Source organism: Pleuronectes platessa, chromosome 4, assembly GCF_947347685.1.
Source record: "Pleuronectes platessa chromosome 4, fPlePla1.1, whole genome shotgun sequence".
Classification (NCBI taxonomy): domain Eukaryota; kingdom Metazoa; phylum Chordata; class Actinopteri; order Pleuronectiformes; family Pleuronectidae; genus Pleuronectes; species Pleuronectes platessa.
In genome coordinates this window covers 15,160,629-15,224,763 of record NC_070629.1, presented here as the reverse complement: position 1 = coordinate 15,224,763, position 64,135 = coordinate 15,160,629, and the positions used below count along the sequence as shown (strand labels likewise).

General features: G+C 43.0%; 4 protein-coding genes across 4 annotated transcripts; 1 reads left to right on the top strand and 3 right to left on the bottom strand.

Annotated features, from left to right (window-relative positions):
- Nucleotides 1-3,932: 3,932 nt before the first annotated feature.
- On the bottom strand, nt 3,933-29,464 carry LOC128438650 (DNA repair protein XRCC4). The gene is made up of 8 exons (XM_053421268.1): nt 28,869-29,464; nt 20,256-20,412; nt 18,261-18,463; nt 10,835-11,001; nt 10,032-10,178; nt 8,803-8,903; nt 5,637-5,760; nt 3,933-4,573 (listed from the first exon to the last, which is right to left on the bottom strand). Exons 2-7 carry the CDS (start codon nt 20,392-20,394, stop codon nt 5,645-5,647), a joined length of 873 nt encoding a protein of 290 aa, XP_053277243.1. The 5' UTR covers nt 20,395-20,412; nt 28,869-29,464; the 3' UTR covers nt 3,933-4,573; nt 5,637-5,644.
- On the top strand, nt 28,987-33,069 carry tmem167a (transmembrane protein 167A). Its single transcript, XM_053421267.1, has 4 exons — nt 28,987-29,125; nt 30,582-30,691; nt 32,289-32,323; nt 32,409-33,069. The coding sequence occupies exons 1-4, from the start codon at nt 29,123-29,125 to the stop codon at nt 32,477-32,479; spliced, it is 219 nt and encodes a 72-aa protein (XP_053277242.1). The 5' UTR covers nt 28,987-29,122; the 3' UTR covers nt 32,480-33,069.
- A 22,256-nt stretch (nt 33,070-55,325) lies between these two features.
- Nucleotides 55,326-58,711, bottom strand: LOC128438657 (arrestin domain-containing protein 3). The gene is made up of 6 exons (XM_053421280.1): nt 58,159-58,711; nt 58,020-58,080; nt 57,735-57,906; nt 57,511-57,598; nt 57,164-57,420; nt 55,326-56,126 (listed from the first exon to the last, which is right to left on the bottom strand). The coding sequence occupies exons 1-6, from the start codon at nt 58,415-58,417 to the stop codon at nt 55,998-56,000; spliced, it is 966 nt and encodes a 321-aa protein (XP_053277255.1). The 5' UTR covers nt 58,418-58,711; the 3' UTR covers nt 55,326-55,997.
- Nucleotides 58,712-60,113: 1,402 nt separating this feature from the next.
- Nucleotides 60,114-63,851, bottom strand: LOC128438460 (arrestin domain-containing protein 3-like). Its single transcript, XM_053421044.1, has 6 exons — nt 63,323-63,851; nt 63,129-63,189; nt 62,888-63,035; nt 62,699-62,795; nt 61,015-61,271; nt 60,114-60,380 (listed from the first exon to the last, which is right to left on the bottom strand). The coding sequence occupies exons 1-6, from the start codon at nt 63,579-63,581 to the stop codon at nt 60,114-60,116; spliced, it is 1,089 nt and encodes a 362-aa protein (XP_053277019.1). The 5' UTR covers nt 63,582-63,851.
- Nucleotides 63,852-64,135: the final 284 nt, after the last annotated feature.

Genomic DNA, 64,135 nt, shown 5'->3' with positions numbered 1-64,135 from the left:
GAGGCTGAATCCCTTCATAAAACCACAAGGCCTGTTTGGAATACATTATTGTAACTGTGAAACTGGGGGGAAAACAATTCCCATTGATTACAAGAATATATCAGATTGTGACTAAACCGTCCAACCCAAACCTCCCCCCGTCACAGCCTTAGTGAGAAAGTCCAGCTCCAGTGGTTGCAGTTAGAGAGGACTGAGACTCTATGAATCAGTGCATCTGCCACCTTCGAGCAAACTACTTCAAACTGAAGGGATGGCAAAGGAACAGAGGCTGAGGAAGTGAGCGAGAGCTGGAGAAAGAAGGGGAACAGAGAAAATGGTTTGATAACCAGAAACAGACCATCCCCACGTCATCGATGTTTGCCTGTTGCAGTAAACATAATGCAGCATTGTGGGAAACAGTTCATCCTCAGACCTCATCCCTTTTGCTGTAATCAGCCTACAATCGACCTCAGGGGAGATGGGATTACAATATTTCAAATGAAGTTGTCATATTTGACATTTTCGCACCAAACTATTAAAAATGTTTGTGATATATGACATTAATACAGAATATGTGAAAATTCCTCGAGTCCCTATGGAAAGAGTCTCCAGAGGAGTCATCATGCATCTCACTGTTATTCAACCACAGGATAAGTGGGTGTGTGAAACAGTCAGTTATTGAGCCAGGCAGCAATTAGGCCTACACAAGAGCAGGCGATGTGGACAGCTCATCGATCCTTTGGTCTGCGACAGAGAGGAAGTCGAGATAATAGCGTCATGCATTCCCAACTTAAAGGCAACTGCAAAGTCATCTGGGTTTCTTTGGTTACAATTATAAATAACAAGTATGTTCGGGTAGAACTGCAAACAAGCCTTGTTTTAGTCATTGATTAAAATCCGTAGAAACATCAGAAATCTGATGGTCGCACCCAACGTGACTGCTCCAAAAAAGTGAAGCCAAAGTGTCTCTGTGGCTGGATGCATTATAGGTCCTAAACCCTGCCTCCACCATGTTAGCGGATGAGACATGGGCAAAAACAAGAAAATTACAGATAAATATCTCCAAAAGATGGTTTCTGACATTTTAGCTAGTTCCTATTTCATGGATGAATGTTTCTAATTAGCTTGGATTTAATTCGTTTTTTTGATGCCATCATATCAGGGGGAAAAAAGTTGTGATTGACAGCTAGGCCTGACTCTTGATTGGAACAAGTGTGTATATCTGCAGGACTATATATATATATTATATACATGAGCGAGAAAGTGTCAAAAAGTTTCAGACATTTTCATAAAAAAAAGGAAAACAGTGAAAAAGAGAAAGTCTCCCTTGAGCCCACTCTGCAGTAGGTCGCCTTTATCACTCTCTTAATATTCAACCCCCATGCTGTTAAACCTGCAGGACGTTTGGTTTAATTCATATAATGAGGCCAATCGCTTCACAACATCATCCAAACGAGGACCCACTCATTATTTGTGATGATTAAAAGGCGGTTTTAACCGCTGGCCTGAAACAAAGCGGATTCTCTCTGCCACCGGCAAAACTTGTATAGTCCAGATCAAGAGACGCCTCCATGACTGGAAGACAAGTCAGCATTAGATGTGGAGAAGAGATTTGTGTTTGGCTCGGCCACTGAGTGAAGCAGAGCAGTTTGGTACTTTCATGATATATGTAAGGGAAGCTTAACACTTTATTGTACAAATTATCAATGGATATCCAACATCTGGAAATTGGGTATATTATGACTTGAATGGTCTTTCTTGTTATACTGGAAGATAAGGGCTGTAGTTGTAGGAACGGGTAACACAAAGACCACTCTGTCTCACCGCAGCTCTGTGGCGGTGAAGGAGGAAGACTCCAGTCCTGTCCCCGGACGATGGGAACCCTACAGGTGCACCCAGTAAGTGAATGACGATGATAAGCGAGTGACTGGATGTTTCATTTCAGGTTCGCACAGCAGTCATCACTCGCTCACAAACAGTGTTAATCAAGGCTGCTGCCTAGGTAGAGCGCCACGTGGAGAAAACCAATGAATTGATCTCAATATAATTTAGGCCTTTTGTGCAAGTTGGTGCTCACAAATCTGATGTTATCAATGTATAAAGATTAGAGACACACATGCACTCCAGATACAGAAGTACACCAGGCACCAAATGGGAGAGCAGAAGTGGCAAATTAACTTTTTCACAGCTAATGTAAGAATATTCAAGTTTTTTCCCGACAAACACCCGTATCTTTCTTTTCAAACATTTTCTGTGGTTTAAACTATTTCATCGTCTGAAATACTTCACTTTTATTCTCAATAGAAATTCTTCAAGCTGACGACTTCCTCTGAATATTTAAGGATTATTCATTAACACGTTAATTTACATTCAAATATCAGTCCACATTGTTGATTACATTTAAGTGATTCAAGATTTAGAAAATGCACACAAGGCAAAACTTTTGCAATGTAAAATGTTTATTTCAGTAAAGCTGACAACATTTTAGAGGCCTTATCTTACGAAACATTTTACAACACATATTTTACATAAAGACTTGAAAAACATTTATAATGTTTAACATTATCATTAAAATATAAAAAATCAGGAAACTGGTTGAAAATGGAAATATTTACAGTCTTTACCAGAGACAAGTATCATCAGGTTCTGGTCAAAATAAGGAAACAACACCAATTTGTGTTGTACCCTTATTCGAATGTTACATTTTAAAATATTCAACATGAAAACACAGCTTCATTATTTATTCTGAATGAAACCAAAGATTCAGTGGCGTCTCCTTTTTTTCCTACATTGACTCTTCCTCCCCATCACGTTGTCATGTGCCCATCCGTCAATTATCCCCGGTCACCGATCTGTAAGTCTCTGCATAACACGCCTTTATTGACAGGATTTATCGAGGAGTGTGACATTCCTTCAGGGATTACTACAGCAGCAAGCTTGTGTTGTGGGATTACCCCGGCGGCCACCTGTGGTCTTCACGAGACATATATGTATCATCCAAATAATAAAAGACGGCAGGCGGGTTCAGAAGTCAAAGGTAGAATGGTCAAATAATGGTAATGGTCAGGTCTACCTAGCTTCATTATTTTCAGTGGGATGACCTTGAGACCTAAAGCTGGTAGAAGAGATAAAGGACGAGGTGAAGAGGCGAAGAGGCGAAGAGGCGAAGCCAACATAACCCTTTTAACCAACTGCAAAACAGGCCTCAGGTAGTGTGGGCCATAGAACATCTACACAATAAAAGGGCAGATGTAAACAAGAAGGAAACGTGGGGGACAAATTATCTTTTGCAAAATGCTAGTTTAGAAAGTGGAAATGAAAGAGATGGCATACGGTTTATTTTCATAATGAAAAGAGGGAGGAAAGCATCAGCAGGACATGATGAATAAGCAGCAACAAAGCAGCTTCGGTTCCTTGGTGGTGACACCCTGTTTTCTGGGTGTAGCCTGTTGTGCTGCAGTAGTTGTTACTCTTCCTCTGGTCTAACACAGAGCCAAGGCCAAGGGGCTTGGCAGCGCAAGTTCGAGCACAGGGTGAAGTCAAGCTCTGGAGAAATTGCTTCCATACTCCTGGTCACAGATCTCTCCCATGCTCTCCATGTGTTTACCAGCAGCGCCATCAGCTCCTTAGGAAGCACTGCTGGGCCTTTAGTGAATATTACCACACGAATACTAACGCATCTGGGCAAAGCCTCTACGGCACAACTGGCTGTGATCGACTCATCCTTTATTGAGGATGCAAGGCGAGCAGCCAGTCTCTCGTGAGAACTCTGGCAGGTAATTGTCGCGGTTAAAGCAAACCAGATGGCAGTAACATGCTTGTGTTTCCTGAAAATCTCTTTCACAATTTGGGACCAAACCTGGCATAAAGACTGGGGCCACCGTCAGGATGCTGTGGCCTGGTTGTCATCTGTATGTCGAGGAGGAGGGTGGAGAGGAGGCAGGGAGAAAAGGTTAGTGGTAGAATATAATATTCACTGATAAAACAAATTTTAAAAGTTATATTTTGTGCTACATAAAATCCATGAGATACAGTTTAGTACATTCATATAAACATTATCATGTATTCAGCTTAAGACGATTTCGGGCAACATATGAAATCTGATAAAAAGCAAAGGCAAAGATGCAAATGAGAGAAGAAAAGCATGTTTCCATTGCACTCAGAAGCCGTTGCTGTCATGTCTCAGCTGGACTGAGCAGCACCACACACTGCAGTAATTTGCAGCCTTGTTTATTTGCCAGCCAACACCCAGATGTAAGCTGTGGGAGGATGTTATGAGGTTGTTGGATTCAAAAAAAGTGTCACAGCAACAAATGTGGTTCGAGTTTATCAACTCATATGTACCATAGATTGACTGACAACTTGATAGACACCGAAAGCTGCTATTACTGTTTCGACGCACATCACCAGCATTTTTGGAGATGCAAGTGTCGGTTGCGTTAAATGGACGGATTAGTCTGAGGTTGAATGTGGAAGTCACAGAACCTCGGGTCCTTCTGGCACAGTGAGTCAGGATGAGAAAGCGTGCAGCTGTTGGACGAGGAAGGAGACCTCACAACATTGCGTGTTTGTGCCGGATATTCAGGAGAGACCTCTGAAAACCAAAACATTAACAGAAGCTGATTTATCTGCACAGCTCAGTCAGACCCACCGCTGAGTGTGTCCTTATGGAGTCACGTTGTTAAGATGTTCACAGCCATGGAAATGTTTTACCAACTCTACCCACGGTCCCAGGAGGAAAATCAGTAAAGTTCCAGCATTTAAGACCCATCGATAAAATATGAAAAGCAATTGTAGCTTTTAATGTATTTGTCTCCATCATTAATTGGGAGGACAGTGGGATTATTCTGTAACGTCTGTAAACCAGCTCCACATCTGAGAATGGTGTTGAGGCCAGGGGCAGCAGGAGCAGTTGTGCATGATCCTAACGCCTGAAGCAATCTGTGTTTAAAGATGTAAGATGAAGAAAAACGCTTCAATAATTATGGAAAAATATGCAAGTGTTGGAGCTGACACTGTCAGATGCTGGGAAGTGTGCATTTGTGGGTTTTGCCTGTACCACTAACGATGACATCAAAATGATGATTCAAGCTTCCTTAATGGCGGAAGTGGGGAAGGACAGACGGATAAAACTTCAGTAGGGCATTCTACATCTGTTACTGTGATGGTTTTTCTGTTTAGTCTGAGCGCTGACACCGAAGAAAATTTACTTACAGGGCCATTTGTATCCCCACTGTATGTGAAGAGAGACTCAAGAAAACTCCTTCATGAATTAAAACATCTAAGAACTCAAGATAAAAAAGTGTCAAGAACTTTGATACTAAATGTTGTGATACCCAGTGGTTGCATCAGTCACACTACAATGACACTCAGTAAAGAACCCACCAGGGCCCAACAGTCTCTTAATATTCACTAGAAACAGATCTAAATTTGAATCTGCAGCAAATTTCACAAACTCATAAATATCAGTCCCCAAACATGCCTGATATTTTTCCATGAAGATCCATGAATTCATCTCTGAGAAATCAAGGAAACTTTTGATAAACGATTCCTGGATCCGCCCCCTGATCCCAATCCACATCAAAATAACGAAATAATCGAACCAACAAATAAACAGACAGGGGGAATCAGTCTTCTGTGCAGAGGTAGTGACTGACCTGTGATTTTATTCCTGCTCAGAGGGCTCGGCGTGAAGTAACCTGCGCCTCCGTCTCGGTTGTTCGTCTTCGTTATCAGAAAACGTGCGGTCCACAGTGACACCGTGGCACACAAGATTACGACCTGCATAAAAATATACAGCACACACACACACACACACACACACACACACACACACAAGATCTGATAAGAAAACACCTCTTTCTACATCATATATATACCTGAACAATCAGAGCAGTTCATTTGAAAAGTCAATCATGTCAATTGTAAATCAACTCACGTTTACATTCCCTCACAATTACTTCTCCCTGTCCGGCTACAAATTCCTTTAATGCCTCGAGACTGGCTGCCTCTAAAGGCCTGCACGCTGAGGTCTTCTTTCAGATTTTTGAGATGATTCCACTGGATTTATTAGCGGACTCAAAATTCTCTGTCTTCATCAATTAAAGTGTTTTCCCCATCAGTGTCAATTTCGGCACATTTGATGCAGTTTCGGGGCAATTATCTTCAGGTGACCTGTGTTAACCCCTTTGACAACCCCACACCTACAGTCCCATGACCGTTATCGGAATGAGAGATCTGGCATTCCACACAAGCCCGGTCACACTCAGACACATTTGTTTATTTAGAGACAGACGCATGAACACACCTGTTTGCCCCTTAACACTGCCGCTAGCCTGCTCGGATTCACAGATCGATGGATTGTGTTAGATAAAAAAAAAACACTTTGAGGACTTGAGTTGATTAAAAGATCGAACTTGTGGAAATAATACTAGTGTAAATATGAGTCTCATGTAACACTGTGATTGTGAAAAAGAAGCAATTGCAATTTCATCCCATTTCTTTCCTGTTACTCCTTTCCCTCCCTGATACTTCACGCCTTGAGCCTCTCCTTCATCCATCTCTGTCTTGTTTACGGCCAGTCGCCCCCCCGATGCGTGATGCGTTTCCTATGCTGTCACTATCAGATGCTGCACCTGAAGGGATCAGGTCAGAGAGAGTTGCTTCTTTTGTCTCCTCTTCTGCTAAGTCATTACTCCTCTCTCTTATCAGGCCTCGGCAAAATGAAAGTGCAGCCTATGGGGCATGAAGATGAACTGGGGCCGCACATGTCAGAGGGGCAGTGAGTGTGTTGGGTTTGGGTAGAGGTCTAGGTGCAAACTACCACGTCAATCAGGAGAGCACATACTTCTCCGAACACAACAAATGTCGGAGAGGTCTTGAATTCACCTAAGTTTACTTAATTTGCTTGTACGTTTACTGAATATTTAAACATAAAAGATTATCACAGCCCATCATTTATGTGTCATGTTCTCTAATCATTGTGAAGTGGGCTATGATCAATTAGTTCCTGGCAGACAGATGCAAACTGGTAGGACTAACAACGTGTTAGACTCCATTAGCATATTTTAAAAGCGTTTGACATGACTAGATGTCTTGTTTCTTGTGCGGTAATTATTGCCAAGAGAGAACCGCCTAGAGACTGATCTGTTAGACAATAAACACTAAGACACACACACACACACACACACACGTGTTTAAAACGCAGATAATTAAGAGAAGAGGTGAACAAAATCAATTGAGGCATTAATAAAGAGAGAGGTGCTGTGTGATTTTCACTGACAGGCTGAAAACACAAGAAACCACTGTAAAAGCTTTCTGGACTGCGAACAACAAAGTGTGTGTGAGCCAAGACCCAAACTGCGCAATCTACAACCTCCATCCGTCTTCACTGAAGCCAGGATGGGAGAGAGAGCATGGAGAGGAGGGTGTGTGTACACGTGTCTGTGTGTATGTGTGTGTGAGCGAGTGAGGGCCAAAAAAACAAAATCTGCTGAAGTCACTACGACATCAACGTGTTTCGCTAATGTATTATCCTCTCGGGGTGCCTGGAGTTTGGCTCTGAAGACAAACAAGGCCATTGAGAGAGCGATAAGTGGGGTATCCCAGCAGATTGCAGCACCGAGGTAGAGGGGGTTTGAATCAGCACATGTGACATCACGGCCGCTCTGCGTGATGCAGGAAGAGGAGGACCACCTCACGGCCGGCCGTGTGCAAGCAATCACAGCGGACTCTGCTGGGTGGGTTTATGACTCACTGACAAGTGCTTCCCAGAACACAGCTACCCGAGGGTACGCACTCTGCTTGTGTGTGCTTTTAAGTTCACTTTTGAGCCTACTCCTTGCACAATCAATTACTTTCAACTGTCAAGTTTATAAGACTGTAAAATTTGTAAAGGAGAGCTCAGACTTGTGAGTTTCACTGAAGAGTCGACATCATTGCTGAGTCACATCGTGACCTATGACATCACAAGAAGTACCGGGAATGGGCGAACGTTTGCCATGTTCAACACTTGCACACCCAGTTTCACAAGACATGGTGTAAGTGTAACTAATACTGCAGCCCAATTGCTTGCTTCTGCTTGTGGAACCGTAAATTTAGATAAAGGTGCCCTGAGTCCAAAATGAGTGATGTCAACAGATGGAACGATGTTTAAATTTCGCTTATATGGCTGATACATGAATTATCTGGTAGGTTTGTGTTCACCCTTTAACATGTAGAATTAACTCACTGAGACTGGATGCACATATAAATACAACTTTAAGACTAGGTGCAATGTTTGCATGCCTTACTAATTAAAATCAAACTTACTAGAGAAATGAACACTTTAACATACTATCAGTGTGATAAGAACTATCTGAAATGACAGAAACCAAATTTGAAAAAAGATGATTTGATGTTTATTTCGACTTTTTAGTCTGATCCAAGACCCATCCACGAACATTGAGGAGGCAGGGTGTTTTTAACAATATTGCAGCCTGCCACCAGGGGTCAATAAAGATGATGTGGCTTCACTTCATTTTGTCCATCCTTATAATTATATAATATAAACTCACACAGCTAACTGCCAGGTCTCATTATTTCATATATTGCACTGGTTTGACTCCGATATCAAGGCCTTTGTTATTCTGTGTTGAGTAATTACAGGGGGATTTTTCTGTTTGGTTTTATAAATCAGTATTACTGTTGGAACATATTGAGTCGCAGGCTAGGATGAAAAAACTTTTGTGACACCCAATTATTCAATCTGAAATATTCAGTGTCATTCAGTTTTCCTTCTGATGAAATTCACTAACACACGCACACGCACACACACACACACACCTGTGATTAGGATGGTTTGCTCCTGAGATGGATGGATGCTTGGAACAGTCTCCTCTCCTCTGTTCTGACTGCCATCTTCATCCAAAGTTGCTTCATCGTCACTGGAAGAAATAACCCAAGTTTGAGAGGAGAAGAGAAAATAAGGACAAAAAACTGAGCATCTCATTTTACTGTTCTGGCCAAACCGTTAGGTAATCATCGTTCAATATTTAATATTATTGACCACAAGGGACAGTGGCAAAGCCCGACATGTGAGGAGCAATTATGAGTTAAACTTCCATCCAAGCACGTTGGCCTGCAGTGACGGAGGGTCTAACAGAGGCTTGTACAAAAGAACAATTGAGCCATTGTCAGTGTTCTGCAGAAGCCAGCAGTGTGGCAAACCACATGTGCTGACCGACGTACTTGCAAGCAACTAAAGCAGATTATAATGATTCATTCTGCATTTGATCAAATGCTGAAGTAATTGTTGCACAATACAGTGTAGCTCATGAAATGTTCATCCCTCAGTTACAATGAAAAGTGCTGTGATGCAAGAAGCCTGTTAGTGATGAGTTACATAATAAAATAACATGTTGAATCACATGTTATTGTACGGTAGTCTAACCAGTTGACTGGAGGTGTATTAATTAGTGTATTGAAAGAAAGTAACTGTATTATATACTTATAGACCAAAACTGTGATAAATGTTAATCATTATTCTCCTATTTAATGATTCCATCCACTTCTGAAGTTTTCTCTTTCCTCATCTGAATATTTTTGCATTTCTGGGAATTGTATTAGGGATTACCAATTTTCAAAAGACCAAATAATGGCTTGATTAATTAAAAAAGATTAATCATATAATCATATGTATGGATTAATTAATAGTGATGATGATAATAAAAGAATATTTATTGTATTATCATCAAAAATGATGTGGATTGAAATGTAAAATAGTCATACAGTATATTGCCTTGACAGTGTTTGATGTAAATCCCCCAAAGCTATTCACAAATCACAAGCACACGTCTCTATCTCACGGTATTAACTGATAGGTATAACTTTACTGTCTGGCGTATCAGACACAGTTTTTTGTTCTGAGAACATTTATCAACCAGTAAACCCTGTATTTGAAAACCAGATTTCTCTGGGTCCTTATTTTAACAGAGGCAAATTAGCGAGGTATACTAGAGCATCACAGAGTCAGAGGAGGGCAGGGGACATCTGGGTTCATGACAGCTGCTGACCTGTGCCGCTTGTCAGCAGTCTGTTGGAGCTGGTGGACGGTGTCCTGCAGGCTCCGGATCTTTGCCTTCTTCTCATTCAGCACCAGGACAAAACGTGAGTAAAGCTTCTTCTGCATCGTCTCCTTATCCTGAACATGCTTCTCCAGCCTGCAGACAAAAATCACACAGACACCAATGTGCAAATAAAACACATGCAGACACTCACTTTTGCACATTTGCGCATGCACACAAACAGCCAGAAAACGACATGTTTTAAAAGCTGAAATTTAGTGTTTATCTGCCGTCTGAGAGCAATTTGCTAAGATGGATTGATACTGATGCCTCCATCCTGTGCAGACACACAATACTTTAGCCTCAGACTCCAGGTCTGGCAATGTGTCATTTATTGTCAGAGGAATGGAGACGCAGATAAACAATAAGATAAAAAAAATATATTTTAAAAGATGTAATTTGCCAGGGAAATATAAATCAAAAGAAGTAAGTAAATCATTTGGAGTCAGTTCCCCGAAAATACAAGATCAGTATGCAACACTGGGCGGATCCCTCAATCCCTCTGAAATGGGCGACCAGTGATGATGTCATACTGGGTGATTGTTGTGAATACAAACAGCTAGCGGTACAGCAAAAGCAAAGAGAGCACGCATGCAAACTGGAGGATCAAAAAACAAATACCAGCTCCGATCATCTGAAAACCAAACAATTTGACTCTTTCTGTATAGTTAACATATTTCTCTTGATCGCATATTCTTTCATAAACACATGTTTTCCACAACCAGCAGAGTTGCTTTCCTCCTCTTTCTTACTGAGTAAGTATTCGATGGTGCTCCTGTTTCAGTCCACGGTTCTCCTCCAGTAGCCGGCAGTTTTCTGACTGCAGATCTGTACTGCGCTTCAGGGACTGGCCAATCATCTCCCGGTTCAGCTCGAGAGGGTCTGGAGCCGGTTGGAGCTCCACCGAGCCCAAGTCCACCTGGAGGAAAGAGGTAAGAAGAGTTGAAAGCCAAATAAAATCTGAAAGGATTTCAGATTTCCACAGTAGAGAGGAATACCTCCACCAAGGCCCAACAGACTCCTTATGAAATCACATTTAAATTCACTATCTGCACCGAATTGCACACACTCAGAAATATTAGTCCCTTAAACTTTGCTGATTTGTCATCAAGTTCCATGAATTATTCTCTGAGAAATAAATACAAATGTTGTAAAATGCCCCCCAAGTGAAAAATGAGCAAGCACTTGCACCTCGCTGCTATCCCAAGAAGTTGTGCAATATGGACGTGCAACAAACCATTACATCACACTTCTTTGAAGTGGGAGAATTTTTAGGATGATGATGTGCTTTTTTCTGTCTGGGGGAAATACAGGATGAATTGACTGGTCGGCAGTAAACTGACCAAGTGAGCACACAGTTTCCTCTGTGTTGGGTTTTATCAGTGGCTCTTTGGAATCACAGGCAGGCTTCAGAAGTAATAAAACATTCCTCATTCAGTTTGCAGTTTGGCACTTAGTCACACAGCAGGACTGGGATATTACTGCTGGTCACAGAAAAATGCTGACATTTTTTTTAACAATAAGTTTATGTGTAAAATTTTTCGAAATTCCACTGAAGCCCTCTATATTTAAATTGGCAAAACAGGAGTCAAATTACAGCAAACAATAATTAACTAGAGAATCCCTCGAGGCGCAGTATTAAACCCTGAGTGATAACTGCCTGCCTTCAAAGCTGCCTGACGAAACACATTTTCAAATGGCGGCACAATGTTCATTTGCGTGTTGCCTTGGAGACGTTCCCATTCACGGACACACAGGGAAAGGTAATGCTCACGATGCACTGGAAAACCAGAAGGTGACGAGCTGGTAAATCTGCTGGGCTGGGCTCAGGGGTCACAGACCCACTACAATAAAGCCGCCATCTTCAAACGCTCTCATAAAATAGTTGTCATTTTTTCCCAGGTTGATTCTGTCCTGGCAGGCCACACAGCTGTTTCCCCTCCGCTGGGGAACAAGAACATGTTTCAGTGAGTGGACATTCAGTTCACGTCGCTCCCACAGCTTCACTACCTCAACCTACCCTTTAATCCACTACCATCCATCTTTCTGTTCCTTTCCTCCATTTTGTCTTCCCCTGCCTCTCACTTTACATGACTTTATATTCAAAAATATAGATTTAATCCATTTTCTCTCGCAAAGGATGCCAATACCTAATTTGTTCACAACGACGAAATCAGTGATTCCACTAAACTTATTTTAATGGGATCTGGACAAGATGAGACCACCCAGGGTCTGAAGGAGCGCGAGGTTCCTAGGAACTCGTAAAAATCGAGAGAAACATCAAGATGTCACAGTGATCTAGTGCAGGCTCCTCTTCGGGACTCAAAAGGATTTTGTGTGACATGAGATTGATTCAGTGTTTGTACCACATAGTCCTCCATTAATGGTGAGACTAGTGCAGTAGAGGCCCAGTGAGAACGAGCGGTGTTTGGCTTTTTGAATAGTGTAAGTGATCATGGATACCTCAAAGACTTTTCCTCTATCTTGTGCTACCTGTAACTGTCATTTGATAATAATTCAGTGAGGAGGGATAATGTAAAGGTACATCCTTATCTCCACATTTTAACTCAGTCATCACAGTTTAACCTGTGAGATCAAAACTGCTGCAAACACAACCTTCATTCACTGGATCAACAAAGAAAATAGGCCTCATACAGCTGCTGTTTGTTTATGTGTTTCACTACTGCAGTAAACAGTATAAATTCCACTTCAGCAAAGGTTTACCTTCAGCTTACTGTGTTGCACGGAAAGAGGGAAGATTCACTATGTGGACAAGCAGCATGATAACTTCAACTAATCAGTGACAGACAATGAAAACCTCTTTTATTAATGGTTCAAGTTATTTGTTGAATGACAGAAAAAGGCTGAAAGCTCTTTATTTTCTTGAGCTTTGGCTCCTCTCCTGAGACACAGAGATAAAGTTAAAGGTCAGTCTGCTCCCTGCTGCCAACCTCTGCCAAGGTGTGGGAGGTCAGACTGTTTGTCTATGCAGAAAACCCACTGCCACATACCTCTACTGCTTTTCTTAACTAAAACAACTCAAAGATAAGTTAATGGCTCAGCCTCTGAAAGGATAAGGCACAATACCTTCCTTTTTTTTTCAACATTGTTAACACCCATATTTTGTAAAACATGTGATTTTTAAAATCACTTCCTTCGGCCGGTTTTTTGTCACATTATATTATAGATTAGTGTGTGTGTGTGTGTGTGTGTGTGTGTGCGTGTGTGTGTGTCTGTGTGTGGTCTATCTGTTTGTTTGTGTGAACATCTCCAGACTGCTAGCCAGACCATAAGGTCAAACCCATGGAGAAGGGGGGGACGTAGGTGTGGACGACGGAGCCAAAAGAACACAGCCACAGTGAAAATTATTCTATGACCCACTGTGGGCACCGAGGACACAAAGCTTTCCTTATTACACGTCCATCACACAGCTGGAGACCTCACCCACCATTTATTTCAAATGATTAGAGGACAAGAAACTCATTTTAATCAATACGCACTAATCAATAAAATGGATAGAATTGTAATTCAATATGACAATGTCTGTCATATTAATTTATGTCGTTTCTAACTAAAAAGTCCAGCTATCAATTGCATCTGCACATTGTCAAGCAAGACAAGAACAATGGCTGCATCATAACGATAGTGATCAAACTCCTTTTTCTTTTCTTGTCTGAAAATAACTATTGTGCTCAAGTGAACAGGGAAGTGAGTGGGTGAGCACCGTGTGCATAATGACAAAGAGACAGTGTTCAAGGGTGGGCTGAGGTGCACAGTATGGGATGAGTGGGCTCGAGTGGAGCTCAGCTTGTCCCATCAACTCCCTTCCATCTGACGTGCAGGGGCGTGAGGCCAGATAAAGAGCAGGAAGTGAGGGGAGACGGCAGACAGTCCATTCCTGATAACACATGCATGTTCTCCAAAACAACGGGAATGCTGCAGCAGGGCATAGAACACGAGGAAAACACTTTCTCAGTTCTCTGTAGCAGGGCAAGAATGGGTTATGTCACTTATAATGTACACATCAACGAGAGAGATTAAGTCTGAGTAAGTGAACAGCTAGCATGAGGTGGAGGTTACTGGTGGTGACAGCAGGAGGGAGTGCGTCGGAGGATCAGACTTTTCAATGTGGTCAGGATTGAAATCTGGCTTCCTGTTGCACCAGTGTTTCCCAGACAGCAAGAGCAGAACAAAAACGTGAATACATCTGCAAAAGCCAAACATGTAAACAATATGTCCTCATATTTGTTTTTTTGTGTTTGGATGATTGTTGATTTAGTTTTTTTTGAAACCACAAGAAAAGCACTTTGGCCACTTCAAAGTTTTCTCACCAACATAAGGCTTTTCTCTTCAGGTCTCTCCAAATTGTTGACATTAACTAATGTTGAAAAGATCCAAATGGTGGCAGATGCTGCTCTTTGGTATAACCACAATGATGATACAGTGAAAAATCACACGGAGATGGTTCTGAGAAAGCACAGATAAGGGGCGCTGCTCTTACTGCAAACAATAGAATGGGTTTGTGCATTTAAACAATAACATTTTACTGCTCAAATTTGCAAAAAACTGGCTTTAGAAATGAGTCCCGTAAAAATGTATTTTGTTTTTGTGTCTGTATCTGAAAAGATTTCACTTTTAGACCTTTATATCAGATCTGTTCTCCACACCTCAGAATTTATGATTTGATTTTATCAGGTGGAGAAGATAATAGACTACTCCAGTGAATTTGCTGGCTGCCATCAAGCTCCACAGCAGGAATCCCCAGTGAACTATATAACACATGAGTGTGACAAACACAAAACATGGAACAATCCGTGTCACATTCGTCCACAAAGACTGATCCAGAATCCTCTGGCTTCAATTACCACAACTGTCAGGAATAAAGAGTCCCAGTCTCCCTGGACAGAAGCTGGTCTGAAGTTAGAGCTGAGCTTCAAGTGAAATTCGTGACAGTTTTCATAAACTGAAGGGAAGCATGTGAATAACATTGGTGAGTCTATCTTGCCGATTGTCACAGCACTGAATCATGTATTCGATGGAAAATAAAGCCGTGCTCAAGACTAAAGTACCGTGCAACAATTGTGTATTCAATATGTCAGTGAATTTAGATTTGAAAACACAAGACTGAAAGAAAGTTAGTGTGGTTTTGTCAAGTGTGAGCCAAAATGAGGTGATCTTAAACAGATGTGTAGTCTCTTCCATTTACATGCCCCACTGTTAAATCTGCAAGATTATTCAGTGTCTGTGCTGCCAAGTGACTGTGCTGGATTTTTTTCCCCCCCTACCAATGACAGATTGATACCGTACTTAAATAGACATTAAGGAGGGGATACTGTCTGACATAGCCATTTAAACACCTGCTGAGAAGTAGTTTAACAACGAACACCCAAATTACATTCATCATTACAACTTCTGGGGTCACATAAAATATTAATGTCAGGTTAAGTTTACCACCTGTTTCGTCTCCACCCGCCTTTCTTCTGCTCCCAAAGGAAACCTGCCTCATTTTTGGCCATGTCGGCACCCTCAAATTATCTGGCTGGGAAAATATGTTCCATCAGCAGCGGGGTAAAAAAGGTGTTACAGGTGTGAGACAAGACTGGTAGTTTGCACAGTTCTGCAAATAGTCCCCCCAGGACCCCTAGATTTGTGTCTACCACACGCACGCAGGATACCGTCGGCAACATTGTGAGTATTGGATTACTGTTTTTGAACTATAGAAGTGAGAATGAACAGATTTGTTACTCATTTTGTGTGGCGTAGTTTCCCCTTTAGGCAAGAGAAGAAGAAAAACGGCCTCCCGTAAAAAGAAGAGAGCTAATTTATGTCGTGTCAAAACCACTTAAGGTCTTAAATTAGGGAATATAAAAGTCAAATCATCAGTTTGTCTTTCAGCCACAAAGCTTATCCAGGCATCAGAAATGCACTGTGATTATCTATTATACTACATTTTAAAAGGCCTTGATATTCTACCGTCACGCCAAAGGATGTCCCCAGCAGAATCCCAGCTAGGAGTCAGTTGGTTATTTTGTAAACAACTCAGCAGATTTCCATGAAACTTGGTGGAAGGATGGGGTATAGATCAGAGAAAAACCCATTAAAATAATGGAAAAATCCAGAGATTTTTATAACATCATTAGACACCACGTTTCTCAACATTTTCATAGGCAGATTAAGTGAATTGAAATCTATGTCTAAAATATTTGGTGCTGGATGAAGTTTAGCGGACCATTGGGCCTCTGTGGAGTAGAAATAGAAGATACGGATCTGTCAGGTTTGACACCTGAATGCTGGAAGCTTGGCATCCTCGTCTAAAACCAACAGATGTCTGCACATGTCCGGACACAGATACATGCACACACACACACACACACACACACAAATACAAACACACACTGTAGGAACATTTGTCTGCACGGCCCCACTCTCACAGAGACAAAGAAAGCCTGGGGGAGTTGGAGAAAGAAAAAGGCTCTCAATCAAGTGTTGTTTAACGTTGTAAGATGGGAACGGCCCGGCCCATAAATCAGAGCTTTATGGTCTCTACAGTGTTTCTAACCCACTGGCCTTCTCCCTCTGCTCTCCTCTACTTGCACAGAGCTCCCAGGACCCCGAGTGCAATGCTCCCCCAAGGCAAAAGCATCCCTTTCAGTTGGGGAGAATAACACAGACATTGACTAAATGCATCGCGACCTGCACTCCATCAAACCTGTCGCTCACTTTGTAAGAACCACCTCAGCAGAGATACAGCAAAGGACGTTTCCATTCTTTGTGACTGTAGAATACAAGGAGATTTGCTTTAATGTAGGACAGGGTTAGCTTACATTATAACTCAGCATTACCTTTTGACCAATGTTCAATCAACAAACCTCTTTTACGAACTGTAGCCATTATCTACCTTGCAATGTTGCAATCTGATGACGGGCAACAAACTGAATGATTCCTATCTTTGGCTTTTAAAACTGTGGCCTGAGGGAAACCAATCCTTTCTAATTCTGCCATAATGTTGGACGACTATAAACCTTATCTTTTTAACAGCCCCCTGTAAAAAAGAAGACTTCCTTTCCATATTGTTGTATGTCGTTAGTAGCATTTTTCCTCAGGGAACAGGGACAAGCGGTAAGTGCACAATGTGTGGATTCCACGTTTTCCTTTCAAAAATACCCACTTGAGTTTGCTATGACTCTGTTGGACTTTTTTTTATAAGACCCTGTTAAGGAGCTCCTGGTGCCAATGATCAAATTCTCCCAAAACCAGTTCCAGCAAATATCATCCAAATGAGGAGCCAAAGTGCCAACAGTTCCATTCACTTTGTGCTTTATGTCAGGAGGAGAGAGAAGCAGTTTGAAACTGCACACATATCGATGTGAGGAAAGAGACAACAAACTGCTGCACTAAAAGATGCCATTGCAGGCAATGTTAGTGGTGTTGGTGGAGGCCCGCTGTTACAGGTACTGATGAGACTGCTGTGCCATTACAGCCATCCCAGGGGGAAAAAATGAAGGGGCAGCATATTTCACACAGAGCCACTGTCTCCTTGTTCAAACACGAACTTTGTAAACGTTTGCAAAAATGAGGAGTTTACCTTTCACATACAAAGAACCAAGCAGGAAATGTCCACAACATTCAGATGAGGGTTGGTGCCTGGATGGAGCAGGAAGGAGGCCGGACATGATGTATAAATTCTGTTGCATGGTGTTTTTGTTTACAGTGCATTGACAACGGCATCGGCCCTTATCCTGATCTTGAATCTTGTTGTCTTTCCAAGTTGACAACTTCATCAGTGTCTTTTACTTGGATGGCACCTTTTTTCATCCCAAGATGTTTGTATTCTTCCAGTTTTGTGTCCGTGACATGTTAGAAACGTCATCAACTTGCTCATTGTGAATTTTCCTGATATTTTCCTGCTGTATTATCATTTGGGATAATTTGTACATTTTACAAGGGAGCTGCCAGGAAATGTCCAGGGAAATGTTTGACTCTGAAATGTCACGCATGTAGCCCACTCAGAAAAATCTGAGACCCAACATCGGTGCCTGCCTGGAGGCCGCATCTGTCTGAGCACATCCTTAAAGCTGCTGCTTGTGTGACTTTGTTTAAAGTATTTGTTAGCTGGGCGAAGATGTAACCACTCTTAAAATAAGTCATTGTAAATATCCAATCAACACTTTTGCTCACCGTGATGTCGTCACAGAACTTCTGATATGAGAGATGACAGTGATCTGGAGTCAGGTGGAAAGAATAGGCTTTCTTGTCGCTCCCTCTCCCTCGTCCTCCTCTTCCTTCACCACTCCTTGTTAGTGCTAGAAGAAGATCCTTCACATAGTTTTCTCTTGTGACTCCCAGTTCACTGGCTTCCTTTGTCACCTCATCTTCTGAAACTGAACACAGAGGTGTTGCTTAAAACACTGTTTGCTCTTACAGGCATTTTTCTCATTTTTGTGTTATATTCAAGTCACAGTTAAGAGTAACCTGACAGAGGGCTAAAGGTAAACTGCAGACATACATTTAAACAAGGATTATGTGCGTGGATGCATGTGAACGGGGATTTTAAGAGAAGCAAGTAGAGAAGGGAATGTCATCAGCTGTTTCACAGCTGCTCACAAGGGGTTGAGAGTCCCAATTAACACATCAAACACTGAAACGCTGACGACCCAGAAGCCCCCACATAGCTGTCACAACCCCAGCGCTGCCTGTCAGCTCTGCAGATGGACAGCGATGGAAAGCTAGGGAGCAGTTATGTTCCAGGTGTCTTTCCACAGTAAACGTACTCATGTGCATATTTAACCACACATACACACTGAACACTGACTTGCACATACAAAGACAAGCCTTGTAGCGTTTAATCTAATGTATACACCTGTAAGCTGCAGAACAGAAGTGAAGAGGGACGATGAAACAAGGTCAATGCTGTCCCTCCAGTTAAAGGACCCAGAGTTACAATATTATGAGATTGGGTTCAGCCAGGTGCCTGCACAATTAGGACAGCGAGGTACAGGATAGTCAATGGTTAAGAGATTTAAGTCTTTAAATGAAATTACATGTAAACACACATTTAAGCAAAATAAAACCACAAGAGATGTTGCATGAGAATTAGAACTTCACAGATTTATCTAATGACCATGAAAAGATTAGCTGCTATGAGCCTTTCACAGACATATATGTACCTGCGTCCCTGTTTGCTAGTATGAAAAGTTAAATTTTACAAATTAAAGAATCCAATGGAAAATATTTGCATTTGTTTAAATTGTACGTTAAATAATGGCTATTCAGACTGATGTGATAAATTTACAGGATGTTATGCAGAAGTGGCAAGGTGAACTTGGTATAGATATTGATGGGGATAAGTGGACTAAGATATGGACTCAAACAAAGAAAATATCTGTGTGTAACCGTACCAGATTGCTGCAATTTAAGATTGTGCACCGTTTACAAATCTCTCCTAACAAAAGACATAAAATGAACTCTCAACTCTCACCTGCATGTTTAAAATGTAAAATCTCAGTGGGCACCTATACTCATTGTATCTGGTCATGTCCTAAAATACAAGCATATTGGATGGGTGTTTTGAAAGATTTGGAAAAAATATTTGGTGTGGTGTTGCACATGGACCCTCTTTCCTTAATCCTGGGTTACACCAGTCAGGATACTATTGTGGATGCCAACGCTGCCAGACTGTATAATATCCTCACATATGCAGCCAGGAAGAATATCTTTTTGTCTTGGATAAGCGACAAACCCCCCACTAAATCGAACTGGCACAAGATAATTATGGAATGTTTTCCCCTTGAGTACCTGACCTGTCTGCTTCACTCTTCAGAGGGACAGTTTATGAACATTTGGACTCCATATCTTCACTTTTCCAGCTCTACAGTGGCTTCAGTGCTCTCGAATGTTGTCCTTGGCTAGCCTTAGGCTCTTTGTCTTTATCTTGTTGTCATTGCACTGATTGGGTGAATGTAAGTATGTATAGACTGTCTAGACCAATGTTGTACTTGTTTTATTGTTGTTACGTCAATATATAAAAAGTTCAATAAACATATTTGTAAAAAAAAAAAAAAATAATGGCTATTTTCTGCTTGGTTGTATTTGTGTTTTCATTTTAGTCATAATCAATTCCTGCCATTTGGGTTTGATAACAAAATCATTTAGTTTATTAAGAATGAAATGTACCTTCTCCGATCCATGCCGAGCTGCCATCAGTGAGAGCTAATGTAAATCCAGCACCCAGGTCCTCTGCCCAGTCCACTCGCAGGAAGTAGGGGGTACTTGGATCAGTGGTTATTGTGATCTGGCGGACTGTGCCACTCATGTCTTACCAACTGTAGACCTGCAAGAAAATCATACTTAGAAATTCAGAAACTCTTAACAATGGATCATTGTGATTCATTTTCCCAGCAACGAGACCACTGCATTGGTTTTCAAGCCATTTAGTGGCCCAACTGTTAGCGTTTGGCTCTGGGCCCCCATGCAACGAAAGGCCAATCAGTTCAGTTTGATGTTGCAAGGTTGTGTTAATCTTCCAGCTGAAACAATGCGCCTCATTGTTTCACTAGTTGGATTTGGTAATAAAAGTCCTCGTGTGTGTCCTCGATGGGGGTCTCTGAGTCAGAGGAACTACAGGGACATAAACAGGTTTTGGCAGGGTTGTGTGTGGGAGCATGGGCTCCCTGGCCACCAGCAAAGTAATTACATGCTGTTAAAGATAAATAGAAGAAGATTAACATAAAGGCAGAGTTGCTGTACGATTTGAATTTGTCTGTACATTTATATAAGGATATGAAATGCAAAGAATTATTAGTGAGGACATCCTACCAGAGGCAAACAATTTTAGTCTTCAAATTTCAATCTGGTAAAAATCCCCTCATGGTTTGATTTAAGCTCTAGCTGTCAAGCTCAACTGAGACTATAAAAGCTCCACTAAACACAATGACTACACTACATTATTACGCGTTAGATAAAATTACTATTAATTTTGTTTTTAAATCTCATTTATTGAATTTAAGTGGATAATTTGGGACAAGTAGGACATTTCCTGAATCGTCGCTACCATTACATTGTTTATCTCCACGAGAGGCGATTAAACCCATTATACTAAGAGGCTGAGAAAGTTTGACTTGATTACGGATGTCCAAGTCAGAACATGCGATTAGTGCTTCCACGTGAAGTGAGAGGTGAGTTGGGAATCTTCCCTGCTTAAATACAGGCCAAAGTGTGTGGAGATGGAGGGAAAAGGACAGCTAAAGTGGTAGTTAGCCAAGCTGGACATGTTGGAAAAAATGAAAATGAGGGCCTTCGGACACTATGCTGTAAGTTATGACCTGACAGCACGTTCTTTTGGGATTCTTTCTGGAACTCCCTGACAGAGCACACGATCAAAGTTGTTCAAAATGAAACATGCACATGTGCTCTCTCCACACACACAGAGATACACACACCAGTGTGTGCATATGTGCATTCACACTAGGACCCTTGCAACAGCTTAAAGTTGACCCTTTGTGCTTCTAGGGGGGGTGTGGCTGGATGAAGGGCTCAACTTTAACCCCATGAAGTGAGCCCGGCTACTCATTAGTTACTGTAGCATCTGTTCCGCAGGGACTGTGACCCTGTGGTAATGACAGAAAGACACTCAAATTAAATAAACAGCGCTGTCTGTCTGGAATGGAGAGTTGTTCAAAGTGTCCTCCTGTTAGCATCTGTTCAGTTATTTCGATGAGCACACAGACTCCGTGGAATGCTTAAATCATGAGCTGCAGCTTCCCTGCAGCTCTGACATACAGACCTCATCCTCTTTCTGAGGCCCTCTGTAATTTTTTCTTCTGCTCAACCATTTATTGTCTTTTCTTCTCTCGTTCTGTCGCATTTAAACACCGTGAGACACAACTCTTTGCAGGCCATAGTTGGTAAATGACTCATAACTAGAGCCTGTAATTATGCATCCTGTGTCTCAAATGAGAAGATCATAGAGAGTAGAGAGAGGGAAGCCAAGGCAGTTAACTGTCTCTTTAATGGGTCCTGACAATTAGGCCTGTCCTCTTGATTTGCTTTCACTGGACTTTCACCTCATGCTTTCTCCAATTCAAGATGAAAAGGACAACTCCTTGTTAGTGTCCTGTTGTCATCCTCAGGGATTAAAGCAGTGCTGCCCTAAACAGCAGCAGAGTGAGCCATGGCCTTTAAGTCTTTACTCTCCCCAGGTATTAACTAGCTTAAGCCATTTGACTGATAGAGATATATCATAAACTAACATAACAATAAAATAATGACATATACATGATATTAATGTATACATATACATATACATATAAACATATAAATGTACAAACCACTGCAAGAATATCAGACTCTCAGATTTGACTATTTATAGGTATGTGATGCCCTGCATGTAGATGTGCAGATTCAAGACTGGAGTGGTCTCTTGATTTCTTTCTTAGGTGTTTCACATCATCAAGTTCAATATCCATTCTGTGCAACAGAATCAATTTTTTTATCTCATCATCTCATCGTCATCCGCTTATCCGGGGTCGGGTCGCGGGGGGAGCAGCTCAAGCAGGGGGCCCCAGACTTCCCTTTCCCGGGCCACATTGACCAGCTCTGACGGGGGGATCCCGAGGCGTTCCCAGGCCAGTGTTGAGATATAATCTCTCCACCTAGTCCTGGGTCTTCCCCGAGGTCTCCTCCCCACTGGACGTGCCTGAAACACCTCCCAAGGGAGGCGCCCAGTGGGCATCCTTACCAGATGCCCGAACCACCTCAGCTGACTCCTTTCTAAGTAAAGGAGCAGCGGCTCTAATCCGAGTCCCTCACGGATGACTGAGCTTCTCACCCTATCCCTAAGGGAGACGCCAGCCACCCTTCTGAGAAAACTCATCTCGGCCGCTTGTACCCGCGATCTCGTCCTTTCGGTCATCACCCAGCCCTCATGACCATAGGTGAGGATAGGAACGAAGATCGACCGGTAGATCGAGATCTTTGCCTTGCGGCTCAGCTCTCTTTTCGTTACAACGGTGCGGTAAAGCGAACGCAATACCGCCCCCGCTGCTCCGATTCTCCGGCCAATCTCACGCTCCATAGTACCCTCACTCGCGAACAAGACCCCGAGGTACTTGAACTCCTTCACTTGGGCTAATGACTCATTTCCTACCCGGAGTAAGCAATCCATCGGTTTCCTGCTAAGAGTCATGGCCTCAGATTTAGCGGTGCTGATCCTCATCCCAGCCGCTTCACACTCGACCGCCAGCCGATCCAGTGAGTGCTGAAGGTCACAAGCCGATGATCCAATGAGGACCACATCATCCGCAAAAAGCAGTGACGAGATCCTCAGACCACCGAACTGCAACCCCTCCCCACCACGACTACGCCTCGATATCCTGTCCATGTATATCACAAACAGGATTGGTGACAAGGCGCAGCCCTGGCGGAGACCAGCACCCACTGAGAACGAAACTGACTGGCTGCCGAGGACCCGAACACAGCTCTCGCTTTGGGAGTACAGAGATTGGATGGCCCTGAGGAGAGACCCCCTTACCCCATACTCCCGCAGCACCTCCCACAGTTTCTCCCGGGGGACCCGGTCATACGCCTTCTCCAGATCCACAAAACACAAGTGGACCGGATGGGCATACTCCCAGGCCCCCTCCAGGATCCTTGCGAGAGTGAAGAGCTGGTCCGTAGTTCCACGTCCGGGGCGAAAACCGCATTGTTCCTCTTCAATCTGAGGTTCGACGATCGGCCGAACCCTCCTTTCCAGCACCTTGGAGTAGACTTTACCAGGGAGGCTGAGAAGTGTGATACCCCGATAATTGGTACACACTCTCTGGTCCCCCTTTTTGAACAGGGGAACCACCACCCCGGTTTGCCACTCCTTTGGCACTGTACCCGACTCCCACGCGATGTTGAATAGGCGTGTCAACCATGACAGCCCCTCAACACCCAGAGCCTTTAGCATTTCTGGCTGGATCTCCTCAATCCCTGGGGCTTTGCCACTGCGGAGATGTTTGACTACCTCAGTGACCTCCACCAGGGAAATTGACGACGAAACACCATCAACCTCGAGCTCTGCCTCCAACATAGAGGGCGTGTTATTCGGATTCAGGAGTTCCTCAAAGTGTTCCTTCCAACGTCCGACGACCTCCTCAGTTGAGGTCAACAGAGTCCCATCCTTACTGTACACAGCTTGGATGGTTCCCCGTTTCCCCCTCCTGAGGTGCCGGATAGTCTTCCAGAAACACTTTGGTGCCGACCGAAAGTCCTTCTCAATGACCTCTCCGAACTTCTCCCACACCCGCTGCTTAGCCTCCGACACGGCAGCAGCTGCAGCCCTTCGGGCCTGTCGGTACCCTGCAACCGAGTCAGGAGTCCTCCAGGATATCATATCCCGGAAGGCCTCCTTCTTCAATCGGACGGCTTCCCTGACCACCGGTGTCCACCACGGTGTCCGAGGGTTACCGCCCCTTGAGGAACCTAAGACCCTGAGGCCGCAGCTTCAGCAATGGAGGCTTTGAACACCGCCCACTCCGGCTCAATGTCCCCAACCTCCACAGGAATGCCAGAAAAACTCCGCCGGAGGTGTGAGTTGAAGATACCTAGGACGGGGGCCTCCTCCAGACGTTCCCAGTTCACCCGCACTACTCGTTTGGGCTTACCAGGTCTATCCGGAAATTTCCCCCATTCCCTGATCCAACTCACAACCAGATGGTGGTCGGTTGACAGTTCCGCCCCTCTCTTTACCCGAGTGTCCAAAACATGCGGCCTCAGATCAGATGACACGATCACAAAATCGATCATTGATCTTCGGCCTAGGGTACTCTGGTACCAGGTACACTTATGAGCACCCTTATGTTCGAACATGGTGTTTGTTATGGATAATCTATGACTAGCACAGAAGTCCAATAACAAACGACCGCTCGGGTTCAGATCAGGGAGGCCGTTCCTCCCCACCACGCCTCTCCAGGTATCTCCATCGTTGCCCACGTGGGCGTTGAAGTCACCCAGCAGAACTACGGAGTCCCCTACTGGAGCCCCATGCAGGACTCCATTCAGGGTCTCCAAGAAGGCCGAGTACTCTGAGCTGCTGTTTGGTGCATACGCACAAACAACAGTCAGAGTTTTCCCCCCTACAACCCTTAGGCGCAGGGAGGCGACCCTCTCGTCTACCGGGGTAAACTCCAACACCGCGGCGCTCAGCCGGGGATTTATGAGTATCCCCACACCCGCCCGGCGCCTCACGCCCTTGGCAACTCCGGAGAAGAATAGAGTCCAACCCTTATCCAGGAGTACGGTACCAGAGCCGAGACTGTGCGTGGAGGTAAGCCCCACCAGATCTAACTGGTAGCGCTCCACCTCCCTCACAAGCTCCGGTTCCTTTCCCCACAGCGAGGTGACGTTCCACGTCCCCAGAGCCAGCTTCTGCCGCCCGGGTCTGGTCCGTCGAGACCCCTGACCTTCGCTGCCACCCATGTGGCTGCGCACCCGACCCCAACGGGTCTTCCCACAGGTGGTGGGCCCATGAGATGAAGAGAGGGGGGGTGCCACGTAGTTTGTTCGGGCTGTGCCCGACCGGGCTCCGTGGCAAACCCGGCCACCAGGCGCTCGCCATCGAGCCCTTCGTCTGGGCCTAGCTCCAGACGGGGGCCCCGGGCTTCCTCCGGGCCGGGTCACATCTCCTCTTCCGTCGATATTCATTGAGGGTTTTTGAACCATTCTTAGTCTGGCCCCTCACCTGAGACCACTCTGCCATGAGAGACCCTACCAGGAGCACAAGGCTCCAGACAACACAGCCCTCAGGTTCACAGGGACACGCAAACCTCTCCACTACGATAAGGTGACGGTTCCATTTTATGTATGTATATGTATATGTGTTTATATATATATATATAATTTGCACTGGTTTCAGAGGTAGAGCTTTTCATTTATCTGTACTACTTTCTCTTGTGCTAATACAAGGATAATACAGGTTTTACATGACAAATCAATGCCTACAGGTTGAGATCTGGCCTCTGATCTGATCTGGTTTACAGTATGATCATATCAGAGGCTGAGTTGTTAAGCTTCACCAATACCTGATTGATACGTGCCTTGACCTAAAGATCAAGTTTGTAGAAACTAGTGTAATTCAAACATGGACATTTTTAGTGCTAACGTTCTCGCTGCCAGAAGAGCAGACAGTGATATAGTTGCAGTGGGTCAGGGTCAGAGTCCAACTGTGTAACAAATATGTTTATTTTCTAAAATCTTAATCATATTATGTGGCAAATTAAATTAAATTGAAGTGAATTGCAAATGGCATTGGTGACAACAAACTTCAGACCTATACCGTTTATCTAACACCATTGGCAGTGTATCTTCTCAGTGGATTGTGTGGACACCGAAACATAAAAACGCCCGACGGAATGAATCAGCCTCTCCACTCCTTGAGTGACCCTACTCCCTTGACACAATCTGGAATCAAAATAGTAAATCTACCACTGAGAGATCGGATGACACTTTAAAACCACTGGGTGAAAGGTGTAGTGAGAACAAAAGCATTTCTATCAGACAAATTCGACTGAAATCACACAGGGATTAAATACTACTTCATTCAGCAAAATGTTTCAGAATAGAAAATGCAACTCAAATTCTTTACACACGCAAAGTGATCTGCAGTGCTGTCACACCAACTTCAAACGTCACCTCTAAAATTCAGGTCACTTAAAAGATGACTAATTTCAAGAATAGGAAAACGGTTCAAAACAGAATACCTTTCTACCCTTTCAATTGTTGTCCACTTTATCTCAGCTCTTTCATATAAAGTTGGAACCATCTTGCTAACCTTGAATTCAGTTGCACAATGACAGGTCATTTTCACATCTCCAATATTCACACAGGAATAAACTACAGCAGTGAAATCCTACATTAAGCTCAATCCCAACTGCACGGCAATTCTCCATGATGATTATGGCTGTGTAAAAGTAGAGACCTTGGAACATTACAACCTGTGGAAGCACAACACTGCCCGTCACCATCATGCTCATAGTTGAGTCTTATTTAGTTTGAAGGTCAAAACTGCAAAGAAACCGTGTGGCTGTCACTTTCCAATGTCCCTTTTCACTACAATCAAAACCTGTGAACACTACTATTACTTGAGTAAAGTTTTATGGTATTGAAATGTGTAACAAGAAAGAGTTTCACCCTTTTATTTTCTCTCGTAACTAAAATACATTTTACACAGACTGACAATACATCAAGCCTTGATTTGACTCCAGTTATCAGGTATGTACCGTACTGCAATGTAAATTGGTCAGTGTGCTGTAAAAACCTATAAAACTTTTACATTAAGAGGATTTTGAATCCGTTTAAAGTTTACTCTTGCTCATCTCTCACTCTTGTAAACCAGACATTTATTTTTTATCCCACCAAGTTTTCATCCACACTCTTGTCATAATTTAAAAAAAAAAAAAAAAAAAAAAGCATTATTTATGTGTGGTTAACAAGCTGACAGACTTCTTCTTACATGAAGAGCTCTGCAGGAGTGTCTGGGACAGAGGTGTCGAGGGAGATTTGAAACATGGTTTAAATGCAATCAAGATGCGCGGCTGGTTGGAGGGAGGGGACTTCATTGTCAAAACTTTGAGAGAGAAGAGGACCACAAAAAATGTCAGCCATAAATCACAGAGAGTGCGAGAATAGGAGATGTTAGGCTTCTAACCTATAAATACCAGTCAATTATGTGAATTTTTTCAACACCGGTTTTTGTTTTTAGAATATTGTTTTAACTTTGAAGCCAACGAAATATTTAAAATAAAGACAAACTCTCCTATCACGTGATCCATGCTTATGTTTTGGAACTATAACCATGACATCTGTGTTTGAAGTCGAACACGTTTAATTTTCTAACACCACATACATGCTCTGTGTCCCATAATAATCATGAAGTGGTTTCAAATGCATATAAGCCTAAATTCATAGTATTTTCTACCTCAAATACTGATTGTACTCAGTCTCTCCATCAATCCCAAAAAATATTGTCCAGTCTACCTTCATGTCAGTCCTCGACTATGGAGACATTCTAAACTGCCACGCAGTCCCATCAACTCTCCAGCAGTTAAACCACTGAGATTATGCTTCATCACAAACAACAAATTCCCCCCACATCATTGTTCTCTGTATCCCTTCATTACAAATGAGAAAAGACTCTTATTCATCTATAAAGTTCTGATCTTAAAACTTCCAACTTACCACAGCTCTCATTTAAAACCAGTACATACAAGCACAAGACCCAGTAACTGAGACATTGGTTGAACGTGGATTCAATTACTATGCACCTGCTAAACTATATGATTTATAAACTTCCTTCAAACTACAGTCAGCATTTAAATCTTTACGACGTGATGTTGTTTATGAATCTTTATGACTTTATTTTACTGTGGTGTTTTGTTGTTGCTCGTGTTTAATTGTCTGTGGCTGATTGCGAATGTTTCTTGATCTCAAGCCTCCCTTGAAAAATACATCTTGATCTCAATGTGACTGCCTGATTAAATAAAGACAATATATATATATTATCTCAGCTGTAATTATTATTGACAGCTTAATAATAGTGTATTAATAACCTCCGGGGTCCTGCATGTCATGTTTAGCTAGCTGTTAGCATCTCCACCAGAGCTAAATTGTTATATGTGGTTATGTTGTCGGTCTTGAACGTGCTACATGGAGAGCACCGTAGTTTTCAGTGTGTCTGTCGGACGCAGGTCGTTGTAATTGATTGTGTTAAGAACATTTAATGAACACATTTCCCTTAAGGAGACTTACGTTGCTTTGTGGACAAACCACTGCTGCGTCCAGACGAAGAGTTCTGAGTGAGAACCTCTTGTTATCTCTGCTTCCACCCTTTGTTTCTTCTGACAGTTCACGATTCAACTTTCAACTCTCCTTCTTCTCGACCAATCACAGTGTGTGGTTTTGCGGCACACTGCGACGAGACGCTACGTAGGCTACGTCACTGGCCACGTTACGTAAGTTCCACAGAGCAGGAAGTGTGATGTGGCTCTGACTCGCCGACAAAAATGGTGAGTTTTCCACGAGTGTTTTTATTTTCCCGTGGCTCCCTTTTAAACTACAGTCGTCACAACGCGTTCTCAGTTTGAGCTGTGCGACACGCAGCCGCAGCAGCTAATGCTAACAGGCGAGGGGATGCAGGACGTGTGGTCAATGCTAAGCTACGTAGCTAGCACTGGCTAACTCTGTTAGCATATCGAGCTTTCACATTATGTTCCTGTGCGTTAATATCACGATATTAGAAATGTGTTTGGCACGGAAGTTAATGTGGCACCGCGAGTCGTTTGATATCAACTTACGATCCGAGAATCTGTTCGATGATCATAGTGAACACGAGCAGCGCAGGGAGGCGTTTGCCACGTAGCTGCACAATAGTTCAGGGTGTGTGTGTTTAGATACGAATTGTTTATAAGCTGGTAATAAAGTGAATCTGAGATCATGAGCACATCACGCAGACAGGTTATTAGAAGTTTAGTTTTTATCGTGAACTCGACTAGGTGAGGGTTGTTTTGTGAACTATTAATTTTGCATTATGTTAGAAAGTGTATTTGCACCATGTTTGTGAGCAAATATTTCAGAGGTAAATTCTGGATTTTGATTGTTAGGGCACACATGTAATCATCATATTACAATGTCTTCTTAGATTAATAGAAGGGGTTGTATTCACAATCAAAGTTTAGTTTAATATATTTTCAAAAATTTGAGTAATAACCATTGAATGGTTTATTGAATATAAAGCATCTGTGTGTCTCTTTCAGATATCCTGTGCTGTTGCGAAAACTAAGCTAATGTCCAGTATAGAGTTGTTGATTAGCGTCATGCTCTAACTTCATTTGTCAGGTTTGATATGATTCAACATCAGACCCATTCATTTATAACAAAACAGAGAAGTTCTAACTTAGACATCGTACTTTGTACCATGTACTGTGATTTTAATATCAATTCTAATTTATAATTGCTCTCATGATAGGAGCAACAGGTTGTTAAAATCTGGCCAGTTTTATAAAGAGAGCACTAGATCACAAACAACCTCGTCAGTCTGGTGTTTTGAGAATAATAAAGTTGGGTCCCACAATTTGTTATTGGTTATAAAGCCAGGCCTTATGAGAGATGGATTTTTAAGCCACAATACCTGTTCGGTATGCTGTTGATCTTACGAATTAATACACTGACATTGAAAAAAATTTAATGGAGCGATTTTGACCGTCTATGGAAGAACAAGCGGTCTGGTGATGAGTCTTTCACAGTCACGTTTCTCTAACTGGATCTACACAGCCAGCCAACTTCTTTGTCACGTCACCAGAATGAACAGCTGGTACATCAACATTCCTCAATACATGTGGCCTGGCATTCATGTTGCAGGAAATCAACTACAGTGAATTTGGTGGTTGCTAGATTTTGACCTCTGCTTTAAAACTGCATGAGCTCTTGTCGGTACTAAATATATAATTTTCTTTCTTCTTGCAGTCAGCTATTTTCAACTTCCAGTCGCTGCTAACAGTGATTCTCCTCCTGATCTGTACCTGTGCCTACATCAGAGCGCTGGCTCCAAGCTTGCTAGACAAGAACAAGACCGGGTATGATCAAATACTATTTTAAACAACAGTGAAGTTGCCGCCGAAGTCTTAAAATACCAATCTCTGTCTCTTGGAATGACACACAGGTCACAGCGGCTTGTTTTCTTTATCGTTCTAGTGTTTGTTCATATAATGTATGTCAGTTGTATGCATGTAATTCTGTAAAGTATGCACACTTTTCCTGTCAAATGAGAAAGGTCTATTTCAGGCATATAGTTTAATGTTACAATTTCTAGTATATAGGGTGAAAAAAGTCTTGACATACAAAGATGCAGTTCAAATGAAAAGATGTCCTCATAAAAAAGTGCTAAGACTCAGTGCCTCTCACTGTATATGCTATAATCACTGACAGTGCTTAAACAATTACACGACACACAACGTTTTTGTTGTATAAAAATGCTGCGATGTCCTGTCATTATTACCGTTTTCAATTTTAACAGTTGATTCCATGTAGTTACTTGTTTTTGAATTAGACATTAGTTTTCTTGTCCTGCTGATCGTCAGATTTATTGTTTGCATGGCTTTGAGACAGAGCCAAGATATTTATATCAATAAAGCTGCGGAAATAAAAAACAGAAATAATATGCATAGTTTTGGGGTTAGTTATGTTTCACAACAATTTATACATACTCATTGATGTATGTGAATTTTAACTTCATATCATAGGCTTTAAAAATGCAATTATTTGCAATTGAATCTCAATACTTTTAGTTTTGAAAGACTTAAAAATCACTATACATATGGAATCTGTACCCATATCATCATTGAATTAGGAGATGAGTGTTTTAACACATTATTCTTATATTAGAATCCATGCATATCAAGCCCTACAATTTGAAATTATTCATCTATCTTTAACTCTGTCAATTCTGAGGACACTTGCTTATTTTCTCAGCTAATAAGAAGCTTCTTTTGGTAGCAGAATATGGTAGCAGCCTTAAATTAAATCCTTTCCCCATCACTGGATCTTTATTATTCTTGGATGTTCAAACTCTATGATTCACTTCACACCCACACACCATTGGAGCCAGGAGTGACTTCCTCTTCAGACAAACCCATGAGACTTTGTGGCAGATGGGATGATTTAGTAATTTTCCCTCTTGATTGATTGGTACACGGAGGCATGAGCCATTATTTGTATTGATTTGGTTCCAAACATCATGCAAACTTATTTTTCTTTAGTAGTTATAGACCTAAAATCTGACTAAGGTTTACACCAGGACTATTTCAAGTCTACAAGAGAAGATTTCAAAATGTTGGCACATCATTTTATGATGAAGGTTAAAATAAATATGCACAGACTTGCAGTCCCACTCATTCCGGCCAGCAGACACATCAGATGCCATATTTGGCTCAACTGTCATAAACAAACATGAATTCCCCCTTTCTTCCTCTACAAATACTTCTTGCATGGAAAGGGACAGAGGAGCAGCAGTTTCTGATTCCACCACTTTTATATCAACACAACCCCCAACCTCATGTTTGATCTTGTGTTTTCATAGATTTTTTTATTCGGTAAATTAACAATTAAGTTTAAAACAAATGGAGGCCAATAATGATTATTGAGAGTAATATTTGTCATTGTTTTATCTTTTAGGATTCTAGGGATTTTCTGGAAGTGTGCCAGAATAGGTATGTTATTATTTTATTTTTTTCTTAAAGGAATAATTTTGCTTAGCAGTGTCACCTTCACTTAAATCTTGTTTCTTCTGTCTAGGTGAGAGGAAGAGCCCCTGGGTGGCTTGCTGCTGTGTCGTCATGGCGTTTAGTATACTGTTTCAGCAGTAGCAGTCCAAAGGAAACCACAAATGGAGACATTGGGGAAATGAACAGACAGCAAGGCACGAACAATATGATCCTAGAAGCACAACAGGACCTCTGGTGGTTGTCAGTTAAGATGATGTAAAAACAGAGACTTGTCACCACTCGTCGTGGCCACGGAGGGAGAGAATGTGTGTTTGTAGGTGGAGGGGCGGGGTGATAGCCCCAGAGTGTGTCTCGATCCCTCCACAGACCTCCAGGTCTGTCCTTGTGTTTGCTCATGATGTCGAAGGTTTACTCCAGTTGTATGTGTGATCAAAGGATCGTTTGTCCAAACATTTCAAACAGATTCATTTTTTTCCCTCTCTAAGTTTGTCACAATGGCATCGATTGTTGAGAATCCTTCACAAAAATCATCCTTCATGAATATGTATAAGTACTTCAGTCATTCAGACTTTTGTTTGTTGTATCTAAAATGGTGATGATATTCCATAGCAAGCAAACTGGTATTCTAGCTCTCAACATGTCAAATTGTCCCACAAATTTGTCGCCAGGAGCCGCTGATGTTTTTAAAGTCAGTCAGTTTGTCACTATTTATTAAAGAACCTTTTTGGAGATCGGGTTTCAGAAGGCTGATTTGTTTCATTAAACTCAAAAACTTAAATACTTGATTAGTGTTTGCTGGTTGTGTTAATGTCACAGTGTAAAATGAAGTATCTTCATAATGACTTCCAACCTGATGACAACATTTTGACACTATGAACACTGCAGTGAAGTTAGAGTTCCTTGTAGTTTTTGGGTGAAGACGAATCTGTGACTTTAAGAATCTGCAGCTCTGGATCATATCTGAAGTGTAGTTCTCAGGATGCTGTTCGGAGTGAGATGCACAGTGAAGAGTTTGCGATAACCTTCTTTCTAACCTCGAAGTCAACACTCACCTTCACAGGGTCCGCTGCAAAGAGCTGTCAGTTGATTGAGCCACACGCCAGTTATCTGTCTAGTATTTACCTCCAGATACTAGCTGAATTTCATTCTTACAAAGGAAACTACAAGATACTGAAGTACTTGACTAAATTCAGGAGACCGAAAAATACCCTTAATGTTTTTGTGAAGTCACAATCCTATGTAATTGCGGATTTAAAGACAGATACTGTTAATTTCATCTTTTAATGATGGACAACTTTGGCTGCAAAAAGTGCTTAACAAGCTTAAATGACTTATGAAAGAGTTGTGACGGGTTTTAAATGGAGATCGTAGTTTCAGACTTAATTTTATATCATCAGCCACAAAATTTGACCCAAATTAATCAAATTGAAATAACGGATATACTGTATGTTTCATAGAACAGTCCCATGCACATTTCTCCTGTCCTTGGTGGTAAATAGAGGAGGATTCTTTTTGACGCTCACCTTTGACACTCTGATCTCTGATGAGTGTCTGAAGCCCAACACCCCCACGCACACAGCCCCATGTTAGGGGACACTGATCCCATACTGGTGCCCATCCGTTTTGGCTCGCCCCGGCCGAGATAAAGCATCAAGTGAAGTCTGCCGGTAAAGTCGGGATTATCAGGCAGTGACGCAGACACAGATACAGACGCAGAGGAGCAGGAAGCTCTCAGTCATCTGCTTTTATCTTAAGGACCATAGATACTGGCTTGGGCTGGAGGGACCCGACCGGGTCAATGAAGCAAGCTCGTGTCTTAGGTGATGATGACAGTGAATCGCTACGGACAACCTGGTGTCACTTCAGTCCAGCAGATGAAAGCAGACACTATCAATAGCCCCCATGCATGCGGAGAGACTGATTGTTCGGGTTATTCACATAGAGTTAACAGAATCCTACAGAATGTGCAGAAGGTAAAGAGACAGTTGGCTCACAGGTCCCTGGGTCTGCTGTAGGCGCCATGTAACAACCTAATCAAACTCAAACAAAAATTTGGGGGTGATTTGTTAGGTCAATGCGATTGTTCTTAAAGCCCTTAAATGGTGCATGGGCACAGTTGCTAAACAATAACAATGAATAATATCTGGCAGCAGCTCAGTGACTGGATGCCTAAAACAACATTTGGACCGATCCTGCTGTTTCTAAAGTGGCTTAATGCATGTCCTGATTTCTGTGTTTGAGTTGGCCCATCAACATTTACTCAAGTGGATGCCATATGGCAAAGGACAAAATAAAACAGCTTTTTTCGACTCGGTGTGTCAGAATCCCTTTTACAGGTCATCTGGTGAGAATCATTACCTCCATCCTCTGAGTTTGTGTTTATTTCTCGGCTCCTGCGCCCCTGGGAGTGGCCGGCTGCCAGACTGAGCTAACAACACTTCACTGACTGTGAATCGAGCTGGTTGCGCCTTATGGGAACTAGCAAAGTATTAAACTCAATGTTACTGTAGCCTGCATTGTTCCTCGTGAAGGTTAAGACAATACAAGCAATAAAACTGAAATGCAATACAGAATCTTGCCAAGCACTGATTACCATTATCATTTTGTAATTACAAAGAAAGAACTAACAGACCCCCTAGGTTTTGAAATGAGGCTTTGCAGAACAACACATGGCCAATAAATTAAAAATATGATCTATACAAAGACAAATATATTTACTGGGTTTGTACTGTTACTGTCTTTATTTTTGCTGATGTTCAAATTGTGATTATTACATCCGTCAAGGAGGTTAATAATCTTCTGAATGCTATTCTACTCCCATAGTTTGTAAGTTACTTGATTCCAGTATAATGTTTGAATTAATATGTTTTATATCAGGATATTTTAATTGGCAAAAATTTAACAAGTCAATATCCCCCACAAGGAATTCAGTCCTCGCCGTGTGGAGATGTGTTTAGACAATCAAATCTACAAACAGAAAGTTAAACATTTAATTATAAGTATGACAAGTAGAGAAAAGTGACTTTTGACTTTTAGGCATTTCTTCAAACCATTTCTTGACTCATGACCTCAGTGTTTCTTCTACTATATGCAACATTTTACTATCTTCCATATATGAGGCCCATTCACCAGAGAGTCTTTCTCCATGAACCCTCCAACCTTTGGTTTCATAGGGATTAGATAGCAGCCAAGTATGAGGTCGCATGAAATCTCAACCAAAACACCTAATTCAGAACATTTAATGCACCATTAGTTTACATGAATGATCATGGCTAATGTCAGCTGTTTCATTAGGAACCAGAGTCTTTCCCTTTTCAACAAAGAGGTGCATTGATGCAGATAAAGTCAAGTCAACCTCACTGACTGGAGCACTGCTGAGATAATTCAGTTTAATTTCGAAATTGTTATATATTTGTTTGCCTCAATGATTGTGGGAATTAAATTGAGCAAATTCAGTTTAATTTACGGATAATTTTGTATCACTATTTTTCCCTCAGGGATTGTCGAAATTATTCTCAGATGAGCTGCTGGTCATTTCATTGCATTTGCTAAATGTCCCTCAGCAGAAAAGCGGACGATTTGTAATGTTCGTAATGCAGCTCTACACTTTACTGTCGTCTACACTCTTATTAGCACCAGCTCACATCCAACATATGGAGACAAACAACCATTCACACTCACAATCACAGCTAAAGTCAATTTAGAGTTCCCAATTAACCTAACCTAGAGTCCTCACTGAGCTGGTTTCCCACAAACGAGTAAAAAAAATCTATTTCTATAAATCCATCAGTATAGGCATAGATCAAAATCAATCGATTGCATGTGGGCAACAGAACTGAGAATTGTTGTAATTTTAACAACATAATCATCTTGGATCAGCTGCAAGGATTTGTTTTATTGTGAATGCCTTCGACTTCACCTTTGACCCCTTCACTTCTGCTCAAATAATTGTCATTATTTGAGCAGAAGTGAATTAGCTGTTGAGAGACACAACCTGGTCACGTCGAAGATAAGGAAACGCAGGGACAGCTGCAGGAGCACAGGTGCTGAGGACACTTTTCCAAGAACACAACTCAACCACCAGAAGGTCAGGACAAGGAGAACATAACCTATTTGATGTGAATGACTGGCTGTGTAGCCTGTGTATGATGGGTTGTGTTGAGGGACGCATGTTAACAGGTCCAGGTCTGTCTGGATCTCACATGGAGACTATTCAGGGGAACAGGTCGGGTCCAGCACAGAGCTTTGTGCAATAATGGAATTGTGCAGACCTCTGACCTAACCCCAGTCTGCATGTCTCTGGACTGTTGGATGAAGCCGGAGTACCCATGGAAAAACCACGTAGACGCGGGGAGAGCATGCAAACTCCACCTAGAAGGTGCGGTAGAAGAGATTCGAACCAGGAGCCTTCTTGCCGTGAGGCGACAGTGCTATAACCGCTGCCCTCATTCAAAACATAAAAGTTTCATCTTCTCGTCTCTTCCCCCTTTGATCACAAAGTGGAGCTTCCTCGCCGCCGTTTTGAGGACTTCAAAGTAAATCGGGCCAATAAAGTCTCCACCACATCCCGCTGAGCGAACCAGAGGTGTCCAAACAGACCTTGAACCTTTAAATCTTCAGTGGGGCCTGCTTGAATCACTGCATGTGGAGGGAATAAAGACGAGTGGAGGCAGCGGCGAATGGATAGTGAGAAATCGAGGGAGATAATGACAGGGCGATGGAAGAAGGGGAGGGAAGCATTCAATACATAGGGAGAGTGGATTAGTCCTTATTATACCACTGGGGTATTCCAATGATCAACCTCTTAATGACCCCATATTTTCCTCTTTAGCTGGTTATTTATTTAAAAGCTTGTGGTTCCGTTGTTTGCTGATACCTAGGAGGGCAGCCTCTCTCTTGTGGTCCGCTTGCAGTTTCAGCCACAAACCCAAACCCCTTTAAAGACGTGGAGGATCACAGAGCCTACAGCATCATAGATTATAAATGCTTGACATCACGTCCATGCTGTGAAGCCTTTGTTCTGTCCTCACTTCCTCGTTAGGAACATGCAACCTTTGTTTGCTGCCTCCTGAGGGAACAAGCGACAAGAATATAGTCGCCACCAATATCCTTCATGTGGGGCAAGTCTGGGTCGGCGGCAGGCCCGATGATAGTGCGTGTATACGATGCTGTAATGGATCGGATAGTTCAAACACTCGTTTGTGTAGTCTCTTCCTGGCACTCGGGCCTTCTGGGTCCATCTAACTCCTTCCACGTGTAATTTATTGCCAGATATTTTATGGTACCAAGATAAATTTTAAAACGTAGTCCCATTAGACAGCTCCCTGCGGCCTCAGAATCTGGGGCGCTGCGTGTCTCCTTTGAAGGTGGCATCTGCAGCCCGTTCAGAGGACAGCCCGCTCCATGCTCATTAGCCCGAGGCAGGAGTTGTCTCTGCGTAACAAGGCCGTTACACAGAGCTAGAGAGCTCCAGGTCACTGCCGCTGGAGGTTGAAATGGATATCAAGTTCAAATTTCAACGTTAGACACTTGAAATGTGACTGCCAAGCAAATGAGACCATGGGGTTATCGAATCGATTTTAGCTCGGATGTGATTTGTGTCCACATTTCTTCATGCACTCATAAGTAGAAACACACAGGTTGGTTGCAAAACAGTAGCGGACTGAAAGCTTCCGTGCCATTACCTGCCCTTGGTCCGCAGGTTGTGTCCCATCCAGTCCCACTCCTTCGTAGAAGGATTCACACATTTGTCAAGGTTTTGCAATAAAGTTAATAGTTTCATCATTATAAGCATCAAAGCCACATTGATTTCGCACAGGTTCTGTATTTGTCTGTGAACGGTGGGAACTGTTTGATGAACACACCCACGTTTGGCACAGATTCCCATGAGAATGTGTGGGAACCTTAAATGAGTAATTTTCTTCTTATTGATGAGGAATTTCAAAGGAAGTGTGTTGAAAAGATCAAAACCAGTTTAGCTTTCTCTGTGCGTCATACAACCATCATAGAGAGGATGCACTTAACCCGGGTTTAAGGTTTGGTCGTCGTCCCTGCAGGCTCTAAATTGACCGTACCTGTGATTGTCAGTGATTGTTTTTCTCTTTGTATTTTGTCCCTGTGATATGCTGGCGATCTGTCCAGGGTGAGCCACACCCCTCGCCCAATGTCTGGGATTGGTTTCTCATGTTAAGGAAAGTATGGTGTTTTTTGCAGAAGCTGCAACTGTGAGAACTTGAGTGAAAAACCAGCTCTGTATTATAGTATTCACTTTGTGGGATATGTTGCTAGCCAGTGCTAACAGCTACCGTCTGTAATGTCAGTGTCTCTGGAGAACAAGGACATATTTGTGGACAATTAACACTGACTGAAAAGACACTCCAGTGGTAGAATTTATACAAATAAATCAAAATGAAAAGTGCTTTGCTTTCAGTCTGAACAATCCTTGATATGAATCACGGCGCCGTAATTCTGGGCCTTGCAGAAGTTTTAAAGCTTTGTCACAGTGTTATTTTGTGTATAATTGACACTAATCCAAATTGCATTTAGTGACTCATTTTTTTCCATGTAAGAAGTCCTGCGAGTCTGGAGTGTGAACGTGTCCTCCATCACTTCCAGGAAGACCGGGGACTGTTTCCATTTTGGCCCATGAGATGGTCGCCCAGGTCCAACAAGGGCAGGTTTCCAGACATGAACTGGGCCATGCACGACTTTACTTCATCCCTCTGAGCTGCCATAGGAACCGTGCAGTTGATGGAACAACACTCACAATGTAACAGCTGGTATCGTACAGTCGAGTGGAGCCTGCTGACGTTGAACAGTAATATCAGACGTCAGCAGCCCAGAGCGATTCCCAGTGCAGATGTGTGATTCACACACACTCTGCATCTACTCATATACAGGTATCTGATCAACCTACACATCCAAACTCTTTCTTGAGCACCGACTCATGCAAGCAAGCAGACAGATATACTGAGGTGTCATGGTAAAACAATACGTGCATGAATACACTCAAATGGTCACCTCTTCATAGGGTGAGATCACGTAAGCTGTCCTGTTGCTCCACATATCAATAGGGAGTTTCCAAGTTTGAAAAGAAAGGGCTTAATGCCTCTAGCAAGTAAACTGTGCTTTCACAATTTTTATCTGTTAGTTGTTTTTTCTGTCATTTTTCTCAAGAACTACAGATTTCCATGAAATGATGTGGAAGGGTGGGGCTTGAGCCGAGTGAGAAACCCTATCTGGATAAACAGGCGTATCCAGGAATCCTTTTAGCATTTTCATAAATTTCTTAAGGAATAAAGCAGCCAATCAGCCTTGGCATGGGTAAGGGTCTCTCAAGGCCCCTCTGGAATAATGTGAGTCTGCCAATCAAGTCTTAAACACCACATTGTGATTGCTGGCATCTGATTAGTATTTTTATAGCAGTTTGCCCATGTTAGCAAAACATTATGTCACAGTTCTGGGCTACAGTCATATGGCCATTCTCTCTATTTTGTTCAAATCTGTCCACGTTTTATGTTGATAACTAATAAATTCGATTGCGCTGCTGAAGAAACCTTTTACGAGGGATGCACCTCATCTGCAACACTTGAAGCTCCTTAAGGAGGAGCGGGTGCATGTGTGTGTGGGGGGGGGGGGTATCATGGCTGTATACGGTTCCCCTAATGTCTGCTGTATGGAATGGCGGTCTGAGTGTTTGTTGTGATGTTTTATGAATTGATAAGGTGTGACGTCCTCTCTTTAACAACTGTTGTGTTGTCTTATGTTGACAACACAACACATGTGTGTAACTTTGGATTGTTCTACCCTGTCTGCATAATACATTTAACTTTGGGTACTAATACAGAAACCTTGAATCTTGAACCTTGAAAAGAGGAATGACACTGAGTGGCAATCCAGATCTGCTTCAGGTGGAAATTCGGTTATTAACAAATTTTTCTGAAAACTCTTGTAGATCCAAATCAGTGAGTAGAACCAGATCATTTTTTGTATCATTCACATTCCGAGGAAATCATGTGGACTTTAATGAATATGTCTATGAGTGTGTGCAATTTGGTGCAGCTTGATTGAATATAAAGGGACTGGTGGGCCTTGGCACTAGTATGTACTGAAGAACTGTTAATATCACCATTGTAAAGACATGTTATAAATCCTGGCTCATGCATTTCAGTAATCCTCAACCATCACTGCAGGGAGTCTATTGCAGAAATTATCACAATGCAAGACCATAGACTTTTCCTTGTTCCACAAGAAGACTCTGTAAACATCTTTGATTTATTTTGACTTTCCCACATAACAAAAACTCACTTCATTGGCCTCTAATCCTCTCTCCAGCAACACATTTCTCTCTGTCTCCTACTGCTCTGAGTTCAATTGACTTACAGCGCCTCAGCTATTTCATTAGTCTCCGTATAAACAAATAATGCAATTATTAAGTTAGGACTAAAGAATAGTATTCATACGCCCAGTTGTAGACATCACCATGCAGACACTGTCACACTAACAGATGTGACAGCAGAGCTACTCACAGAGCGGTGGCTCGACACATGTTGCCAACGTAAACGTGCCGACTAGCTTGATATCATCAGTTTGACGATTTTGTCAGATATACATTGGAGTCACACTTTTCTGGGTGTGACTCTCAGATTGATAAAAAATAACCAGATCCACACCAGCTAACATGTTGTATCAGGGGTCTGCAGGGGTCCAGAGCGTCAACATCCAGATTGAACGAAAGCAAACTTGAACAGAAAATAAATGCTTCTGATTACTCTGAAAGTGTGTTGTTTGTTTTTATCTATCGTACGACCACATTTCACTTGGCCCACCAGTTCATTTCGCAGTGAATGCTTTATTGTCTGAATGATGGAAACTGCAGTGATGTAACAAAACAGGACCACAGACGCATCATTTTCACACTCGGCCGACCACAGGATTCAGAGCTGTGCAATGAAAATATCAATCCTCTCTGTTGAGCAACAACTCTCCTGCTTCGCTGAGGACGTTTGTTTGTCTGTAGGAGGGTTTGAATGACAAGCAGTGGATGATAGAGGGGAACAGTCCTCACACTTGTACCTGCAGGACCGGGGGGGGGGGGGGGGGGGGACAATGAGTCAACTCGTTGACTCTCACAACCTTTGAGTCATTGTCTGGCAACACTGGTGATGAGGATGTAATCTATTGGCTGTGATTTTCATACGTTGAATGTTCCAGAAACGAAGGATGATAAACGGCTGTAACTCTCATTTACTCCGAATTTAAATGTCGTTACTCCTAACTTTTTTGTTTATGTCTAAATGATGATAATTCTTAAGGCACAGTACATGTGAATGTAGCATTGTAACCTTCGCCTCCCGTGTAACTTCCAATCTGTGCGGGCGAGTGGGAAAAGCATTTGCCTCCTGTGACAAATCAACTCCAAAGCGGCTTCAAGCAGAGTTCAACGACCTATGTGAACTTTGACCTGTGACATTCACCTGCGTTCATGCATGTGTGACTGTTGCCTTATTCTTCAGCCATACTTTAGTAATTGAAATCCCCCCAAAAATTTGACTGCCTAATCACAACATAAAGGAGCAAACTTCGATAAATGTGTCTAATCAGAACAGTGCTATATCTAAGTGGACCTTCAATGTTGAAATTCCCAGAGGAACGGTAACAGCTTTATTTCCTCAGGCTTTTTATCTATGCAGGGGAAAAAATTACCCACAAAATGAATCTTCTCGACAGGAACTTTCAACATGTGTCTGTCAGAACAAAACTCAAGCAAGAGAATGAGTAATCAGCCGAAATTTAAACTGTATTTATTTCTTAATTGTTAAGTGGCTTAAAAACTAAATCGTCAACATACAATACAGACTAAACTCTCGTCACACTGAGACATGCTCACACTGTGAAAATGTCAAGAAATAACGGAATTAATAAGAAGTTCCTGGGAGAAATACAAAATGATGTATTTATAACATGGCATCCTCAGAGGCAGTAAATCGTGTTACAGAAATACCGTTATTGTTAGGCCTAGGGATAAGAAGCATGACTAAATATTATAATTACTGAAGCATGTCAGATGTTTGTACACTTCTCCTCTGAGATGTTTTTATTTCGAATTAAAAGATACTGAGTGAAGTGCAGGGGTCACAGGTCAGTCTTTGTATTTCAGGCTCCTAAGCAACTCTGACAAATAAGCTTGTGTGGAAAGTATGATAAAAGCTGTGAGTGTTTGAAATCCTTGTGCAAAGAAAACACGATAATGTTCTGGAAAAAAAAGAAAAGTAAAGGAAGACTTCGTGAAGGCTTCCTGGTTTGTACTTATAAGGAAACACTGGTGAAGACCGAGTTACTTCATCTGTTACACACATCACATGGACACATCCACAAACTGTGCATAAAGAAGGTGAAGCCAAAAGGCCTCAATTGCCACCTGCTGGCTGGTTGGAGTGTAAATCCCACCTCCTCCCTGTTGGTGGATGGGACATGGACCAAACTAAAAAAGTCAAAGAACACTCTGAATACATTTTCCTCAAAGATGGTTTGTGTCATTGTAGGAATGGTTCCGGTTATAAGTGATAAGTTTGGTAACTTTGGTACAAATCAGTTATTTGATGCAGTAAAGATGAGGTGAGCTGTCGTGATTGGCAGCTTAGAGGCTTAGACTCATGATAGGTCGAGCACCTGTATTTGCTCGACACCACAACCAGTAGAGGGCCGACTCTGGCTCCAAATGGGACTAATGCCAATTTTGTTTGCTTAATTTCTGTAAAGTGGGAGGAAGTGGGGACGCGTCGTCCATCTCAATAAACAGTTCATGCAGACACAAGATAATTATAATATTCAGACATAGCTGGGGTGTCCGTCATTACAGTGGGACACTTCTTTGGAGACATCTTCTGTCCCTCTGATAGTGAACTTTGTCAAAGAGACTTTCACATTTGTAACAGCTTAATTTGTTAAGATGTTATTTGTTGTCTTTTATTCCAGTTGAGGTGTCAAAAAAAAAAGAAGTTCGACCAGTAGCAAAGTGGTTGATCACAGGACCAGTCATTGTTTTTGTCTTAAACTCTAACCCGTTATCACTGAGGAGCAGCATTCATCTAAAACTGGATATGCTCCAGTGAAGTGAGAATATATTTGTGCTCGGATGACCAGTTGTTTAGATGTGGGACTAGGGAGAGCTACAAAGGCTCCTCTGTCTCCTCCCGCTCTCTCAGACATGACTCAGGCTGAGAGAGGGAGATGAGGTCTTGCAGCAACAGGCCTCCCTGCCCTTGACAGCAAGGAGGGAAAATCGGTGTCTTTAGTCACATATATATTCAGAGACTAGCAATGCCTCTCGTATCATGGTCTCTTGTTGTAGAAACCAGTTACTGTGAGAGGTGAGCCATGTCATGAAGTTCTATGCTCATACAGGAAACAACCACATGTGTAACTGTTAGATCATCAACTCACAGCTCAACTGTGCAACCACAACACATAAGAGTCCCCCTTCTGAAACCATATATATATTTGTATGTGGGTCTGCACCAAATTTCACACACACATAAATATCAGTCCAATAAACATGTCAGATTTGTTTTCCTCAAAATCCATGACTAATTCGCGGAAAAATTAACAAAACATGTTGTTTGCCCTATCTCACAATGTTAAAGAGAATTAAAACAATAAATCCTGATCTGGAACCCCACCTAGATTTAATTGGTTTCATCTTTCTTGGGTCATGCTTAGTTAGCCTCTCCACAAAATTTCATGGAAATAGGTTGTGTAGTTTTTTCCGTATTCAATCTAACCAACTAAGTTAGAGGCACATGAAAAACATCCCATAATGTCATTTGTCTCTTGTGGAGGTGTTGCTTGACAGTTTGAAACAAATAACGCCACATGCACATGTGTTCCTCCCCCTGCTCCGATTCTCCAAACGTTGCACTCCGGATAGCTGGTGAAAATAATCATCGCCTATGATTTATAGAAAACTCAGAGAATAGTTTGTGCTCAGTCCTAACACTCGAGGGTGATGTTTCTCACTTTGAAATATTTTCCCTTTGACTCTTTTTGTTTTTTCTGGAGTCTTGAGAATGTTTGGGTTCAGATTGAGACGTCTGTTCATTGGTCAATTTCCCTTTTAAAATAGTGGACTCTCCTGTCCTTGTATCAGCTGCATGCAAACCTTTGGAGTAAAGATGGTCAGTGTGTTTCTCACAGTCAAATGTTCTTGTTGAAACTCCTCTCCCCCTCCACACACTTCCACTTCAGGCTACATGGACGCCATCTGTATAAAAAAATACAAAAAGATCCACACACATGGCCCATACCCCCTGGGAACCAAGAGGAGGTAAGTACCCAGCGATATGACTTCAGAGGAGCGGTGGTGGTCGTGCACGATTACAATAAAGAGGGTCCCTGTCCCACACGCACGCGCCCCACCCCACACCCTCCCTCGCTCTGTGGCCTGAAGTGTGTGTCGAGGGTGGGTAACAAGGCCCATGTGTGGTCACTTCCTCCCTGCGCTGCCCAAACGGGGGGGGGGGGGGGGGGCATTAACAGAACCACAGGATCTATTGATTTACTCTTCAGAGGAGGAAGAAAGACACAAGGACATTTACAATCCTCCTTGAGTATTAATCTTTTTGACATGGAGGGGGGGGCAAGTTGTCTCCACTTCCCATCGCAAACCATGCAATTGGTCACTGGTGTTTGGTGGAGCCGATCCAAAATGCAGATTCTCAGCGCTGGTGCAGCTGGGACTTCAATGGTTTTCAAGAGATCTTAGACAATGGGATAAAAGCAAGAAAATTCAAAACATAATTTACAGTAATATGCCAAATTGTGGCTGATCTCGCTCGTTGCAGAGGCTTACATTCAAGCTCTTGCAAGTCACATTTTGGCTTGAGGTCATTTCCAAATAACAATAGAATGAACGGTTCACACAACGTTCTGATTGCATCATGTTGGCCAAGTGGTGGGAAATTGATTTGTCATCAGCTTTTGAAGTGCAAGGGAGAAACGTTCTCCCCCAATGACTCAGATATCGGTTTGTGAATAATGATTTTGATGATCACTCCCTTAATCTGTATGTGTCTACATGACGCAGGAAAAAAACCCAATTGCCGGGAGGGAAACATTAACCAACGGAAATCAGATGTAAAACAGAAATTGCAATAAATCTTTTCGCAGCCGCCTTCACAGACACGGGTTATATCGTCTGTGCTTGGTGCTGTTTGAAGCTGTTTGATAAATACCCTGTGAATGATCCTTGGATGGGACAGTCCTCGGAATACATCGTTTGTTACCGAGAAAAACTGATTGTGCACAACAGCCATTACAATCCACTACTTGATATGTTTCCCATCCAGGCCATTTGGATCCAATTAGTGTCAACATGTAAACAGTTCTTGTAATCTAGGCAACTGCGACGCAATCAGATGATTTATTGTGAATAATAAAATCTCAGCAGAGGACAGATCCGGAGGGCCTGAGCCAGTGCTCGGCTCCCTCCATCCAGTCCCACATGCAGAACAATAACTACATTTCAAACCAACTGCAATTCTCAAGTTTCCCATGGATGCATACAAAGGCTGGCGGGAATTATTGACATATGTTAGAGGATTAGTGAAGCATTCTTCAAAACAATTGTTTGTTTATTACCGTGTGAAGATGGTTCCGGTCATCATTTTTTGCGCAACCCCCAAATGGGCCATATTTTGTGGTCTTCGATGCGTCATTGTGGGAACGTTGTCGCTGGGTGTTGGGTCACATGACGGCAAGAACAACACCCATGTTCTGTCCCAGATTTAGAGACGACAAAGTGAGATGCCCCAGTAATAACAGCACTTCTCGAAATTTAGAAACAGTACTAAATGCTCAGTTTCCTCAGACATTTTCTCCTAATTTTCTATCCCGTTGATAAGTGTCTTTTGAACAACAATGTAATACTTAGACATTATTATTAATACAGGTTGCTTTGTTACGTGGCTTTTTACCTCAGACAAGGAGGTAATGTCTTAATTTGTTTGTTGTTTGTTTGTGAGCAGGATATCAGACAAAATCTGTTTGACGTATTTCCAAGAATGTATGTTGACAGGATGTGGTATTGGTCAAGGAAGAAGCCTTTACATTTTGGTTTCAGATCCAGGTCAAGGGGCACATCCAGGAATTTCATTCACTTTCTTAACTTTTGTGAGATAGGGGGCATTTTTACTTCTCTGAGAATAGTTCATGGATCTTGATGAAATAATCTGATGTATTTAAAGCACTGATGTCAATAAGGTTGAGCAGCTTTGTGACAGATATAAATAAAAATCCAGATTTAATGAAGAGCAATGTGGTTTCATAAGCGGACTGTTGGGCCTTGTTGGAGTCCCAATGACTATTGAAGCTTCAGTCACACACAGTATCACCAGTGAAGGTAAACTTTGAATTGTATTACTTTTCTGAGCAGTTTAGACGATATTATATAATGAATAATCATGACCAGAATTTTTGTAGAGCTTGTAGACCTTCTCACCAGAGTTAGTGATCACAGAGAAAACAACCTGACGCCATTTGGATGAGAGTTTGATGGCAAAAGGAAAAACATTTTTGTGATAATTAGCACATGTTACATTCTGAATTGGGCTTGAGGTCCTGAGAATCTGCTGAGACCAGAGCCAAGGCCTCACTGACCGGGTCCGTCTGTTCTGCTCCAGCACATCAAGTGTAATGAGAAACACATGGTCCGACGACCACAAGCCAAGAAGTCAGATCTGTGGACGGGATGTGAGACACACAGATATCCTCTCTTTAAAACTCCTGAACCCACTGCTCTGGTCAGAGAACTCTTCATATATTCAAAACATAAAACATGATGTTCATTATGATAAAGACTCTGTCCTCCTCCCTCTGTATTCAGTCTTCTACCTCCATCTAGTGGTGACAAGTAAACTAAGTTCATCAGCTGTTTTATTTCAAAGTAAAGACATTACTATACATACATTATATGTAGCATATTAATATCCTAGTAGTGTATTATATCTGGAAATGGCTATATATGTGATTTTAGTATAATAACATATAGTGCTGTATTTATTTATTTGAATTGACATTGACACAGTGCTATACATAAGTTATTATTGCATACCAAAGTTTATTATACCTTGGTAAATGAAACTCATCAATAAGAAAATGAAAATAAAATGCACATAATGAAACACTATCTTCACTCTCTTCCATAGTGCTGATGAGTAGTCACTTCACCTCCATTACCACCAGAGGGCAGTGTACCACTGCTGTCTGAGGGGAGGGGGCAACCAGGTGAGTGTTTCTCAAGGTCAGTATTACACATCACATGGATGATCTGTGGAGGTAACAAGGTTTTTAAATGTACAGCAGGACCGAGTGGACGATGAGTTCATGACAAGACAGCACTTCAGAGGAGAGGAGGTTGTGAACATGTCAGGAAAAGTACAGAAGTACAACCGGCCCAATTGATCTGGAAATACTTGTGTTTGGTTCAAATCAGTTTGACCAGATACGTGAAGGATGGTGACCACTTGTGTTTGAACTGAGTTAGTTACAAACAAATTCAACACAGTGACTAGGATTTGCTTCTTAATTCCAATCACATCTGCTGAGACTGAGGATGCCGTTGGCAAAGTAGAAAACATCACTATTAATAAGCCCCTCGCCACCACACACACACACACACACACACACACACACACACACACACACACACACACACACACACACACACACACACACACACACACACACACACACACACACACACACACACACACAAACACACACACACGGCATACTGTGTCAAGGAATGACAGAGAGTAGGATTGGTCTGTCTTTAGCAGAGGCTGCAGTGGTTGCACCATTTGCTCACATGCTGGCAGATGCACACACACACACGCACGCACGCACACAGAAACCATCTCTGAACTCCTCCATGAGAGGGATCTGAGCTGTGGAGGAGCTGACTTAGCCGCACAGACACACATACACAGATAACCACAGACGCGCACACACACTGAACGCCTGAGCCCCCATTGGTCGGCGTCTCTCCACCCCACCGCGGGAGTCTCTGAGGGGTCTGCTGCAGTACTCTGCTCAAGGGGCCTAGAAACGCTGGAGTGAGACGGGTTTTTTTCTTACTTCTATTTTTGGGCTGGATAGTGGAGGTCCACAGCCTCGCTCATTTTCCACTGTTTCTCAACATACTGGTTCCCAGTGTGCAGGCGGCTAATACAGCTCCATTCCCTCCTCTGCAGATAGAAACAGAAAGGCCCTGTAGCTCAGACAGGCAATATGATACCACTGAGAATCTGTGCAATAAGCCAGTGAGGAAGGACGCATAAATCGTGCCTCCACTGCAGGGCCCAGGGGCAGCAACCCAGTGCTCAGCCAGCCATGTAGACTCGGGCCATAGCTAAAAGAATTTGGAAAGGACTCTTCCTGTAGCCCATCCCCCCCTCCCATATAAGAAGACAGGATTTTACTCGTCTGCTACCAAGCCAGCCAAGAGTCCATGACCGGAGTTATGTTGCCTTTAAATCAAAGCCAAGGGTCTTGTTTTACATGAGCCGCCTTCTGTTGCAGTAAAACTAACTGAGTACTGTGGATAAAGCTGATAACACTGCATCGATCAAAGGACAAAATATATGACAAATCATTTGCAGTTCAATGATGTTTGGATATAATTTGTCCCAGAATTTGAAGATGACTTTCTTGTCCCACATCACGTTTCTTTCATCATGTTACACCTGAGGGCAAACACTGCAGAATAGAGATAAGGAATAATGGGTGGGCTGTTTATTCCGCCATTAATTATTAAGTAAAAGGTATTGACGACAGCTCAAACACAAAACTATAATAGTATAATGCACAAAGTGAAGCTGATCATGATAAACGTGGCTTTAGTGGACAAACTTTACAGCCACGCAGCCTATCAGGGTAGTGTTATTTACTTTTTGTTGTTGTTGTGAATATTCACAGAGGAAATTACAGCTTAATGAAAACACGCTGTAGCGCAGATAAAAAAAGAAATCTCTGCAGGCGAAACCTGCAGAGGCTCAACTCAATCTAATCAGGGGAGAGCTCCTCAACCTCAGTTCTGGAGTAAAACACAGGAGTATATCTGCCCACATTCATAAAATAGAGGGAGGTCCCTAATTCCACAATAGCCTATAGGGCTTCAGATGCATGTAGGAACCTGTCAGAGGGAAGAAGCATGTTTATGAATGAACAAGCTACTTCTCTGCCCGGGGTTCAGTGTGTAGTCGCAGGGACGAACAGGGAGTCCTGTGTGATGTGGCGACATCCATCACTGCGTCCTATAACCACACGGCGTGCGTTTTTACGCATCTCTAAAAAGATGTAATAAAGTTTAAAACAACATATATCTGAGGGGAGATATAGTGTGTGGTGGGTATTTGCAGTGGGTGAGCTTGGTGCTGATGCTATATGAACGTCCCCCCCGTCCCCCCCACACCTCAGCTTGGTGACAGTATTTCGGTGTTTGATGTTTTGGGGCATTTTACGCAGTGGTTTGGGCATCTCCGCGGCCTCAGAGATGGGTATCCGGCATATTGATAGTGGTGAATGCCAGCGGGCATTAGAACAGCGAGCGGCCATCTGCCAGCCGAGCGAACTAGCAACCCCACCAGCTGCAGTCGCAAAACGCCCTACAAAGCAGGACATGCATGCAGCTTCTGACGTCTGCGGCCACACTGCGCTACAAAGAGCAGAAAAAGCCAGGAGCGGAAACAATGAGGATCCAGCTCGTAGACGCCGCATAGGTCCACGACCGGGCAAGTTTTCGAGAGGAGGCTGCAGTTAAGTGCACGTCAGTTCATTTGGGATGAGAATATTTCTGCGATTAGTGGAGGAATACCCATAAAAAAAACTCATGCAGGGGCACTTTACTACACCGACATGGCGACGGCAAGAAACGGGAGAGAGCTTTTTACTATTTTGGAAACTAGCGCGGACACAGAAAGTGGCGGCTCGTGCGACGGCCAGGACTCGCCGCTGAATCTTTCGGCCGATGTGAAGTGGTTTGAGATTCCGTACAGAAAGCCGGACTCGGACGAGGAAGAAGACGGGGAGCGGGAGGAGCAGGAGGAGGAGGAGGACGGCGCCGGAGAGGAGGAAGGGGAGAATGGTTTCGCGGCGGCCGCGGCGGCGGAGGCTGCGGACGCCGCCAGCCTGCTCGCGGGAGGCGGCTGCAACATTATTTTAGTCACCGGCAGCAACGGGGTCCAGCACGACGAGGAGGAGTACGCGGAGGACTGTTATTATTCTACCTCCACGAACTGCTCCGACACCACCTCGAACGACTCCGATATCGATTTCTCGGATTTGGAGGAGGAGGAGCGCAGGGGCTTTTTCCGCCTCGACGACGACTCGGACGAGGACTGCACGGCTCCGGACTTCTGGGGCGAACCGGACCAGGTCATCGCGATCGAGCCGTTCTCCGCCGTCAGCGGCCCACAGCACTCGCTGGGGGACGATGCTGACACCCGTGACTATTTCCGGATACTCTTCCCAGATTCTCTTTTTGAACACATGGTAGAACAAACAAACAATTACGCCCTCTATCGGCAAAGGAGGAGCGGGAAGTCAGACCCCCACTGGCACCCCACTGATGTGAGGGAGATGAAGGCCTACGTGGGTCTGAACATCCTCATGGGCATCAACCAGCTGCCGGACACGGGCATGTACTGGGCCAGTGACATTTTCATCGGCAACGCAGGTTTTAAAAAGACAATGACAGCCAGGCGCTTTGAGAAACTCACCCAGTACCTGCAGCTGTGTGACCGTGAGTCAGAGCCGGTGCGGGGGGAGCGGGGCTACGACGGCCTCTTCAAAATCAGGCCTCTCCTCGATGTGGTGGAAAACAGCATGTGGGATTCATATACACCCAATCGCTGTTTGACCATAGACAAGTGTGCCATTGTCATGAAGGGACGCTTCTCCCCCACACAGTACATGCCCTCCAAGCCCCTGAGCAAGGGGCTGACAGTGTGGATGCTGTGTGACTCTCGCTCAGGCTACTGCCACCGGGCCAAGATCTACGTGGGTAAGCCCAGTGAAGACGAGGCCACGGCCTCTCTGGGCCACAGGGTGGTGGGCTCCCTGGTGCGTGGCCTGGAGGGTCAGTACCACCACCTCTTCATGGACAGCTTCTTCACCTCCGTGCCCCTCCTCCAGAGGCTGCTGAGGGACGGCCTGTACGCCTGCGGGCCCACACAGCCAGGGCGCAAAGGTTACCCAGAAGTCCTCAGGCCCCGTAACGTCGGGAAGCTGGCCCAGGGTGAGTTTTACCAGTGCCAGCGTGGCAACCTGGTTGCCACGGTGACACGGGATGTCAGGATGATCAGCTGCCTTTCCACCAATTCTGCTCCGGGGATTGTGGGTATCAGTCCAGGTCGGCAGCAGCATGAGGCCGATGGGGAGGGCGAGAGTGACAGCATGGACGGCTCAGGTTTGTCCTTCGGTGTCCCCCGACCTCTGCCCCTGCTGCTGTACCAGGAGAACATGAGGGGAGTGGATCTGTGCGACCAGCTGAGGGAATGCTACCAGGTCGGCCGGCCGTGTAAGAAGTGGTGGCGCTACTTCCTGTGGTTCTACGTGAACCTGTGCATCGTCAACGCCTACATCATCCTGAGGGAGAGCAGGGGGGGCAGCCCACCGGCAGGCTTCAACGGCAAGCAGTTCACCCAGCGCCACTTCAGGGTGCGCCTGGCCCAGCAGCTGATTGGAGACTACCAAGGGGCAAGGGGCATGGAGCGGGCAGCACGCAAGAGACACGCAGACTCACCCATAGAGTACGGACACCGCCTGGAGCGCATGTCCGAGCGCTCTCGCCGCTGCAGGAACTGCACCAACAAGGGACTGCGACACGAAAGTGTGTTCGGCTGCAAGATATGCAACGTCCACCTATGCAGGGGGGGGTGCTTCTCTGAGTTTCATAAATAAGAACTGACCTTTTTTTTTCTATCCTTTGTGTAATCAATCTATTTGTGTCAAGGGATTTTTTTAAAACAGTAAACGACTTTGTAATTCCAAAGGTCACCACTACAAGTGCACAACATAGTCACACACTTTATGTAGAGCTAGTTTTAGGATAGTAATATTACTGCACGTATACTAGAGAAGATAAACTGAGAAACTTTTGATGAGGTATAGAATGTTTTGGCTCCTCGCCCACTGTAACACTGATGGAACTGCCTTGTGTCACTTTTTTATACGTTTAAATCATGTTAAGTATTTTATATGAAAAAAAGAAGAAAAACAAACTTTTCTGCACTTACAGTAGACCAGGAAATGTTTATTATGGGAAGTTTATCTCTCCTTTTCCAGAATAAAAACTTCACTATGATGAACCGAACAGAATCACCTCTTTTATTAACACGGATAACATCACCATCGTAGATTTTAAAGTGGAACAGCAATGTTAATGAGATCTGAGTATTGAATGGAGTATTCTAAACAGGGGTTTAGAATGGGTTTAGCTCTGCTTGCTTGTTGTTCCTTCACCCAGGGACACACATGAACATCTCTGCGTCTCTGGGCCTTCAAAGGGACACAGCTTGGAGCAATTAGAGAGCAGAAAAAGCCCCTCAGTGCTGTGCAGCCAACGGACCTAGTGATGCCATTTCTTTCTCCAACCGCACTACAGACACAGAGCCATCTGTGGCCCTATTACACAAAAATCCAAACCCAAAGAGCCGTACTTGTTACTGGCATGTTAGGAGAATGGAGGCAAGATGACAGAAAGTCACTTTTCTGGGGGCAGAGTCTCTGTGACTGATGGGCTCTAGAGTGAGTCCAGGATCAAAGCTGTCCCTGCTCTCCCAGGAGAATGGTGTAAATAAATTATTTGTGGCTCCTGTTAAACCCACCGTTGGGTGTTTTGGTCAAAGCTTCTCTGTCTACTATGTTTTAAGGATGGAAGCTAAAGGCTGCATGTAGACAGAGAGAGGCTGCTTCAGCACATCAGACTAGCCGGCTCCTGTGTCTCCTTCTGAGGCCTCTCTCCTCTCTATCCTCTCTCTCCTCCCTCCTCAGGCTCTGCTGTGCCATCCTACACATTCACACACGCATGCACGCACACACACTCACACACACACACACACACACACACACACACACACACACACTCACACACACACCCTCCCTCCTTCCCCCTTCACTCCGCTCCCTCACTCTCCCTCAGCCGGTCCCCAGCTGGGAGAGGGTTAGTCAACTGGACGCCCGTCCCGCTGATCTGCGGGAGCCCCATGGGGAGTTACCATGGCAACCGTGGCCGATGAAGACAGGGAGTCGCCAGCAGGCCCGCATGGTTGTCATGGTACTGGCTCTGGCTACAGAGGTGGGAGGGAGAGTGCCAGAGGCCACACCTCCCTACTCCAAAACCAAGCGTGTGTGTGTGTGTGTGTGTGTGTGTGTGTGTGTGTGCGCGCGCGCGTAGGGAGCTGGCTGGCCTACAGCCGGCCCACTGTACGCAGAGCCAGACTAGTTACCAGGCAGGCTCTGCGTACAGCACGGCCATGAACGTGAACATGACTGCAGCCGAGAGCGAACCAAACTGCAGCTGTGAGGGATTCAGGGGAATTATGGGAATCTGTCACACTGCTTTCTGCATCACACCAAACCACGCTCATCAGTCTCTGCTCTGTTTCAGTGGAGAACATGAGGCACGCGGCTGCTCTGCAGATGAAAGAGGGTGGATTAGTTAAATCTCTTTGAAACCACATTGTGTGATACTGACGATACTGTCAAATACATCAGTTACAATCATTTATGAACTCAAATCTGATCAAGACATTGTGACTTATAATTAACTACTCTTTAACTCAAGTGACACATGATGACAAGTCAATTGAGAAATAGGAGTTTAAATTTTCAGTTCCCACAAGCTGCAGTACAAGGCATTGTCCACCCACCCAGTGGAATCTGAAGCCTTTGATGGTCACTCTTGTGCTTTTGTATAATTTATGTGCAGAGTAGAACATTGTCGGTTTCTTTCTCTGCTTCGTGGGATGAAGATGAAATCCATGATGTCTGTTTACGCTGAGTCAGAACCAAACAACTCTTATGTTCTCTCTCTCTCTCTCTCTCTCTCTCTCTCTCTCTCTCTCCCTGGGTAGGTTTGTGTGCTATATGTGGTGTCACAATAGCCAGATCTAATGTTTCCAGGATGGATCCCAACCGTAAAGTGTTTAGCCCTCAACATGTTTCCCCTCCTGGGCAGGGAACGGTCTCAGAGTCTCTGTGAAGAACATGGGCCTGCTTTCACTTAAGAGCCGCTTGTTGGGCAACACATGTAGTGTCAGTGTCATGAATGCGCCTTTGTTCAATGTTTTGCTCTGTTGCAAAATGAGTCCATGGACAAGGATGAGCATGAGACGTCCCTGACACCTAACTCTCAGCTCTCACTGATTCACTGTTGGTCTCTGTGCTGTCCTGTGTCTCTGATCCCGACAGCTGCGGTTGTGAGGAGACGATGAATGACTTGTAACATCTAATTGTTCAAACCTGTTCCCAGTGACTAGTGTTAATACAAGTGTTTCTTCACCTGAGCAATTTGGTGTTATTTATATTTTGTCCAGCTTTTTCTACAGGCCAGAGCAGTGAAGAAATTACCCGAGGAGATTTACTCAAGTAACATAGTTAAGGACATTTTAAAGTACTTTTCCAGTTTATTTTACTTAGTAGCAGTGGTGTTTCAACAGGATGTGACAACCCCTATTCCATTCTTTGATAGGCTGGGACAGAATGGTCAGAAACCACATGACAAGGCCCAATGCTGCGAGACTTCTGCCAAAAGCATCGTGATTTTAAAGGTTTTAACCAGCATAGTTAAACTAGTCACAATCAAATTTTAATTTTAATGAAAACATACATCCAATAGTTAACTTATACTGCTGATACTTATTGATTAACTAGAGGTGCCCAGGATGTTTGGGCTTGTGATCCTTTTAAATAAAAAAAAGCCAGTGAGTTGTTGGCTGAGATATTTCCCATCTAAACTTCTCATATGGTTTCATTTAACAAACGGCTTGAGGCTCAACATTTTCCAATGTTGTACTAAAAGCAAAGAATAGAGAAAACCCCAGAAAAGCAGAGATTTGTTTTTTCTGCTTCCCCACCTCATTAATCATCTCATGAGTCGTTGGAGATCTCTGACCCTGGAACTTTTGAAGCAAACTACCTAAATAAAGTTGTTTGAACAGACTTAAAATGCATTAAGGCATCATATTAATGATCTAATATATAATAATAGTAATAATAAATAAGAATAAGTGCTTAGACATGACATATTATTGAGATGATAGTACTTCTATACTTTTATCTAACCATAGTTTAAAAAGCAAGACTTTTACCTCAGGTTACTTTTTGTATATTTGTATATTTTGGTGACAGTACTTGGATGAAAGTGCTCAAATCCTCTCATATCAATGAATCAGCTGTTACTGGCACATAACTAAGAGGCACATCTCCATCTAGTGGTCAAGAGAAAATGGAGCAGATTCTCAGGAGTTTGATGTAGTTTAACATCTCTCAAAGACATCTACACCGAACAGGCAGAGTTAGTGGGTTGTTATTCTAAGTCCTGCCTCTCCATGTCATACAGCATGTGTGCCAGCCTCTCCTGATCCAACGCAATTTCTTTTCAACCAGGAAGTTTCCTGAACCAGATGGATCTCTTTGGTTTTTGTTGATGTGGCTTTAGTGAACCCTGCAGGACGACCAGAGGAAGTTTGATCTCCGGGTCTCTTGCCAGCGGTACATCGAGAGTGACCTGTGACAAAAGAAACACACTTTTAATGGTTCATTCAGCTTATGCATATCAAATGCAGGTCATTCAAAGCCTTTTAAATATACAAATATCCAAATAGAGTTTTGTTTTAATTGAACAGTATGATTACTTTGTTGGGTCTGTCACTAAACCAGCATTTACTGAGAGCACTGCTGAGATCATGGTGCAACAGAACAGGTTTCACTGTAATGTGAGACTTTCCCCTTAACGCGTCCTCATTAGTGTGTGGACATGATGAGGGGCCTCCCCTGTAACCACTCCTCCCCCTCTGTCTCACCCATAAACTGGTCTCACCCCGTCACACAGCCACCATGTGGTGCTGTTGTCACTACATGTCTTGCACAGAATCTTTTTTTTACAGGCACTTTACTATAAATTCAAGTCAAGTCTATTTTTCTAAAGGTGCATTAATGAAATCTTAAAATGTCCCCGGGGTCGAGAGGAGTGTCTCCCTTTGCACTGAGTCTCATCAGCAGTAATCTGACACCACAGGATCTCATCCTCACTGTGGCTGTGAACATTTTCATTCTCTCGTTACACTTTGAAACAGACTATATGCTGGTATCTAGCAACATCTTGGACTGGGATTTATCTGATGTAAATAAAGAACATTAATCCTCCGGTTACTTTTGTACACATGTGGAGCCCGTACACAAATCAAACATCACTGTAACTTTCAGATAATGCGTAAATTTAACAATAACAGAGAGGCAAACCTGCAAACACTTAAATGACTGAAATGTAACACAGCTATAGGGAGTACAACAATAGAAAGGGGAGAGTTGATGCGGGGGGGGATGCACCCTCATAAGGACGGGTCCCCCAAAAGTGGACGTACTGGTAAAAGCCTTTATCAAATCCTCCACATTGACAATGAAGTGGATCTTGATGCACTTTGGACTCAGTGATGCAGAATACTGCTGTAGAATTGGCCCAGTTACACAGATACTATATCCCCAAAGAATTTGGTTGCGGGACAGTGTCACCAGTGAAATAAACCCGTCCCAGTGAGTCTGTACCTTGATTCTGTACTCGAGTTTCATCAGACAGCAGTTGAGGAATGTGGGGTGCGTCTGTGGAGGGATACTCAGAACTTTGGTTACGACGCGACTCGTCTGGGCCGGGACAGAGTCTCCTGTCCCAAAGAGCACGTCGTGTGTGTGCACGGTCCTTTTCGACTGGGCGACAAAGGTCTGCTTCTCACAGAGGTAGAATTTGGGTGTGACTGTGCGCGCTGAGTCATTGAGCACTTCTACAGAAACTCCCATCGCTTCTCCTGACGAAAAAAAAAACAAGCATTCATCCTGATCGAGATAAGAGCACTTAACAGATATCAGGTCATTCTTCTTTAAAAAAAACTGTTTACCTTGCTTCACTCCCATTTTCTCAGAGATAACATTCATGGTCACCTTTCCAAGGCCGTAAAATGAAATCGTGGTCGCACTTTGCTGCTCCTGACAAACAAAGACATGACCGGTCGATTATTACAATATCTAAACGTTGGTCATTAAAGTTTAATAATAAAACTAACTGGACAGAAGTGGGTGGAAAACATATCTCACTGAAGTTTAACAGAAAAAAAAATTATACCTTGAGTCCGATGATCATCGTCTCTGATCTGGAGGCAAAGGGGAACTCAGACTTGGTGAGGAAAGGAAACTCCATCTTGGTTTTGTGGACGAGCCAGATCGACTGAGTCAGCTGCGCTCGTAGACTATAAGTGATCTTGCCCCATTTCCCCTCATAAGACGAGGGCATGTCCCTGAGAGGAAATAATAATAACCATCGAGATAAATATGACAAATTATTTGATCTCACTGGCTGGTACATGTATGTTAGATTTGAATGGGTGAGGTTAGATAAGCACACACACACCTGTTGGGAATCACAAAGGTGAAAGGATACACGTTTCTCCCAGGGCTGATGACTTCTGAACCTTAGAAAAATAAACATTTCAGGGTTAAGTATAAAACAGATTCGTCAAATTAGAAGCTTTGAGTGGGACCATACTAACCATCTCCCTTGTTTTTATCCTGGAGAATAATGTGTTCGAAATAAAAGTATTTCCTCTTGTCGCTTTGAACCGCTGTGGTTTGTCCTTCTTGTTCGCACCACGTCACCTCAGCTTTTCCTTTTGCTCGGACCAGGAAACGCTGCACTTTGGTTTCCTTGTTGGTCACCACGGTCACCTTTCCAGAGAGGACGTCCCCTGGCGAGAAGGTCCCTCGTTCATTCAGCTTGTTGTACTCCAGCAAAAGATGCTTTACAGTCATGGTGAAATAAATGCCCTTGCAAAAGATTTATGCAGCGAAAGCACAGTGGAAATAATATTGCAAAATAAATCCTGTAAATTTACTGGATGCAGGTTTTGAATAGATCCACAGTTGACCTGAAGAGTCTAATGCTGCTGTTCAAGGATGTTGTTTGCAGGGCAGCAGTGGACCTCTCCTGAGCCTGTATCTGTGTCACATGTCCTCACGTGATCGAGAGCTGCAGGTGTCACTTTCACACAGGTAACTCTAGACAGCGGCCGTGTAGCCTGAGAATGATATCGTGGATCAACAGTGTGCTAGTTCATATTCCTCAATCAAGACTATTGATAATGGTGTCACAGTACAGCACAGCCTAATGTAAGCACTTTTATCAAGTACATTATGGAAAAGGGTCTGTCTGTATTGTCCAATCCCCTAAATGCGCTTGACTGTATGGTTTTTGCTTTTCACTGATTCACACAATTATCTATGTGCAGCACTTTCTCTATCACACATCACTCACGCTGTATGAGCCTGCTCTGTTTCTTGCCCAAGGACACTTTTGTGCACAGAATGTGGGAGACTGGGATCAACCCCCCGTTCGTCTGGTTAGTGGACGACCCGATAATTAGTTAAAGCAACACTATATATATATTTTACTGAGCAACAGCGCCCTCTGCAGCCACATGTCATTCTGTTGGATGATGTGTCCAAGGGATTAAGAATGAGAAAAAAAAGAACAAAACCTATCTATCTAGCCTCAGTCAATACTGAGGCTCTGACTATGTGGTTCACTGAACTGAAACACAACGGAATGGTGGATATTACCCATGATACCCTGCTTCCTGAACCAGAGGAAGTGGTCACCTGCCTTTATCGTCTATTTACATGCTTCACATCCGAGTCTCTTTTTTTTCCTTTTTTTTCCTTTTGAGAAGTTTATTTTTTAGCGCAATCATTCTCTGAGGAAATTGTAAGATCACAACAGCTCGAAATATATTCACCAGTTCATTAGCAGAAAGTTATAGAATAATGTCGGACATTTTTTTTATAAATATATCAAACACTGTCCGGTTTCAGTCGCTCAATCTATTTGGGATTTATATCAACAGAATGTGGAAAAGACTAAATGATTAATAGGTTTTTCCAGACCATAATATACAGCAATCAATACAAGAAATTAAATGCTAATTGCAGGTTTAACAAATAAACTTATTAACCCATGTAAACCCATATTAACCTATAGGCATAATGTAGCAATAACAAAATCATTTCAAACAAACAAATGATTAATACCAACATTACAGATCCAGTCATTAACCTAATCAAATATTGTGAAACCATAGAAAACATGCAGCTATTACAGGATGTTTCTCTGGTATTCACCGATCAAATGTTTGTGCTTAATCAATCATTATGTCTAACATTGTTTAACAAGCATGTTCGACCAGAGACTGTGAGACACGTGTCTGATGTGGTAAGCTCAGGATCACTAGAGGCTAATGTCGGGGAAGTTGAGGTCAGCGGCTGTCGGAATGAAAACATACAATCTGAGTGGACGACATGTAAACCTGGGGGGGGATCACATCCGAGTCTCTAACCGAACTCTCACACTGCGCTGCTGGTAACATTTAAAATGCGTCCATCACAAGTCAGTACACGTTAAAGGAGTGCAAAGCTAAATAAACTGCCTGCTTGGTACTTTTAAGGGAGGTATCTACAACAAAGAGCTATTTTTGTCAGAATAAGTAACAGTGGGGGGCATTGCATATGCTCCATAGGGAGGTGGGGGGTCGAAGGGTCGGGGTGCTGCTTGCTGGGGTGTGGTGCTCCAGGTCGGTGGGGTCGGGTTCCTGAAGCCTTCAAATCCATAAGCACCAGGAGCAGGCTGTTTTGCTGTTGCTGTTGCTGGAGCAGCCTCAGGAAGGACGACGATGTGGAGGTTGACCTCTGGGTCTTTGGTACATTTCATATCCAGATAGACCTGTAAAAAAAACAGTAGTTTCTCGTTTTTATTTCGTCTTTACATCTCCTGATAAATGTTAATGTTCTTATTCAGAAAGTTTCCCCATCAGTCTCAGTGTTAAGGTCAGTGGGGCCTGCATATGATCCTCTTGTCTGCTACAGGCTTTGTCTTTCTTGAAATGTTGAGTGCATCGTTGTTTGCAGTTTTATCTGTTGATTATGTTGGAGTGCACTTTTTATAAGTTCAGTTTCTTTTAGCATTTGCCAACGCCAATACGCCAATGAAAAGCGAATATCACAGGTTAAAGTTCACCCGAGTTGAACTTCCCCTAAAGCCACACTGCGGATTTGCTTTGCCACAGGAAGCGAAGGTTTCAGGGATTGTTACACTGACGTATGTGGGACTGATCCCAAGGAAATCCCTCCCTTATCCCAATGAATAGATCATGGCACAGAAGAATTCCAAATGATTAGTTTCTCTCAGTTTTTTGATTTTCATGTCACCTGTCACTGAAAATAAGAGATAGGATAACAGGAAAAACATTCTACAAGCATCCTAAATCTGTTATTTTAACAGTAACTAAAAAGGGCAGGTCACAAAGAGAAAATGCAGTCAATCCGATCAGTCCACTGGATAATTGAATGCACGTTACCTTCAGTCTGTACTCCAGCTTGATGATGGAGCAGTTCAGGATGGAGGGGGGTAGTTCTCTGGGGATGGATATCACCTTGGTCACAGTGTCTTTGCTCGAAGATGCAAGAGCCTCAATTTGGTCCTTAAGGATCTCCTTAGTGTGAACTCTCCTGCGTCCCTGGGCGAAGAAACTCTTTTTCTCGTACAGTGAGAATTTGGGCTTCACCGAGCGACTGGAGTGGTTCACGATTTCCACCGTGAATTTGACATTCTCACCTGTAAAAAGAATAAAGCACAGACAGTCAGTTTCCAAAGGTTAGAACTATTCTGATGTGGCACAGAATAAAGGCCGGCGCATGCTTCTGCGTTTTCAAGACACGCAAGCGCAAGGTTCCCTTGTTTGCCCCTTGTGTGCTTGCATGCGACGCCCAATTAAAACGAACCATAAATTAAAACGAGTCCATCGACACAACTGCGTGAAAAGCCGCAGCCGCAGTTGCAGAAGCATGTGCCGGCCTTTAATGCATTCAACACTTGACCAGTGACCCAAAAACCTGCTCAAGACATGAAATCGATAAGATTTAAAACCAGAGTGAAAAGTAATAAACCCTGTTAATGGATGAGACTTGCACCAAATTATGAAGTCAAGTCAAATAAAATGTTCTCAAATATAGTTTCTATCATTTTAAGTCATGCTTATCACACTGATGTATGTCAAAGTGTTAATTTATCCATTTCACCCCATTTTTGGACCGCAGAGGATGACTCGCAGCGGGACATTTGCACCATCCTCCAATTTGCACAGACGCTGTCTCCAAATGTGCAAGATGGGGCCGTTTGTATCCAGGATATTTTGTTTCAATTCCATACAGTGGGAAGAAGTGGAGACGTGTCGTCCATCTTTATAGACAGTCTACCTGTGCACACACATGCTCCTCGGAAGGTCTTGTTAAGTCATTGTTCTGACTTTGGTGTATTCGCTTTGGGGTTGGAGTGTGGAAAATATATGGCTGCTGTAAACTAAATGTGTTGTGCATCTGACTTTAGGAGCGTTTACACGACGACTTCACGCCATTTTACTGTATTTGCATAACAAAGACCAAATACACAGGATTGTAAGGAACGACATCAGCTACTTGATTAATCGTGTAGCCCACCAACATTTTCACAGACTTTCTGGGTTGTCGTTCCGACACCACATTAACACACACTACGTGACAATACACGTCACTTCCACAACACATTAGCCGAGAAACAATCCACTGCAGGTTTATATGGAGCCATATTGAGGAGCATGTTAATAGACAAGATACAACCAACAATACAGTCTAATAATAAAATTGCCAAGCCTGTTGGAACCCTATTAAAATATTTGAATTCTATCTTTACTGTCCTTCTCCAACAGATTGACCACTTCCCCATCCTCCTCATGACCTAATCCAGAGAGAGGTCTCTGTAGAGAGTCAGTATTGACACACTGAGCGGTTTGACACACCTTTTCTGTGTTCACCTATAAGGAAGCAGGGTCCTTTCACAAAAGAGGAACATGTTACACAACAAGAGCCTGCAAGGAATATTTCCATGATGTAACAATGTTCACCTGCTTTCTAAAATAACGAAGGGAGTTCCGATCAGTTTATGAACAAGGACGAGCATTGGATTAAAGGTCACCGGGTGCAGGATTACCTCTTCTACATTATTACCTTGCTTGTAGCCCATTCGCTTAGTGTGAATGTCCATAGAAACATTTCCAGAACCAAAAAGCTTGAGAGACTTGTCCTTGGAGCCATACTGGGGTTCCTAAAAAGAAGAGATCCCCTTTTCAGATAAATGCAGGGAGATAAATATTGTCTCTTTTTTTACTCTTGTTGTTAAGTTTAAGGATTTCTCACCAGAAGTCCGGGAACATCCATGTCTGCCTTGGAGCGGAAGGTGAATTCGGATTTGGCCTTCTTTGTCAGCTTCATCGATTGTTTAAGCTCAGCCCTCAACTTGTGAACGATTTTGCCAGTGAGGGCTTTGAAAGATGATGGGATTCTTCTGTGAAGTTAAATAAAAAATAAATAATAAAATGACCTGGAGAGAAATAAAAGTCAATCTACATCTACAGGTGAAGAAAAGAATAAAAGGCACCTGTCAGGAAGGTTAAATGAAAAAGGAAATACGTGTCTTCCTTTGCCAATGACTTCCGTACCTGGAGAACAATATGTCATTATAAGTCTTTAATATCTTTAAACAGTATATTGAAGATAGCTTATCATCTCAAAAGTCATTATATTACGTACAATGTTTCACATATAAATTACTGTATTAATTTAATATGTTACCATCTTGTCTTGCTTCTCTCAGGATATGATGCTCAATATTATAATATTTCTCTTTAGCCCAGAACACGCGGTGATGATTTCGCCCGTAATGCTGATACCAGACAACCCGAGCTTTTCCTTGTGCCATTAAAACAAGAGACTGGACTTTAGTTTCTTTAGAAACCTCCACGATGATTCTTCCATTAATGGTATCTCCATTGGTGAAGGTGTTGTGGCTGTTGACGGCGTCATATTCAATAGAGAAATTCAGGATCGTCATCGTCCGCAGAGAAACACACGTTGGAAAAGTCACTTGTGAAATCCCAGAAGAAACTCAAGCCTTGTGGGTCCTGTACAGCTGCTATATATCCGCAGTGGGCGGAGAGCATGGAGAACACAACCATGGCGGCAGGTAACCTATTGGGCTACAACACCTTTTGTTATTTTAATTCACCTGGGGCGTGTACTTGTGAATGGATCACCTGAAATGGATGCGAATACCTGGGTTTGGATATCTCACTGTGTCACATGCAGAGTGTCACATGACAAACATCATGTCCAAGAAATGTGTATTCACTGAGCTGCTAGGTTGTTAAACCATAAATGAAAGTATTGAAGATACACAACACGTTAAATGCAAAATGTAACTTTAATTAATTAAATGGGAAGGTGATCATTCACAAGCATTTAATAAAACAATGTGTGAAAACAAAAATTGGTTCCCTTTAAAATAAATGAGTCTTTTTACGCCGGTCGTCTTTAAAGACTGTTACCTGTGATCAGTCTCGGTCTGTGTTTTGTCAATCCACTGTCTTTAGTTTGTTAATATCAGTG

What these genes read in the sequence shown, in the direction of transcription:
- LOC128438657 (XM_053421280.1), bottom strand. Translation starts at nt 58,417, where the DNA reads ATGACTGTAAAGCATCTTTTGCTGGAGTACAACAAGCTGAATGAACGA. An exon ending in CGATGATCATCGGACTCAAG is followed by an intron (nt 57,599 to 57,734) that starts GTATAATTTTTT and finishes TTTGTTTGTCAG; the next exon opens with GAGCAGCAAAGTGCGACCAC. An exon ending in AACTCGAGTACAGAATCAAG is followed by an intron (nt 56,127 to 57,163) that starts GTACAGACTCAC and finishes CTTTTGTCACAG; the next exon opens with GTCACTCTCGATGTACCGCT.
- LOC128438650 (XM_053421268.1), bottom strand. Translation starts at nt 20,394, where the DNA reads ATGAGTGGCACAGTCCGCCAGATCACAATAACCACTGATCCAAGTACC. An exon ending in CACCATCGAATACTTACTCA is followed by an intron (nt 10,179 to 10,834) that starts GTAAGAAAGAGG and finishes TTTTGTCTGCAG; the next exon opens with GCTGGAGAAGCATGTTCAGG. An exon ending in ACTGCTGACAAGCGGCACAG is followed by an intron (nt 8,904 to 10,031) that starts GTCAGCAGCTGT and finishes TATTTCTTCCAG; the next exon opens with TGACGATGAAGCAACTTTGG.
- tmem167a (XM_053421267.1), top strand. An exon ending in CTAGACAAGAACAAGACCGG is followed by an intron (nt 30,692 to 32,288) that starts GTATGATCAAAT and finishes TTTATCTTTTAG; the next exon opens with GATTCTAGGGATTTTCTGGA. An exon ending in CTGGAAGTGTGCCAGAATAG is followed by an intron (nt 32,324 to 32,408) that starts GTATGTTATTAT and finishes TCTTCTGTCTAG; the next exon opens with GTGAGAGGAAGAGCCCCTGG.
- LOC128438460 (XM_053421044.1), bottom strand. Translation starts at nt 63,581, where the DNA reads ATGACGATCCTGAATTTCTCTATTGAATATGACGCCGTCAACAGCCAC. An exon ending in TCATTTAACCTTCCTGACAG is followed by an intron (nt 63,036 to 63,128) that starts GTGCCTTTTATT and finishes TTAACTTCACAG; the next exon opens with AAGAATCCCATCATCTTTCA. An exon ending in GCGAATGGGCTACAAGCAAG is followed by an intron (nt 61,272 to 62,698) that starts GTAATAATGTAG and finishes TTCTTTTTACAG; the next exon opens with GTGAGAATGTCAAATTCACG.